This window comes from Lonchura striata, chromosome Z (genome assembly GCF_050655825.1).
Source record: "Lonchura striata isolate lonStrDom1 chromosome Z, ASM5065582v1, whole genome shotgun sequence".
NCBI classification, from domain to species: domain Eukaryota; kingdom Metazoa; phylum Chordata; class Aves; order Passeriformes; family Estrildidae; genus Lonchura; species Lonchura striata.
The window spans coordinates 11,822,007-11,894,095 of record NC_140740.1 but is presented as its reverse complement, the minus strand read 5'-3'; positions in this window follow the sequence as shown (position 1 = coordinate 11,894,095).

The window sequence follows — 72,089 nt, the reverse complement described above, 5'->3', positions numbered from 1 at the left end:
CAGGACTTTTCCTCTACTAAACCAGCAAAACAAAAATGCAACCAGCAACAAGCAGGGAGTGTCTCTGACACCAGGGTCTAAAGCACTGGGATGCAGTGAGGGCATGATTGGCAGGGGAACAGCCCTGGTGGTGAGCACTGTCACCTATGGAACCATGGAAGTTTGCCTGATTGTCCCTCTAGAGGCTCCCGTTTTCCACCCTAAAGCTTCCTCAGCACCTCCTCCTTGGCCTTGTGCTCCACAGCATTCCCCAGCTCTTGTGTCCTTCTCTGCACACGCTCCAGCCCCTCCAGGGCTTTCTGCTTCAGATGGGCTCACAAGTGTTTACGTTAATAAAAAGATAAAAATCTTTCTAAAGTGTAAGATGACTTTAGAATGTAGACATAATTTTGGGAAATGTTGGGAAATTTGAAATTAATAAGCACAATCAGGACCATAAAATCAGGATTTAAATCATTAAGGAAAATTAAAATTTATAAAGCTGAGACTGCGAGTTGCTATAGTAAGAATTTAGTAAGGAACCAAGCTGAGACTTCTTTGAGCAGAAAGCCCAGAACTGTGTCTAGAAACCAAGACAGATTTCTCTCAGAGCTCAGTTGCTACAACAATAATCTGCCTAGTTCAGAACATGATGTAGCAACATCTGATTAGAAAAAAATAGGGTTATATCTTTCGGAAAAAAAAGAGGTTTTAAGTTTTTAAACGAACAAATTTTATCCATGCCAGTCTCTTATGGGAGGGATAATAGTAGGCCTATGTATTAATCACTCTCACATTATAACTCTTGTTTTTTGACATGGAAAAAGAATTTTCTCGGAAGGCAGAGGTCAATTTGGATATTGACCAATTGAAGGTGGACACGCCTCTGAGAACACAGAGGGGTTAAAATCAGAATTCCCAGGAGAACTGGCTCTCTTTGGTTCCGGTCAGCGTGCAGTGCAGGACTCTCCCCTGCCCGGCCGTGGCTGGGTGGGGAGGGGGAGGCCCATGGCCTGACTGAGGTGGGCCCAGGGGTGGAGGGACTGGAACTGGGCTGGCCACTGCAGGTAGAAGGGTGGAGAAATCTGGGATGTCTCCATTTCCCCCCAGAGTCGAGAGAGAGAGAGAGAGAGAGTGAAGAGACAGCGGTGGTTTTATCAGCATCAGCAGTACGCCGCAGGAAAGGAGAAGAGCGAGGGGGCCGCAAGGTGCCCAGCTGCCTGTGGGAGCCAGAGCCTGAGCATCGAGCCAGCCCTGGGAGTCAGGACTTTTAACCCTTCCTTGAGAAATGAAAGCTTGGTGAAATTTCACTCCTCCTCGGTTTGAAAGAGAGCAAGAGAGACAGCTTGGACCCTGGGATGTTAGAAGGAGGAATTCTAGGTGGGAGGAGATGAGGAGTGTTTTTTTTGGCTGGACTTTTCCTTGTTGGCCATAGACTGAACCGATTTTTCTCTTTCAAGAGAGACTGTATTTTAGGAGGATGCCAGTGAGCCAAGAGACCTGCTTCAGCTGGGAAAAGACAGAAGTGGAGCAAACAGAGAAGAGTTAGGGGGTTTGTGGTGGTGTCCCCTGACCTCAAAGAAGAAGAGAGGAAGATCTCTGTTCTTGTACCCTCGGCCCCAGGGGAAAATGGGGGGAACTGTCGTCCCAAAAAATGAAAAAACTGAGCTGTTGTTTTCCCCCTCTTGGAAAGCATCCTTGAAAGAAAAAATCCTAAAAGCAGTCGGTCCATCCAGGCATTGGTGGTGAGAGCACTGTGCATGGAAAGGAGCAGGGTCACCATGGCAAACTTTTTCTCCGGGCGGTGCCATGTGTGACATGGAAACACAGGATGTGGCAGTGTGTTTCTTGGGGGGGTCTGTGGCACAGAGGAGACTCCTGTTCTCCCTTGATGGACTGAGTATCGATTGTCTGCAGGGTGGAAACCTGATTGGGGTCCAGATTGTGTCTCACTGTGGTTTGTTGGAGTTGGTGGTGGGAGGAAGAATACTTTGCAAGGTTTTCATTTTGATCTTTGTGTGGTTTTTTTCTCTCTTTTTTTTCCCTTTTATAGTAGTAGCTTGATAAAGTTTTTTCCTTGTTAAAAAGCTTTGGCTTGCTTTGCTCTGTCCTCGATTGCATTACAGCATTCAATTGAGAGATTGAATTTTCATGGGGGCACTGGCATTGTGCCAGTGTCAAACCATGACAAGAACATCAAAGAGTGAAATCAAACTTTGAAAGAAAGCAGAATTAACTCTCTTTATTTTTAATTATGTGTTAAAAAGTATTTTTTTTACTCTTATGAACTCATGCCAACTGATTATCGCATTGTGGCAAGACTGATTTTAACTAATTCACAATTTATGTTATTTATGAAAACTCCAGCAGAAAATACTTACTAAGGTTTTAAGGGAAAAATATGTTAGTAGTACATATGAAACATTTTCAGAAGCTAAATTGTCTAGCAAACTGCCATATGATAAACCAGACACAGAAACTTTTTTCCTAGGTCAGTGCTGAGAGATATTAAACAAGCTGCAAGAAAAACTTTCATTTCTGTCAAATCAACAGGTACTCCTCTTAAAGCATATTCGACCATGACACAAAGAACAAATGAATCATATCGTACATTTTTAATTAAGTTAACACAAGCTGTTGAATAACAACGCCCTGATAAAGCAGCTCATTCTTATATTCTCCAAAACCTAGCATTTGTAAATGCAAATGATGATTGCAAAAAAATTATTTCTACATTACCCAAACAGCCTCCAACTGTTACTCAAATGCTTTCAACTTACAGTAAAATTAGCACTCCAAGGTATCTTGCTACAGCACAAGCTAGTGCCTTTAGAGAGCAAATTACTAAATCTCATGATTCACTAAAAAACAAAGTTTAAAAAGCAATTGAAGAACAAATCAAACTTTTTGAAAAAACTCTTGCTGCTGTTCAATGAAATTCTACTAAAAAGTCGTGCTTCAGATGTGAGAAGACTAGTCATGTGATAAAGACTTACCTTGATCCAATAATAAAATCTGAAGAATACCTTCTCTTAGTCCTCAATATCAAAAAGGGAAACATTATGCAAAAAATTGTCATTCTAAATTTGATATAGATAGTAATCCCCTACCGTTAAACTCCAAGCAAAGCGCGACCCACCACGCAGTGAAACAAGCATTAGTAACCCAGAATCCAGGGAATTTTGCCCCCTTAGCCTTAACTAGGAGACCTCAAAGCCAAACACCTTTACCACCAGTACCACAAGATGTTCCTTCTTATTACCTCCAAGGACAAAACTGGACTTGGCCAACTCAAAATTAATACGGTTTTTAAAAAATTTCTGTTACGAATGTATACCTACAGGTGTGATTAAGAAATCACAACAAAGACAAGAATTTTAAATTCTTATAGGTTAAGACAACAATACAAGTCTTGGACTATTAATTTTTCCAGTTATCATTTCAGTAAACTACAATGAAGAGCTAATAGTTTTAGCTCTTCTCCTCAAAGCCCCAACAATAATTCAACCTAAGACGCCTCTTGCTTTTACAATTGCTTTACCTATAGACATACTCAAACAAAATGTATCTCAACAAGATGCTTTGTTAACCAATCAAACGGTGTACCAAGGTGTTCCAGATGTGATTTCTACTCCAATGCTAGGTGTCTTCTAAGTAGAACATACTTAGAAGTATGTTCTAAACCAACCAGAACTGACTTGTGCCCTAACTCATCGTGGTAGAACAATTGATGTTACAGGCATACCAGATACGGTGCAGATGTCTCTGTAATTTCTCTCCTGTTTTAGCCCAGTAGCTAACACTTAGTATCACCTATGAGAACACTCACAAGGATCAGAAGAACTACTGTTTGCTTACAAAGTGAATCCATAATTACTATTCCAAGTCCTGAAAGGAAGACAGCTGCTGCACGTCCCTCTCTATCAATAATTTCTAGAAACTGGCCTCTTGTCATTATCGCTATAAAAGACTGTTTCTTCAACATACCACCACTTCATCCTGAAGACGCCCCAAGATTTGCCTTCTCAGTTCCAGTCATCAATCAAAGAAAGCCAATGCAAAGATATCACTAGAAATCTTTACCACAAGGGATGAAGACTTCTCTAACAATTTAACAATATTTTGTCACACAAGTACTGTGCCCAACTTGACAGAAGCATCCACAATCCACGATTCTACACTACATAGATGATCTCCTCATTGCAGCACTGACACAGACAAAGATGAAACAAACTCGTGACAGTGCTGTCACTGAAATCCAAAAGACTGAACTAGAATTTCTACATCTAAGATACAAGAAATCCCACTCTAAAAATATCTAAGATAGAAGATAGCAAAACAAACAATTTCACTACAAAAGATACACCTTCAAGTCAACATCAACACTTTGCAAGATTTACAGCAACTTTTAAGAGAAATGAACTAGATGAAACCTATTCTGAAAATTGCTAACGATGAACTTGCTCCACTTTTTGATCTACTGAGAGAAAACTGTGACATTAAATCTCCCAAGATTTTAACACCTGAAGCTCAACTCACCATAAAAAGTCACAAAAACTTTCCAAAGAAGACAAGCCCATCATTATGCTCCCAAGAAACCTTTCTTCCTGACTGCTTTGAGACAGAAGCTACAACTTTATAGCCTCATTTTTCCATGAGATCCATCTGAGAAAGATCCATTATTAATAGTAGAATAATAAGTTTTTCTTCCCTACAAGTCTCCAAAAACAATTTCTACAACCCTAGAGATAGTAGCACAAATTGTAATTAAGGCCAAAGCAAGAATATTAACCTTAATAGGTAAAGATTTTACAGTTCTTTAATTACCTTTAAATAAAGATTATTTCGATTAGGCATTACAAAATTCAGATGATTTACAAAATGCATTCTTAAATTTTGCAAGTGTTTGTGCTATTCATTATCCAAGTCACAAATTATTACAAACAAAATTGAGTTTCAAAAAATAGCCCTTGCTAAGTGAAGGGCCTTTAAGTAATACAACGCTCTTCGCTAATAAGTCAAGAAAAACACATAAATCAGTAATTGTATAGTTAAATCAAACTACAAAAAATTAGAAATCAAATATCCAAATAGTTGAAAGTTCTCCTCAAGTAGTTAAAATAGCTGCTGTTGTTAAAGCTCTTCAGCTATTTTCAAAGCCTTTCAGTTTAATTACAGATTCTACCTCTGTTACTAATGTAGGTAAAAATATTGTTTTAAAAAATATTAGTAATAATAATGTATATTGCTAGCTCTCATGTCTTCATAAAAATTTACAACACAGAACTAACCTATATTTTATTTCTCATATTACAACTCATTCATCTTTACCAAGATGTTTAGCAAAAAGAAATACAAGAACAAAAAAACTGGCCATAGTTATCTCAAACACATTAGCAAACATATTTCAGCATGCAAAATTGAGTCATACCTTTTTCCTCAATATACACAAGTACTTGTACAGACGTTTTGTATCTCTAAATCCCAAGCTAAAGCTATCGTTAACAGTTACCCTGATTGTCACCTTGTGCAAACCCCTGTTTCTACAGGAACTGTTAATCCACAAAGTTTATAAAGAGTACAATTATAACAAACATCACTAAATACCCTTCTTTGGGGAGATTTAAAAATATTCATGTTTCAGTAGATTCACTATCAAGTACAGTTTTTACCTCTATCCACACAAGAGAACAAGTAATCGTACCTATCAACATTTTTTACAAACATTTACTTCATTAAGTGTACTCCAGGAAATGAAAACAAACAATAGCCCCACATATCTATCTCAAAAAGTAACAACATTCCTAATAAATTAAAATGTTCATCACACCTGTAGTATTCCCCACTCCCCCACAAATCAAACAACTGTTAAAAAGACATATCACATATTAAAACACATTTAGATCAACAGAAGAGGGGAGCAGAAGTAATACTACAGATAAAATTGAGTCAAGCTTTATATGTTTATAATTTTTTAAACAGTTCTTTTGCAGAACCAGATCCACCAATTCTTAAGCATTTTACAAATAACACACAAACAAAACTAAAAAAAAATTCTCTTGTTTTAATTAAAAGACCTGAAAGAAGACAAATTAAAAGTCCTCGCCAATTAATAACTTAAAGCAAAGAGTATACTTGTATTTCTCCAAGTACTAGAAAAGCAAAGTGAATTCCAATAAAGAGCATCAAACCATACAACACACCAAAACACACTAACAAACCCAAAAGTAAAAAAGCAATCACACAAACGTAAGCTAAACAGAGACTACAAGTCACGCCCAGCGTTCCTATGTCACCTGCAGAATCTGCAAACTTCAATCTAATGATAATGATACATGTGTAGAGCTTGTTTCGTAGAGCTCTTTTAACAAAAACATGAAAAGAAAGATTTCTTATCATTAGATTCTAAAAAATTAATATTCTAAACTCTCCAAAAAATGCAGTTTAAAAGTTAAAATATTATCGAAAATTCTTTTAACAAAGAGTAACTCAACAAAAAAGATATGAAAGAAAATCAGTTCACTTTGTATTTTCTAACTTTGCTTACTTTTTATCATGCAAATTTTCCTATACAACACCAAAACCAAATGTCTAAGTCACATTAACCAAAGCTACAAGATCAGATACCATATGTATGTCTCACTCAAATCCAAAAAAGCCTTTTTCAACCTGTTTAGTTAGTGTACCACTAAAAATTAGCCAATACCTATATAACATGATCTTTTAACAAAAAAGTGATTTAACAACAAGCTAAGTGAAATTACTAATAGAAACAATCGCACAAGGGATTAAAGCCTCTAGACCAAACAACTCCTCAAAACAAGTTCAGAACCCCAAGAATTAAAGATCCGTAGTTCCTTAGCAATAAATTTCCGTGTCACATTTTCAAGAAACAATTAGAAAAAAAATAATTCTCCAAAATACAGTGCTATTCACTCTTACTATGAATACAAAAATTTAAGGCTTTAGTGCAATTACTCATACACTGTAGATAAAAATCTAAAGTTAACAAATATCCACGGAAATTACCAAAATGTTATTAGTTCATTTGTAGAAATAAAACATAGCAAAACATTCTATCATACCCTAAAGACAAACCATGTAACATTAGCACACTCACTGTAATAACACCTAGTACTAAAACAGTTTCAAAAAAGACAAGAAAAGACAAAAGATCTATTCATATATACCCAAAAAATTACAGCAGTAATTTCAGTCTTTCAAAAAACCACAAAATATTTCAACAAGCTTCTTCTTACCTACAATTGCTTCAGAAAAAACATTAAGACAAATAGACAAGATTAAATATTAACTAAACAAACAAATACCACATCCAGTGCGCTCAGTAACACGCAGACTGACATCAGCAGTGTCCAACAAATTCCAAAATCAAACAACAGTTAATTTTCTTTTCTAACACATAAACAGAGTTGAAAAGAATTCAAAAGAATGTGCTACATAAATTTGTCTAATCATTCTAAATCCATTCACAAAAATATACACAAACTTAAAAACTTTACAATCTACAATTAAAAATAAAGAAACATAGTTAAACAATTTATTCAGGAAGTAGAGCTTAACTCCTTAATCAAAAGAACTTTACAAGTTCAGTAAAATCTTGTTATTAGAATATTAATATTAATACCACATACACTTCATTATTCACAACAAATTACAAACTCATCAAAAAAGTTTTTATTTTCCAAAAGAAAAAAATTTTAAAAAATTATAGACAATTCACAAAACCTCAGCAAAAACAATTAAAGTCACTCACAAATTTAACCTTTACATTGAGGCCTTAAAAAAGTCAAAATTTATCAGAACCTAATACAGATACTAAACCTAACTTTACCCAACATTAAGAATGGTTTAACTTAGAATTATAGAGCTTAAAACAAACAAAAACAAAAGTATCTTCATGTAAAAAGTTTATAACTTTTTTCCTACATGAATAAATTTATGCAGTAGTAAAGCTATGGAACACAAAGTAATAAATAAGTGACAAGTCAAAAATAGTTTATTTAAAAAGAGAGGGGGAATTGTAGGAATATATAAAAGGTAAAAAACTTTAGAAAGTGCAAAAAGGCCCCAGAAAGTAGACATAAAGCTGAAAAAGGCTGGGAAATTTCAAAACCTTCTCATGGGAAGCTAGGAAAATAAGAACCAAGTGAATTCATTTATATTTATCATAAGGAGCAAGAAAGAACAAGAACTTAGTGATAGTTTGAGATGTCAAAAGTCCTAGATATATGCTTTGAAAAAATAGAAAAAGTTTCAGTCTTATATAATGAATTACTCTATATCGTTTGAGGTTCATAGAAGTCCTTCTGGTAATGTTAAACCCACATGGGTCCTTTTCTTATTGGTTAGGGTATAATGACTCTGCACCTTTTCTTTTATGTTATAGGTTCAAAGAATATGTAGAAAAAGGCTTTGCATCAACTGCCATCTTGCCTTTGATCTAGATTTGCATGGATGTTCATTTCTCTGTGTCTCTGGCTTTTTGCTTGGAGGATACAGACATAATAAATGCTAAGTCTGCAACCAGTCCGGGTCCCATCCTGTTTTGTGAGATGCAGACCGACCGGGCAGAAAGTGGACACACACTCCCAGCTCTGGCCGCAGCGCTGCCCAGCCCAGGGGGACGGTCACTGCCCTGCTCCTGCTGCCCCACTGCTGCTGACACAGGCCAGGATGCCCTTGGCCTTCTTGGCTACCTGGCCAGGCGCTGGCCACCTTCAGCTGCTCTTGACCAGCACCCTGGGCTCCTTTGGCCCACGCAGCTGCCCAGCCACAAAATTGCCCGTTTGACTGCAAATACCGCATTAAATTGTCCTTCTAATTCTACAACCACATCTTCTAAGGAAGTATCATGAAGTTTTATAAGGATAGGAATCTAAGTTGCTGTGACTTCATTAAAATGGGCTTATTCAACTCTCTGCAAAACTGAGTTTGTAGGTCTTCGAGGCTCTGAGTTGGAAATTAGGAAATATCCAGCTATGCCTTTGTATTTGTTGTGGAATGCCTGAAAATGGATTTTCTTTCAGCCTGCATGCCTGGCCCTCTACAGCCTACTGGTTCTGGCTAAGCACACAGCTTGCTCTGCAATTGCCAAACAGCACAAACATGAAATGTTCCTTTCTTACTCACCTTAGGACCAGCACCGCTGAATACATGCTTCAGGTGACCTGTAGTAGGCAAGGGAAAATGAACCAGATGCTGTGAGAAAATTGTCTGGGCTGGTGAAACCCACAGAACAAGCACCACGAACAGAGAGTTTTCCCTTTCACAACATCCCTTCAGCAGACACATTTCATTCATACAACCAGCAAGAGATCCAGATAATATTCTTGGGCATGCCTACCCTTTGGCCTGTTTAGCCATTAAATGAACACAAACATGATGAAGAAAATGCAAATTGTTCTCTAACACTCAATGCTCCTGTTCTACCAAACACATAACACCTCTTTTAAAAATCCTCTCCTTCTGGTACCTAGGGTTTTTTTTAATCAGATGCATGCACAACTTCTCATTAACTTGCTGGAAACATTTGCCCAGAAAAGCTTTTCCAAAATTCCACTCTGATGGGGCAGGCTCTATTGTGACACAACACAGCAGCAGCTCCAAGTTCCAGGAGCAGACACTCACTGCTTTGGAGTTTGCTCTTCCTTGCAAAGGGAATCACTATTTAACACTCAGTCAAGGCTCAAGTTAGACAGTCAAATCCTTTCATGACAAAATGTAGAAAGAAAGAAGCTTTCCCTGAATTCTGGGAAATACTGCACAGTTGTTAGAAGGCCTTCCAAGAAGGTCTCCAGTTTACATTTTCAAAGCTGTCTTGCATGTCCCAGCAAACTGAGGAAAAGACAGACTCTGCTGCCTCAGACTCTCCCGTGGAGGGAAAAGAACCCCTGCAGGTTCCCTTGCAAATGCTGCCCCTGTGGCTGCAGAAATCCCCTTGTACCTGGATGCCTTGACAGGAGCTTTACCAAACCAGTGGCACTCTAGTGTTCTTTCTGTTTTGAAATAACTCAGGCACTAACAAAGAGCAGGAAGACATACAGAAGCCAGGTTCGGGTACACCCAGGGAAAACCTCTACTTACGTGCCAGGTTAGTGAGGTAATAGCCAGAATAAACAACGCCATAAGCTGTGAAAGCTGCAGCAGCAAGTTGCTCAATCATTGTAGCACTGCTGTGCAGATTTGTCCAACACTAGAAAAAACAAGGCTCTTGTCAGTGGGCAGCTCTCACTGACAAGCGCCTCAACCAGGAGGATGCTCCTGCACTGAGCAAGCCCTAGGGTTGCTCTGACACTGAGGCCTTCCGTGCACCAAGACAACCTTCTGCTGTCACCATGACCACATGGCAACCATGCCCTGACATCACAGTGCAAGCACTCTATATTGGCCTGTGAATTTATGCAGAGCAATAACCACCCTTCCGTACAGCAAACGCAAAATAACCGGGGAAGTTCTTCTCTGTCACAAAGCAGCACAATTCACTTTGTGGCCAAACCCTGTTGTTCAAGGAATCCAAGAGTAACTCCAGAAGTGCACCAAACACCTATAGCCTGTACCCCAACTGAGTACTCAGATGGGACCCAAGCAAAGGAAACCAGACCAAGAAAATGGCCCAAAGCATTGCACTTCTGAGAAACAACCCTTACTTTTAAAAAATTTAAATGTTTATTAAATCTTAACAAAGGACTGAATAAGGAAAATTTGCAGCACTGGGAGTCTCTGACCATTACAAGCAGCACATCTATAGAAAGGATGCTCTGCCTTTTATACCCTTAACCCCTCCAAAGTTTTGTCAAAGTTTTGCCATCCACTGGTGGAGATTCCTTTCTTACATTCTTATTGGAGGTCAGGTGTTGCTACGCCACTCACACCTCCTGGTCACAAGCCCTGACTACCAAGGCTATTGCAAGGGGCAGGGGAAATAGGACTCTGGGAGGATGTATTACAATAACATCACTATACATTTTTACATCCGCATAATATCTACCTCTTAACAGTGAGAGCCAACTGTTACATGACTCATCTATAACACACAGAACCAGGAGAGAAGGCACTGTTGGCATAACAGCTGAAACAATTCCTGACAAATCTCCCACATATTTGCACATTTATTGGATATGCCCAGGGCTCCTGAGCATGTACATCTCTGCCTTTATTCCCCTTTGAAAGCAGTCAAACTGGCAGCATCTGCCTGCCAGCAGGAGCTGCTCCAAGCTTGGAAGACGACTGGTGGTGCTGATTTCCAGAGGCTTCTGTGTCCCAGGAGAAGATAAGGAAGGAGTGGATTGAAAGGTGCTGGCGCTGCTGCTGCTCTGTGCCAGACAGCCCTGGCTGAGCAGGGCACGGCGCTGCAGACTCTTGCTCCTGTCAGAGCTGGGCACACCTGGGAACAAGGCATGGCAACTTGTGGGGAAACCAAGGACTTTGTGGGGGCTGCATTGCTCAGCACACACCCAGGCCATCTGTGACCCAGAGTTCTGGTGCCTAAAAAGATAAAGCAGACGGAAATAGCTGGGAAAGGTTTCATTTTGACCTTTCTTACCTGTTCACAGAAGTGGCCAAAATGAAAGTTACAGAGCAGGGCCTGATCCCTGCAGCCAGCTCAGGCTTGCAAAGGAGGCATTCATTGATTTCAGTATTCGGTGCCTAGGGAATCACTCCTCTGACACCTGTACACCCACCAATCTCACTTACTACTTTGTATCCATGGAATGAAGACATATTTGATACTTTGCTGAAATTCACAGGCTAAACATTACTCCAAATTATTTGACATATTTAAATAATTTCTCAGAATTTATTGGCATAGGGGTACGAGTATCCTGTAGGTCCCTGGTGGTCATTGCCACAGGTTCAGGAGGAGACTCATGCACAAAAGAATCTAAGACACAACTGGGCTTGCCAAGCAAATCTATTCCATTAGTTGCAGTAGCAAGTAATACATACCAAGCCCTGGATTCCCAAAAATCCACTGAGCAGGAGAAGGAGATGGAGTTATTATGGAGTCAAAATTATGTCTACATTCTAAAGACATCTTACAATTTAGAAAGATTTTTACCTTTCTCTATGCATTAACACTTTTGGGCCCCTCTGAAGCAGAAAGTCCTTGAGGGGCTGGAGCATGTGCAGAGAAGGACACGAGAGCTAGGGAGGGCTGTGGAGGGCAAGGCCAAGGAGGAGGTGTGGAGGCAGTTTCAGCCTGGACAACGGGAGCCTCCTGAGGCACATTCAGGCAAACTTCCATGGTTCCATACGTGACAGTGCTCACCACCAGGGCTGTTCCCCTGCCAAACATGCCCTCACTGCCTTCAAGTGCTTTAGACGCTGGTGTCAGAGACACTCCCTGCTTGTTGTTTGCTTGCTTTTTTGTTTTGCTGGTTTAGTAGAGGAAAAGTCCTGTTGATTTTCTCATTTTCCAACTAGCAAATATGCTTCTGCACAACGTTTCCTCTGCCCTTTTCCAGCACTGGATGGGATTCAGATCCAGTTGTAGGCTTCCATGTCTGCAGCAGCAATAGCAAAGGTGTAGCTGTCTCTTTCTTTCTTTTCCATTGCAGAGCTTTCAAAGGCTAAAACTCTGCATTGCAGAGACAATGTTGCTTGCTGATGGCAGCCAGGCAGGAATATCAGCTTCATATCCATATGCAGTTCTGTTGAATTGGCCTGGTTTAATTTGATCGGTGTGGCTTAGAATCCTTTTACTATCTTTTTACTCTGGAATTTTATGATTTCTCCTTGGAAGATACGGTCGTAGATGTGAGAAGGAAGGAAGTTATACGTGATAGGTAATAGCTTGTCCCACACGCTTCTCTCTTGTCCCAGAGCACAAAACCAGCATCGGTGTCTGCCCCAGCTCCCTCTGCTCCTGGGGAAGATGAAGAGGAGCAAATTGAGCAGAATGACCGCGAGTCTCCATCAGTGATCAGAGCAGAGCCTGAATCTTCGAAGCCAGTAAGTGCCAGTTGTGGGTGGTGCTGTCTTTAGTGCAAGGCAGAGCTGCAAGTTTCGCTTTTGCATTTCAGAGCTTTCAAGATTCAAAAGATCAGAAAAACAAGTAGATCATTGCTACCTCATAGTAGGCAGGGTGAAATATTTACGTCAGAGCAATTTGCATTACAGATGGATCTGCCAATTTTAATACCATGAGACCACCATAGAATCCCATTGCAATAAAAGTTTCTTAATATTCCTCGGAAGATATAGTGTTATATGGGAGAAGAAAGATTCTTATAAATGAGAGGTAATGGCTCATCCCTCATGGTTCTCTCTTGCTACAGCTGAGAGAGGCAACAGCAGTGTCTGCCCCGGCTCCCTCTGCTCCTGGAGAAGAAGCCAAAGAGGAGAAAATTGAGCAGCATGACCGCGAGGCTCCATCAGTGGTCAGAGCAGAGCCTGAATCTTCTGAGCCAGTAAGTGCCAGTTGTGGGTGGTGCTGTCTTTAGTGCAAGGCAGAGCTGCAAGTTTCTGACCAGCCAGCACTTGCATGTTGCTTGCTGAGGATGCCGAGTGCTGCAATCCTGTGGGACGTAGCCATTTCCTGCAGGCAGTGGCCTCCAGCTAGAAATTGGCCTTTGACCTGTCACTTTGAGGCCCTGAAGGTCTGGGGACTCTGGCTGAGCTTCTGGCTGCTCGGCTCAGGGAAGGTCGATCTCTGGGCTTCTGCAGCGTCGTGGCCAAGGGCACACGTGGCAGTGCTGCAGGTGGCAGGGCTTTTTTGTCTGTTTTCGTATTGTGGACAAGTGTCTTTGGCTCGTGGAAGTGTTCTGCAGTTTTCTGGAGCACTTCTTCACTTGTACAGTCTCTTTTGGCTTTTGCTAAGCTGGAAGAAGATGATTGTGTTTTCCAGGAATCTGTGAGGCCCCATTCTTTTCCAAGCTGTCTGTATTCCTTGTTAATCTGTCCTTTCCCTTTCCTCACAGTCAGTCACTCTTGTCTGAGAGGGATAAGCTGTTGTCTCTGACTGCTATATTCTGTTTGACTTGAGGTGCATGTGTTGATATCTCACCAGGCAGCCTCCAAAGACCTCCAAGAACACACTGGCCGTGAAGATCACCAAATTTGTCCCAGACAACTGGAACTTCCCCCTCCTCGAAAAGTGCTGCAGTTTCAGCACGTCTGCACGGGCTCTGGTCCCAATCCTCGCTCTGCAGCAGCATTACTTAAAGGAACCTATGATGTGGAACCTGTGAACTCAATCTCAGCCTTTGGTGATCTCCTCCTTCTCAGCTCCTTCATCTCCCTCCACGTGGCTTCTGAGAACCAGGAGACTGAGGAGCAGTACCTGCGTATGCTCTGTACGTCTGCTGTATTTCTTGTCTGAGGGTCAGTGGATTGTGTGCAGGTGTCAGCAGAGCTGTACCAAATGTTCCTCCTGAGTTTGGTGTCACAGGGCCATTTAGGTTTCCCCAGAGGAAGTGCTGTGCTCTGAGGCAGCGAGAGAGAGCTCTGGGTGCTCCTGCTGCCTCTGAAGACAGCTGGGACTGGCCTGGGTTTGCCTGAGCTTCCCTCTCGGCTAAAGGCTGAAGCAGGGATTTTTCTTGCATCAGCAGAAGGCTAGGCAAGTCCTGCATGCTAGTGGCCAAACCAAAGAGAATTTTTAGCTTCCTAATTTCCCCTTAGACTCCTGACTTCCAACCAGTCATCAGAGCAAAAAATCTTCAGAAAAATTTACTGGTTTTATAGTTTTGTCTTTTTGGTTGGGGATTTTTTTTTTTAGGGGGCTGGTGGTTTGGAGCTTTTTGCTTTTTCCCTGTTTATTTTTTTTATGGGGTTGTTTTTTTGGTTTTCTTTTTGCTGGGTTTTTTGGTCTTGTTTGTTTCTTTGTAGCGGTTATTTTTTGGTGGAGTTGGTTTATCTCCATCCTGAAGGAGCCCTTCTGCCCCACATGTCTTATTGATGTCATTTTTATGACATTTTTATGTTGCCACTACTACATATACAGTTTCTTTTCATGAGAATGCTATATTTTTGTCAATAAAAACTACTGTGAAAGAATATCAGGTTGCAGGAGAAATAGAGAGCAGGAGGTGTTTCCCGTGTGCCCCCAAAGAAAAAAACAGATACTTTTATAACAGTCTGTATTTCATATCCTAGTTTTATGCTTCTAAAGATGTGTCCAAGAGAGACACATCGAAGTGGCTTGATCAGATAAATCTGTACTGCAGGCATTTCTCAGGAGACAGCCTCCAGCCCATCCATGGTATATTCCTCAGATCCATGGCACTTTTTCGTACCTTCCCCACTCTTTCCCATGACTCTTAGAATCCTACCCATTGGCCCGATCCCTGCTCAGATCCGTCTCTAGGAAAACACATCAAGTCGTCTGGGATTCTGCAGCACACCCCAAGGAATCTGCTTCTTGCCCGTAACAGCTGCCAGTGCTGAACTCTCAGATAAGACCTGGTGGGGCTGAGAGCAGAGCCCAGTGGAGAGCCCAGTGGATTCTGTGTCTACCATCACCTGTTGGGACAAAAATGGCATTGATCTGCACCTCGGTGTGTCTGATCTCAAAGCCCATCCTGTTGTGGCATGAATGGGGGCAACACTTTGTACGGGGCCCAGGCTGCCTGTGGCTTCTTCCCATTGCTTGTCAGTACTCATGCTTGGGCTTTGCCAGCCTTGTTGTGGTCACTGCCCTGTCCCTGAGGGCTGGCGGGACAGGGCTGGAGCCTTCCTTAGCTGCAAGATGGGTGTCTGTGAGCTCAGCCTGCTCATGAAGGGTGAGGGTCCCGATGCTGAAAGCACTGTCGACATTGGTTATAGCATGAGCTGCTCTGGATTACAATTGGAAAGGCATTGTTTGGGCAATGTTTTGGCTGAAAGCTGGAGAAGATGTGCTCCTCTCCTGGGAATGCATCTCCCTGTGCTTTGTTTCCTGTCAAGAGAACTCTTCCAAGGGCTCTACACAATCAGTCTCTGTGCCAGCCATCTGCACTGCAGGGCTGCCTGTCCTGTTGATGTTGTTGCTGTTGTTGCAACTAGCTGACTGCCTCCAGACACTGGGGCTGCCTTTTGTATCTCCTGGAAGCTGGGATCTCTGCTTTAAAGTGAGCATCTTGCATTTTGTTTCCCTCAGGGAAAATGGTGAACGTGGAAAATCCCAAGATGAAATACACTGAAATGGAATATATTGGCAAGGGGTGAGTCCAGCCACACTTACTTCTACACAACCATGGGCCAGGGGTTCTTCTGCTATATCACTGGTATATCAGGTGTTCCACTGGAATATCTATCCAGTGTGAAGTCAGGTCAGCTGCAAACATGTTCAGACACTGGAGATAGATTGTCCTATCTCTTCAGTGCTGCTCAGAACTTGTGAGTGTGCTCAGAAGGCATTGTCAGAGACATCTCCATGCTGCCAAAGTCTGCCTACATCAAGGAGCAGGATCTGGAAGATTTCCTTGTCTCTCAAGTGTGGGACAGCTCTGTGTTAATTTCTTCAGTATTTTTGTATGTCTCAAAACCACACTGCCACACTAATGAATAAAGAAGAATCTTGCTTGCCTGAGAGGGCAACCTAGCCCCTCTCAAAGCTGTGAGATAACAGTTCCCAGGAGAATTTCATTCAATCCATTGTTCTTGGAAGGAAATGCTCCATGCTCAGAATAGGAACCACAGAGTTTAGAAACTCAAACCTAAGATGAAAGAATAAATTCCCTTTAGGAGCTGAGGCAGTAAACCCCAGCGCTTCTGCAACCAGCCCAGGCACTGCCCATGCACTTGAGAGGAAATTGCATCATCTGCCTTCTGGCAGAGCCCTCCTGCATCCTGCAGGTTTTAGGCATTTACAACAGAGATCTCCTGTGTGGGCCGGCTTTCACTCTAAGAAATAAACAGCTTCTCCTTTCTCTGCTTCTGTTTTGTTTCTAGGCATTTTGGATCTGTGGTTAGAGCACTGAACCAAGCCACAGGAGGAGAGGTAAATGCCAACATCCCCCACAGACTCTGCTGCACTCAAGGCCTTTCCCCTCTGGTGCGAGCAGCTGTGGCTGGAGCTTTGGGTCGAGCTGTGCTGAAGAGGCACAAGAAACACAGACTGGTACCAGCCTGCAAAATACATTGGGGACAGTCTTTGTCCTTTTCAGCTGCCAGAAGGAAGTCACGCAGGGCAGCAGTTCATTTCAGAGAAGGATGTGCTCCCTCGCTCTCAATTGCTAAAACAAAGGTGGTGCCTTAGGGCATCTCACTGCTCTTTGGGGCTACAGCTTCATAGTCCTGAATTCTCACTTTCGGTTGCCAGCAAATACATCTGAAAGTTACTGGTAGTTCTTTAGCCACCTGCAGTGCTGCACTTGGGAACTGCACAAAGGGAGAGATCTGCAAGGTATCTCTAGAAACTCGAAGCCCTGCCCATAGCCCAAGATGTAGCCACAGAGTGTTAAGGCATGGATTACTTCTTCTGAATCCCATACAAAGCAGCAGGGAGTGGGCTCAGAGGTTTGTGGGTGATAGTTGAGACACCAGTGTCACCAAGTGTTCACAGCAAAACCTCAGTGGCCACGTACCCTGTAACTGGCCCCCAAGGGAGTGGAGAAATGGGCTATTGCAATGTCACTTCCTAATTACTGCAATGCCTAATCACAAGGCAGTTTGGCACAGCTCAACTGTGTCATTGCAAAATCACTTGCTCCATGTGCTTTGTGGTCTCATGACACCAACTTCTCAAGTTACTGATTTTCAGTGTCATTTTAGGTGGCCATAAAGAAAATAAGCCTTAAGGGACGGCAGAGGAAGCAACTAACCGTTAATGAAATCACAATCATGAAGAAGCACAGGAGTCCCAGTGTTGTGAATTATTTAGACAGGTGAGTGGTCATGGTCTTATCCTGTGAATATGCATGTACATACTGCAAACATGAGAGGTTAAAAATCCACTTTGGTCACTTCTAGAAAGTAGAGCTGTTAATTATAATGTATTAATATTTCTCTACTCATCTGCAATGGATGAGAAGAGAGTGCATCTTCTCTGCATGAGTCTTCCCTGGCACACATAGTTTGAAAATTATTCCAAAATTATTCAAAACCTGGATCAGCTGTATCATACGAAGTTAATACATTCTAAGTTCACTGCCTCCACATTCTTTTGGGATTGATTTTTTAAAGTTTCTTCAATGCTGAATGATGAACCATCCTAAAGTGGATTTCCCTTGGATTGTTGCCCCTCTTTTTCTTTGCTATGCATGCCAGGAAGACTAGGTGCTTATTTCCAGAAACACCACGCGTGACAGGCTTTTGATCTGGGCTCTTACTAAACCACACTTTTCACTTGCTGGCCATCTAAGACATCTCCTTTTTCACAGCTCTGCCTTTCTCCCTGAGACTGCACAGATTGCAAACAAAGCACAGCCAGGAGGGAATGTCTATTCCTTTTATTCTGTCCTTGTCACAAAGGGCTTTGGAAACAAGAAGCCCGGAAGCAAAAAATCAACCTAGCCATACATGTTTATCTTCACGCCCTTGTTTCTTTCTTTCAGCCACCTTCTGGGTGAGGAACTCTGGCTGGTCATGGAGTACATGGATGGAGGCGCTCTGAGCGATGTCATCAGGAAGACCTTCCTGACTGAAATCGAGATAGCAGTCATCAGTCGGGAGGTCAGCAAGCCCACCTGTGCTTCCAAGGGTTTGGGTAGGATTATCTGGGAAACAGGGGCTCAGAACAGGAGAGGTTTCATGTGCCAAACTTTGCTTCTGCGTTGCTGGTATGCTATGGGCATGTAAAAGCATCTCCAGTGAAATGCCTGGAGTGCCCCTGCACTCACTCTACTCAGTTCTTGTACTCTTATCTCCTGCTGTTGTATTCTCACTCTGCCTCTTGTGTTTGCTGTTCTCCATCTTGCCTCCCTAAACTTTTGCCTGTCTTCACTGCATTCCTCTCTTGTAGAAGCAAGGTGCTGGTAGCAGGATTTGAAATGAACAGCAAAGGAAAAAAAAGAGACTCATTTCTCTCAGTCCTCAGCAAAAAAGGATACTAGTGCAGCCAAAATGCTCTTTGCTTCTGAGCACATCCACTGCAGCAGCAGTCATCCTGGCTGGTTTGCAGGGGGACAGTTTACAACAGCAGGTGCTGTTGCTCTTTCAAAAGGTGACATGCCTTTCCTTAGAAAGGTCCTGCTCTGCAAGTGTGGGAGCAGCAACTCTTCCTCTCAGTGGCACTGTGTTCTGCCATTACTCGCCATTCCCCTGGGGAATGGGAACCTTTTAGAGTCTCTGTTTCCTTTCTGGTGTGATGAAATCACTGGATTTGTCCCTCCTGGTTCTGTTTACTCTCTCAGTGCCTGCAAGGATTGGCTTTTCTTCACTCAAACCAAGTGATCCACAGAGATGTGAAGAGCGACAACATCCTTCTCAGAACTGACGGCTCTGTCAAGCTGGGTCAGTATATTCCTGGTCAGGTGCAGCTTTCAGGGATGTGGGGTGAGGGACTGCTTTGAGTGGCTGCCAGCTCCTAATAAATGGTGCTGGTGGCAGTGCAGGGACCCCCCGCTCTGAGCTGATGACATGGTTGCAAGGTGCACAGAGGTATGACAATGCACAAGCACTCAAGAGTGGTGTTCCTCTGTGTGTGTCCATTGCAGAGGGAGGGAGCTACAGGTCTAAAGCTTCCACAGAACAAAAGCCACTGCTGAAGGCAGTGTACAAAATGTGGGGATTTGGCTAAAATCCTGAGGAAACAGAGCAGGGACAGTTGTCCAGGAGATTCAACAGCACATTCTCAAAGTTCTACTGGGCAATTCTTTTGCTTGGTCTCCTAATTGCACAGAATTCAAATAAAAGCAGTATTTTGCTTTCCCCTCAGCTGATTTTGGCATCTCTGTTGAGCTCAGCCCTGGGAAGAATAGACCGTCCTCGGTGGCCGGGACTCCTTGGTGGATGGCGCCTGAAGTGGTGATGCGTCAACCATATGGCCCCAAAGTGGACATATGGTCTTTTGGAATTGTGGGAATCGAAATGATAGAACGGAAAGTTCCCTACCGGAGCCGAAGTCCTGCCACGGTAAGGAGCAAATGCTCACTGATCCCGCTTGTCTTTCTCACCTGCCCTGTGTTCTGCATGCCATTGGACAAAATCCCATTGCCATCTGCTGGAACTACTGCCACCAAGGTCCCGTCCTTAAAATGTCCCTGCAACACATCAGCATCTGCTGTAGTTGTGGTTGCATCAGTGTGGAACTCAAGCTATACCACATGCAAATAAACCCCGTGCTCAGGCAACACTTTCCTTTGGGTTGTAAGTGGTTCCAGTTCTTTGGTCTGTGTAGATGGCCACAATAACAGGAAACAAGAATCTCAGAATTGGTGCTGTACTTCCAGAAATGAAGGAAAGAAAGCCAAACCTAACAGAGTTTCTAAAAGAGTGGTTTTAGTGAGGAACTGCATCCCCTGTGCAGTTTCTGCACACTGAGAAACATGCCTGGAACCTGAACATGAGGCTGCAAGGGCCACAGAGTCTCTTCTGCTTCTTGTGCAGTGTTGCTGAAACACTTAGTGACTGTGTTTCTCTCATAGCCCAAGCCATCTTCTCCACATCACCAAGCCGGAGCCTGGTGAGAGGGAGAGCCTGCCAAAACCTCCTGTTTGTTTCCTGGCATTTTCTGGGATGGGCCTACCATTCATGCATTGACTTGTGTAGCTAAATGAGCAGAGGGTGTCCACAGGGATGGCACATCTTCATCTTTGGAGCAGGAAAAGTTTTTCTGTTGCTGCATAAGGGAAGCTGAAATTTTCAGACTGCTGAGAGACAGAGCTGCAGGTGGCTCCTGTGTGCCCAAGCAGGCATTTTCATCCCCATACATTTGTGCATGCACCTTAATATGTCTGTGTTGAATATGAGATTATAAATGTTTGTTTCCTTACCTGGGGATTAACTGATGGATTTCATTTCTTTTCGTTCAATTACCATTGTTTTCAAGAACAGGACAAAAAACTTTGAAAGTTTTGTTCTATGGCAACTGGGCTGAAGTGACCCACAAGCACTGCAGAGATGCCTTTCATGTCCTAATCCTTGGAATTATTTAGTATAGCAAAGTCCCCCTTCCAGAAAGGCTGCCAAGCTGGTGTGAATCCTCAGAGAAGCAAATGTGCTTTTGCTGATGTAGTTCCCAACTAACTAGGTCAATCAATGAAATTGGCTGCCAAGGCAAGATCTGCGGGATGTTGGCAAAGCTGTGGCTGCATCAGAGTTTGGTTTTTTGTTGGTAAAGGAAAGTCATCTCTGGGTCTCTGCCAGGGCAGAAACTGCCACTGAAGAAGAGAGGTTAAACAATGGGTTCTGGGAGGGCAGTTACAGATGGGAAAGAAGCAGGTGGAGCCTTGTGTTTCCTGTTTCTCCAGACTAAATTCCTGATAGCCACAGCAGGGACGCCACAGCTGCAGCAGCCCAAGCTCCTCTCGGCTTGGCTGCGTGACTTCCTGAGCTGCTGCCTGCAGAGAGACGAGGAGCGGCGCTGGTCTGCCAACGAGCTGCTGCAGGTAAAATGCCAAGGGGCTGAGGTGAAACAGTGTGCGAGGGATGGGCTCCTCCTCCACCAAGGTCCGAGGCCTCAGATGAGCCCCCTTCCTCCTCACCTCCACTCTTGGTGCTCTTCAAATGAAAATGCTGACGAGTGCTAGACTGGGCTGGGCTGGCAGGGCTCTGTAATGTCCTTTGGTCCAAGTGTCCTGCAATGAGCAGGGACATCTTTAGAGGGATCAGGTTGCTCAGAGCCCTTTCCCACCTGACCTGGAATGGTTCCAGGGATGGGGCACCTACAAGCTCTTGGGACAGCCTGTGCCAGGGTGGCACCCTGCTCTGAGTAAACAAGCTCTTCCTTAGACCTACTCTGATTAGATCCCCTTTGTGTTTGAAACTATTTGCCCACATTCTATTGTAACTGGCCCTGTTAAAAACGGTGTCCCCCACTTTCTTCAAAGCCACTCTGAAGTCTTGCAAAGTGGCAATAAAGTCTCCCTGAGTCCCGTTCTTCACAAAACTGAATACTTCCACCTCTCTCTGCAGAAGATAGGACAGGTGTTCTATTTTCTTATTCTTTTTGTTGCCCTGTTTTTTAATTTGGTGGTGTATTCTGTTTTATCTAACAGCAAAAGAATTGACGTAGAGCATTGTAGAGAGACATGAAACGGTGGTGGAGGAAGCCACGGCTGCCAGTCCTGGCAGAGCACTCTGGAGAGATTTGGCTGTGGGTAGGAGGGGCTGTGAGGGACTCACTGTGAGCCTCTGAGGTGCCCTGGTTTGTGCCCCCCACCCCACCCTTAGAGGTTTCTGGCACACAAACAGGGAGAGCTGAGAGGGACTTGTCCCAGCCCCATCTGCTGCCTGGCACGCTCAGGCAGAGGGGAACTGGCCCAGACTGACTGCCAGGTTGTGTGGCAGAGAGGGAACTGCAGGACCCAGCGCCACTCGGCTGGCCCTGCTGGGAAGGAAGGTGCCATGCAGCACAGGAGGGGCAGGGCATGGAAAGGCAGACACTGCTCTGTGTGCCTGTGGAAATTAGCACAAGACAGGGACCTATGGCAGTCATTGGAGCTTCTTGAAAGGAAGAAACCCCAGGGACAGAAAGCACCATTTCTAGAGCACTGGCAGGGCAAAAATCCCAGCAAGGTGAAGAAACCAGAATAAATGGATGAGTGGGATTCTGGGCCGGGTTTGCCTGTGATGGCAAGGTCCTGCACCTGACAATTGAGGAGCAGATGGTTGCATTGTTTTCCTTTCTGGGTCTTTCTAGGGACTAGAGGAATCCTGATGGAGTATGTGAGGCACTGAGCTTGGAAGGTCATGGTTCACTGTTCTTTGTTGTTTTTTTTTTCCCTTTGGACGGCATCCATTTGTAACATCAGCCAAGCCAGTGTCCATCCTGGCACCACTCATCACCGTCCTGAAGAGGATGCAGGAGAGAAGAATGTAACAACCAATTCAAGATGTAATCACCACAAGCAATTTTGAGGATTGGATGATTATAGGAGGAGGATTGTTGATAAGGTTTTATAGAATAGGATTTTAGAGGAGGATTGTAGAGCAGGATTGTTGGAGAGTTTTGTGGAATAGGACTGTAGATAGGATTGTTTAAGAGTTTTGTGGAATAGGATTGTAGAGGAGCATTGTGGAGTAGGATTGTTGAAGAGTTTTGTAGAATAGGATTGTGGAATATGATTGTGGCATAGGATTGTAGGGTAGGATTGTTGAAGAGTTTTGTAGAATAAGATTGTAAACAAGGATTTTCATTAAATAAAGTTTCTGAAAAATAAACTCACTTGGAAGACTGCCCTCTTTCTGACCCCTTCAGAAAACTCAACGTTTCCTTCTGAATTACCAGTTGTTTTTTATGGGTGTTAAATGGCACTTCTGGCTTTTTTTGTATGGTTTTTAAGTAGGGGAAGGCTCTTCTTCATTCATCCTTTCCAGACCACACTGTCTTGGGAAAATTGCCAACTAGGCAGCTTTTGGACAGCTGTAGTATTTCTAGTTGAGGCAGAAAGGGCAATGGCATTTGCAGGAAAAAGCAAAGGGCAAGTGGTGCAATCAAAACATCCTGTGCAGATGCAGGCCTTCAGCTGTGACTCCAGAGCATTTGGGTGCCTGCCACTTGGATTTGTATCGTGAAGGGCAATGTCTTTGGCTGGAGGAGAGCCTCGCTCAGCGGAGAAAGCAGAAAGATCAGAGAGGTGCTCTGAAAGGTCTCCTGCGGTGCAGAGCTGTCAGCGAGTGTGAGCTGAGAGCGGGCCCGGCCCTGCCCGGCGTGGAGCCGCAGCAGAGCCCTGGCAGAGCCCGGAGCAGCCTGAGCCTCGGCAGGGCCAGGCTGCAAGGAGGCCCTGGTAGCTGCAGGAGGCACAGCCCGGCCCTGCGTGCCTCTTGCTGGCAGCGGGCGCATCCTCCGCTCCCAGAGCCCAAGCGCAGCCGGCTGCTCCCGAGGGCAAGCGGAGCCCTGCTGGGCACAGCCCAGCCTGGAGGCATTGGCCCTCTGGAGTCTGCCCGAGGAGAGAAAGGCCAAGGGCAGCCGAGGCCCGCTGGCCTGGCTCAGCATTCCCACTCTTGTGCCGCTGCCCTGCGACTCCTGGCAAAGGTCAGCAGTGTGTGCAGCACCCTGGGCACCGGGGCAGGGAGCCGGGCTGCTCGGCAGGCTGGAGCACAGGGCAGCGTCCTTCGGGCACGGCACTTGTGCCAGGGGAGCCGAGGCCAGCGGGAGGCAGGGACAGCTTGTCAGCTCACGGCTGCAGGAGCCAGTGCCTCACACAGCTCTGGGAGGCAGCGCCTGCAATCCTGCAGCTCTGCACTGAGCCACAGCAAAGCTGGGAGCTGCAGAGTGCTCTGCAGAAATATTCAGGGCCAGCTGGCCAGCCTGCTTTGTGCTCCCTGGCACACAGCAAGCGCTGCGCCACACTGCAGCTCGGAGCTGCTGGGAGAGAGGTGTTAGAGATAAACTCTTAGGTACAATTAAATGGAGACAAAGTCATTAAAGGAAAAGAGAACCTTCTTCTTAGCAGAAGGCTCCTCTTGAAGCCAATAGCAGGTTTCTGAATATAGCAGGAATTGGATTAAACCTAAAAGTCTGCCACTGCTATGACTGAAATACCAATTTGCATGTTTTCTTATTTCGGAATCAAAATACTACCATGGCTTTTAATGTTGGGTTTTTTGCAGCTAAGAGTTCAGATGCAATAATCACAGAACTCAGGTCATTTGAGATTACAGAAAGGTTAAAAACTATACATGGGAAGGTAATAACAGGAATTTCTATCTAATAACAAATGGATTGTCCTGCAGCCTTGAGGTCATATCCTTCTACCCTTCCCAAATGAAAACCTATTCACTGAAGACCCATCATCATCCCAAAACCATGTTTAAATTATTTGGACCTGTTTATTAGTCCATGTAAATTAGCACTTTCCCTTTTATTTTCACTGACAAACTCTGATTCAATGTCAAATTATCAATCTTTCAAGGAAAAAATATACCATGCAGAGTAAAACCCAGGGCAGAGGCTTCTATACATAGTGTTGCCAATCCCTGTGTGACAGCTCCTGCTAGCTTCCTACATCAGCCAGAAGGCAACTTCGCTGCAACACAGACTTTCTTTGTATTGGTGACATTTTCAAATCCAAAGACACTGCTTGTTTTCAAAGTCCTGAAAAGTGCATTCTAAAAAGTTCATGAAAGCAAACACAGAAGCACGGATTTGGTTTAGGAGAGAAGGTGTTTGTGCAGTTGGATAACAGCTTACATGTTGAAGTGTCGGGGGGGATTTCTATGTTTGCGCTCACCTTGTTTGAGACAATGAGCGCAGTGTCACCTGTGCATCCCTGGATATGCCTTGAAGGTGCAATGCTTAATTTGTAATCAAAGGGGAAATGTATCTAAATTTATTAGGATAACCAGTTACTTTGCAAATAGACTGATAGAGAAACTTAGCAATTTTTGCTGGAGAATGGTTGCAGGAGAGGGGTCATGGATCAATGGAACAGTTATTCATTGATACCACTGTTTAAGACCCTAGAATCAGAATCAGCCTGTGTCTGGCCTGGGAACAAAGCTTGGGAAACAGGCTCTGTGTCTAGGCCTGGGAAACTGTACAAGGTCTCTCTAGGCCTGGGAAATAGAGCAAGTTCGGAATGAGATAATAAGGACAGGCATAAGGACAGCCTCGAAGATATGCTCTGTCCTTGGAAGGCATGACTTAGCAATGAGAACTTGGCTTGGAGAACTTAGCTACAGCTGTAACCACCCGTAGGAGAAGTAAAACAAAGACCTTTGTAAACTTGACCCATGAGAGCTGTTGCTGACTTTGCTTGTAGCAAACCCTCTATAAACTGACAGGATTTTTGAATAAAAGAAGCTTGCTTATCAATCATACTGACTGTGCTTGTCTTCCCTGCGCCCGCGTAATCACCACTTGTCCATTCTTTGTACAGAACAATCTTCTAAACCTTTTTAACTTAATGTGACCATGATACATTCCTAACCTTCATATTGCAATATATTTTCTAATTACATGATTCTGTAAGCCCTTGTAGACCATGTGCAATTTCTACCGGAGGTTGTCGTCAGCCTCTGGTGGTCGTTTTGGATGAAGGCTCAGAAGGCTTCCTCGGGCTTCAGCTGTTTTACCTCTGTTTCTGCACATGCTCTACAAGATTGTCTGCTCAAATAGGCACTGGTGAGTCTTTTGCAGTTAGCTTGTTCTGCTAAATTTGCTGATTTCTAGAAAGTGCTTCATTCCCATCCCCGGGTACAAAGTAACTACTTCTTTCTGCACAGCTTTTAGCATAGCTCAAGCATTATCTCATTGCCTCGGCACCTAAAAGAAGGTAGGGAGGAGGGGGCAAACCAGTGAGAGTGATGGGTCATTATCTTGTTAGCCAGGTATCAATTCTTAGATTAACTAAGGGCTATTCTTGTCCATAAAGTACGTGCGGGGATACCACAAGGACAGAGGCAACGCGTGGATTTGGAGCGCTGGGCTTGGCACCAAAGTCCTGCTCTTGAGAGGGGTGCAGGGACACAGGGAATGTCAGAGGACAATGAGAGACGGGGACATGAGGCCATAATGGGCCAGGCATGATCCTGCACAGGATGGCAGCAAAGACACTTCCTCACCATGGCTCTGGCACTCCGGGGCACCCCAGAAAGGGCCGAGGAGTCCTATGTGTAACCAGGAGAGAAGACTGACATCACTGTGGGTCCCAGCATTCCCCAGTCCCTTGCTGGCCATTCAGTGCACACTGGGGACACTGGACATGTGTGGGACATGGGGATGGGGTGCACAAAGTTAAAGGGGGACCCCAAAGTGGAAGGAGTGGAAGCCAAAATCGCTGGGTGGAGATGCCCAAAGAGGAGGTGTGGTATCCCAAAATGAACGGAGGACACCAGAAAATTGGGGCGATCCCTCAAAAGGACACACAAAGCTGTTCCCTCCCTCCATTACTTACCAACAAGAACTATCTACCAACTGTGATAATCACATCAGGACCATTTACTCCATAACCAGCTAAGAACAGGACTGAAGAGTAGTTTTGTAGAGTAGGATTGTAGAGTAGGATTATAGTTTAGGATTGAAAATAAAGCTTCTGAAACTTTAACTTGCCTGGAAGATTCCCTTTTTTTCAGCCTGTGAATACACTCAGCATTTCCTTCTGAGTTGTCAGCTGTCTCTTAAAGCTACAAAGTGACATTTCTTGGTGCCTTTGGTAAGGTTTAAAAGTGGGGATGGCTCTTCTTCATTCATGCCCTCCAGACTACACTGCCCTTGGCATATGGGCCACTGGCCCCACTTGGCACATCTGTGGCACTTCTAGATGCAGGCAGGAACCAAAGCAGAAGTGGTGCAGCCACAGACATCTCTGTGATGTCACTTCGGTCCTATGAGCTCCCACAGCTTTTTGTGATGTCACAATGACATCACTGTGATGTCACAGAGCTGCCTGCGATGTCGCATGGACATCCCTATGATGTCATACTGACTTCTCTGTGATTTCACACAGCTGTCTGTGATGTCACACTGACCTCTTGGTGACGTCACACAGCTCTCTGTGATGTGACATGGACATCACTGTGATATCACACAACCTCCTGTTATGTCACACAGACATCTCTGTGATGTCACACAGCTCTCAGCGCTGTCACATCCACATTTCTGTGATGTCAGGATGACATATCTGTGATGTCACACAGCTGTCTGTGATGTCACAGTGACATTTTTGATGTCACAATGACATCATTGTGATGTCACACAGCAGTCTGTGATGTAACCCTGACATCTCTGTGACATCACACAGCTCTCTGTGATGTCACACAGACATATCTGTGATGTTACACTGACATCAGAGTTCTGTCAAACAGCTGTCTGTGATGTCACACTGACATTTCTGGGATGTCACACAGACATCTCTGTGATGTCACTTGGACTCCATGAGGTGACACAAAGTCATCTCTGTGATGTCACACAGCTCTCTTTGATGTCAGAATGACATATCTCTGATGTCACACAGATTTTTGTGACATCACAATGACATCACTGTGATGTCACACAGCTGTATTTGATGTCACACAGACATCACTGTGATGTCATTTCCACCCCATGAGGCCACCCAGCTTTTTGTGGTGTCACATGGACATCTCTGTCATGTCACACAGCTGTCTGTGATGTCACACTGACATCTGTCTGATGTCACACAGATTTTTGTGATGTCACAATGACATCACTGTGGCATCACACATCTCTGTGATGTCACGCTTACATTTCTCTGACGTCACACAGCTCTGTGATGTCACAATAACATCTCTGTGATGTCACACCGCTGTCTTTGATGTCACCCTTACATCTCTGTGATGTCACACAGCTCTCTGTGATGTCACACAGACATGTCTGGGCTGTCACAATGACATCACTGTGATGTCGCACAGCTGTCTGTGATGTCACACAGACATCTCTGTGATGTCACACTGACATCTCTGTGATATCACACAGACATCTCTGCGATGTAACTTTGTCCCTATGAGGTCACACAACTTTTTGTGGTTTCACACTCACATCTCTGTTGTGGGAACTTAAAATGTCTCTCAGACATTTTTAGAGGTTCCAGGCCTTGGTCAGAAGCATTCTAGACCCCAGAAGGCAGCTGGAAACAGCTGTGATTTCGAGTTTGAGCCATGGAATGAATTACCAGCTCTGAAGGTGGAACGAGCAGTCACAAAGGGTTAGATAGTATAGTAAAAGAAGTTACAAAACAGAGGGGAAAATGTTTTAGTATTGTACAGGGGGGTTTTAGCACCTGTTCAGGGGGGTTTTTACTTTGTACATAGGGGTCAGAAGTTCTAAGATGGAGGAAAGTGGGCTGATCCTATTCTTCCTCATTCTTCTTCCTTGCCTCCATGTTCTTGGTGATGTTGGCATTCACAGATTGGTTTAGAGTAGAAAAGCACTTGGTAATATTGGTAGTAGGTATTGGGGAATAATTGTAAACATGTTATATGTAATATATCTTATAAAAATAGCAGCAGCCCTGGGTGGGGGGGGGGAGAAGAAGAAGACACTGGACAGTGAGGGTGTCAGGAGTGTGTGTGTCTCTGCCGGGGCCGCTGATCAAACAGCCGCAGCCCGCGAACACAATCTGTTAGATAACTCGCAATAAACTGCCTTGAGACCAAACAACAAGAGGCTGTGGAGTTTTTCTTTGGAAGCACGGGTTGGAGGAGAGACTTTACCACCACTCGAGACCCCAAACCAAACCCAGGGTTCTCACAGGGGATCAGAAAATTCTTTTGGGGTTTGGCTCATTCTCTCTTATTTTCTGCATTACTCAGAATTCTCCCCATTTGGGTCTACTTCTGGATTAGGAGTCTCATCAGCTCCTCTGGACATCTTAGCCCTCAGTTTAGAGAAGCTGTAGACTGTATAGAGGAAGCTTACTAGATTAAATATGACGAAAGTGGTCTCTTTAACATTCAGGGAAAACTGACCATTTTCAAAAAGGGAAATAACAGATTCAGAGAAGAAGGAAAGGAAAGGCTGGAAAGCTTCATCCCTTGTTTCACCTCTAATCAACTGGGTGTCATTTCTAACAAACCCCCAAAACATGCTACTGGAACTGGGACCTAGGCTAGGATGAAGAAACTATAAACCAAATATATCTTGGACAGACTTCAGTACTTTTGTTATCAATAGTGCAACTTCTTTATTGCTAAAGTTCAATACTAAATTCTGTAATCTTAGACTAACTAATCCTATGTTTTTAACAAATAATCATCTACTCAATCCTAACTTGAAGAATCCTAAAAACGTAATCTTCTTTTAAAATAAAACAGCCTGAGTTCATAGATGATTCCTTGCTGAAGCAGACGACTGGTGCCAGGACTCCACTTGCTGCTTGCCAAATTCAGATACTCATTGCTAAATGTGGGACAGCTTTTTGTGGAGGTACTGGCATCTGCTCTTCATCTCAGAGTAGCTGGGGCTACCCTAGGAAGAAGAAATTAAAAAAAAAAAAAAAAGATTCAGGCATGTCAGCATTTCTGCAGAGTTTAGGATTTCCTGACCTTTTCTTTAAAATAGCCTTGAGGCAGACTCAGAGGTTACCAAGCCAAGCCAGTCTGGTTTTATTCATGTAAAGCAGTAAAAATACTCTCAGACTGACTTTGGAGTCTTCTGGGAAGTTTGCAAACTGAGGCTGTTCTTTTACAACAAACTCTAGACAAGTCTGAAACCACAATAACAACCCAAAGCCCAGCAGTGGCTAAAGAGGGCAAAACTCATTCATGCTTAAAGCCACTGAAGGGACTCAAACCTTCTCCATCAAATCAACAGGTGTGAGGTTTATCAAGCTCATGATACAAATCCAAGATGAAGTGGCAATGAGAATAATACTGTCACACCAAAGCTTCTGCTCTTCTGGGCCTGAAGATCTGGTTCTCTTTGGAATGACAAAAACTCATTCCACATGGGAATGAACACTTCAAACCATCTTGAGATAAATATTTACAAGCAATAAATCTTTACCAAGTTAAAATTCAGTACAAGAAGAGACAACAACAAATGCCAGGGATGCATCCCAGGCCAGATGCACCTGACTGGTGTGCAGGACAAGTTAGAAGAGAAAACTACAGTTGCCTTTCAACATTTTGAGAGGTTCCTGAGAAGCAGTAGCTTGGACTACTGGCCTCTGCCCAGTGACATTAGCTAGAAGGAGCCCTAGCACGGGCCTCACTGCACTGCTCCCCTGCAGGGCCAGGCTTGCCCTCAGCCTTCCACAGAGCATCCCTGGCTGCATCCAGTGCGAGCCAGAGCCCTGCCTGCTCCAAAGGCCACAGCTGCCCCACAGCCCCAGAGCTGCAGGGGCCTGACTGCCCTTGCCAACATCACTGCTCTGAGACAAGCTGGGCGCAATTTCCAGTGTTTTATACCACACACACACACACACACACACAGACAGTTCTCCCTCCCCTCCTGCACTGCAAATGCAATGAGGGGATGCAGCACCACTGCTGCAGCTGAGCCTGTGCAACTGCACTGCAGGAAGGGAGGGCCTATGCGGGCCTAACCCACCTCGGTGTTCATCTCAGCTTTTCTCCCTGCCTGGCCCATCTCCTCCTTTAGCTTTCTATCCCTCTAGTTCACATTTACTATTAAATAATGTCTGTACTAGTGACTCTGGAATAGAGTCTTTCTTGCACCTTAATTCATGCAGAGGCTTCCCTTAATCATCAAATCTTTACTCCATCATTATCCACACTGGAGTTAGGAAAAGCTGTACACTGATACCTTCATTGAGATCCAAGGGACACTACTACTTCAGCCTCCCAAATTCTTTTCACATCTTTTTTCACATGGTAGTCTTCAGCACATGATTGCTGTCATTGTAGAACTCAGAAATTTGTGTCTTTCTTAAACCCAAAAGGTGCAGGGGAAATGGAGCCGACATTTGGAGACAGGTAGGAAGTAGAATGGGATGTCAAAGCCAGCAGCCAGGAAGAAGAGCGGCCACCAGGTGCTGGCTGGAGGTAACTGAGCTACTGCTCAATCCTCTGCTTCTTGCTCATCACAGGTCTGGTCAAGACAGAACCCCGTTTCTACAACAATAACAAAACAATTCATTACTCTCTGACCCAGATCAGGTTTTGCTCCATTCTAAAAAAGCAGGATTTGTGAACTAGCAATGGTTGAAAACACATGGTTTTTTTTTAAAAAATAGCAGTCCAATAATGGAAGACCTCCAGGTAAATATCTGCTCTATTGCATTCCTAGTTTCTCATCTTAGGACTTAGCAAGTCCTTCTCCAGGTCTACTGTTAAAAGGCTTTGGGAGGTAGCTCCCACTCCCTTCAGCATCTCCAGCAAAGCCTCCCCCAAAGGGGATGTCCTGTAAGTTTTATCTAGGTCCCAATTTCTGCTTGTACACACCAGGAAAATACTCAGCTTTTGCTGTCAAACTCCCACATGACTTATTGAAGAGGCACCTGGCTGTTTTAGAGCTTTATGTGTTAAAAATGAGATTAGTGCTTCGCTATAAGAATACAGGAGTGCAGGGTGTGATGGCTGGTTGTGAATTCTCATCGGGATGAACAAAGACAGCAGCCACATGTCAGGAAACTCTTGTGCTTTTAGGTACAGTAGTCTAAGGTCCAGCAGGCTACCTGCTGTGCAGACTCAAAAGCTGTTGGCGGACAAAACCCTTAAATTTGCACAAGAGAGTTTCACAAGTGCTTCCCAATAAGCCCTCAGTGCTGCTCAGTGCCCTTCAATCATCTCTCAGCTCCTCCCAAGGACCTTCTCAAAGCTGCTGACTCACAAGCCACAGCACATGGCCACAAGCTCCCCACACCCACTGCAAACTTCTGAACTGAGCATGGAGTAGAACAGGACAGCCGTGTGTGCCCAGGCAGAGTGAGGGAGGAGTGAAACAGAGACAGAGGAGGGACTGAGGGAATATCACCATTCTGTAGATCCTGTGTTGGTGCAGCCACGTGGATAGTGCAGAGCTGGAGTCAGCAATGAGGGTGACAGAGAGACAGAGGGACAAGAGAGCGAGAGAGCCCCATCTGCCCGGCCCTGGGGCAGCCTCTTATGTACAGGAGATTTTTCCTGCAGAGCCAGCCTTTTGAGGCCTCCTCCAGGGAATGAGTTGAGGTGGGGACTGAGCTCAAGTCTTCAGGCAGAGGAGAAATTTGGCTCAGGACAGTGCTGCTCCACCCCTGCAGGATCCTCTCTTCTCACCACAGCCTTTCTGTCACAGCACTTGGAATGTCTGAGGCAAAACATGCTTAGGCCTGCTCCTGCACATTCACATCACAGCTTTTATACCACCAGCAAGTCTGCTGAAACTTTACACAGCGTACAGAATATTAAAAATGCACAAAATACCTGAGCAGGTCTTGCTGGAGCGTTTCTCTCTGAAGGCCCTGGAGATGTTGCTTGGCTGCTGCTGGTGGGGCTCTGAGATGGAGCTGTTTTTCTGTAAGGATGGTCCAATATTTCAAGTTACAAGGCCTAAATATCAACTGTCATAGTCCTTTCCTTGCAGAGCTTCAGTGCCAGGACTCAAGGAAACAGCATGAAGCTGAGTTGAAGGAGCTTTAGGCAGGATATCAGGAAAACATGCGTGCCCCAGAGGGTGCTTGAGCACTGCAGCAGGCTCCCCAGGCCAGTGGTCACTGCAGCAAGGCTTCAGGAAGTGTTTGGACAGCACTCTTGGGCACCTGGTGTGATTCTGTGCAGGGCTAGGATCCTGGCAGGTCCCTGCTACCTCAGCATATTCTAAGAACCTAGGCTTCATTTCCCAGGGCTAATTGAATTCTAATTTAAAGTAGAGCAACATGTAAAGCTTGGACCTATATCAAGGAGGTTTCCTAACATATTTTACCCAAGTTCAATTTGATGGTATAATTCATTCTCTCTCTTTTGCCACTAGCTTGGGGCCTATAAGGAGTATGAAGATCCCAAGCTATTCCCAAGGCTTTCCTAACTTCTTGTACCCCTTCTGCACTAAAGTGGGAACCTCTATCTGATGACATTCCTAAAGGCACCTCAAATCTAAGTATTATTTTATTCAACAATATTTTAACCACTTCCCTAGACTGATTGGTGTGACAAGGGAAGTCTTCTGGCCACACAGAAAAGGTACCCACCATAACTAGGAGAGATTTAGACCCCTATTTTCTGGGAAATTCTGTAAAATCCATCTGCCACTATTCACTTGGAACATCCCCAGATTTTATGGCTCTCAGCACTACATTGTAAGCTGTGTTAGGGTTGTCTCTTTTACAAACTATACATTTTTGGAGTCTTGATTGTACAATCTGAGCCATTTCAGACCCAAATATAGATCTTTCCAATGTTTCAAAAGTTTTTCAGTACTCCAATTAATGGCTTTGTGTTTGCAATCCACTTTTTCATGTAAGAGTGATTCTGGGACTACTCTTTGCCCAGCTGGGATAACTGCCCAGCCTTATGGTAATAATAACACTAAAAGGAGAGTGTACAAGAGGTGAACAAGTCACACATGATTGTTCACCATACAGAACTTGGCACACCCCATGACTAATGGCACACCGGCGGAGGAAGAACAAACCCCTTCCACTTCCCCCTGCCACGTGGCAGGTGATATCCAATTACCCCAAGGTTCTGGCCATACTCCTCCTGGCTGGTGAAAAATTTACCCCCGTTCTGGCTGGATCCAGGACATGGGATCTGCCCTGCGGGTCCTGGCTCTTCTTCTGGGTGAGAGACCTCCATGGCATCTGCCCGGCAAAAGGGACTTCAGGACAACCTACTACTTATTGACATTCCCCCAGTGCCCCTGTCCCAGCAACCTTTTTGCCTCTAGAAAACTTTGAACAGAAGTAGTACTTAGGTACAGTTCTGCACATTCTGAACTGGCAGGAAGGTGACCCACATGTCACTCTAGGCACATGTGCAGCACGGACAAAGAAAGTTTTTGAGGGGCCTGGGTCTCAAGGTCTTTTGTTCCAGGACTACCACCTGTTACTTTCAGATTCTGCTCAGGGATAACCAGTGATGTCCTTTTTGTTCTACATGAGACATAACCATGTGTGGCACATAAACTGTCACATTTTTTCCCATTTATTTTCAAGTATATTCTATCAATCAGGACCATGGTGGCTCCTGCTCTGAGGTGCAGTGGCCATCCCTCTATACATAGGTTAGCTGTCTTTTGAGAAATAGGCTCAAAATACCACAGGGTTACTTCCTTCATTCCCATTCTTTGAGCTAAAGATGGAATTACTGTGCAAGGCAAAGGTACTCATGTATGAACAGTGCAAAGGGGTCAGTCACATCTGGTAACTCCAGAGCAGGAGTTGTCATCAATAACCTTTAAAATATATAGAAAGGTTGTTGGACATTCTGGAGTCCAGTGTAACACCTCCATGGAATCCTTTCATGACTCATACACAGGCCTTTCCAATAGTTCATAACTGAGGATCCATAATCAACACCATCCAGTCATTCCCAAAAAGGGACACAGATGTGGCCTCTGGTGTTGGACAAATTGCTTCCTCCCTTTCTTTCCCCAGACTGCACTGTCCTTGTGAGTGAGGCAGCCAGGAGATGAGACATGGGGAGAGCTAGACATGGTCTTGAAAAAAAATACAAGATGTCATTGAAAATGTGCTTTGGATGGTAATATTCAACACATTCTTAACTACATGCTCTTATTATCTCTCCTGGTAATGACTGGGTATCGTTTTTTTGGTGCCAGCTGACTTAAATCAAGAATAATCTTGGGTAGGGGGAAAATGACAATAAAACCATCATAAACTGAGTATAAAATGTTATCTACATGTGTCAGTAACTTCAATGGCCAGCTGCAGTCAGCATAATTATCAACCTGTAACTGTGCTCAGGGCCAGCATGAGCCTTTCCATGTCAGCTCCTCCTGCACAGCACATGGGAGCCTGGGCATGCTGCTGACTTGTTTCCTTTTAGGAGAGTGGGATGAGGAAAGGTCAGGGGGTTTGTCAAAGAGATAATATTTGAGTGACTGTGTATGTGCTGGAAGCCTCACAGACTGATTGGTCCATGACAGGATTGCCCAGTCCTGGGGGGGCTGCACCTTGCTGCCCTGGATAGGGGTGTTAAGCTGCTCTTTTGCCTCAGAGAGAGCCAAGTGCAGCACTTTTGTGTAGAAACACTTCATTAGCCCTGGTTTGCAAAGCTACTGCAGCAACTGGTTTGGCCAGAGCACCCCTTTCTGCACTTGGAAGTGAGCTGAGTCAGTCATGGGATAAGACAGGGCATTCCCCATGTGTGCCCATTGTGAACTCCCTGTGCCCCAGCTGTGTGGCGTCCCGCTCCTCAGTGACATCCCACCCAGCCTGGAACATGGAACTCCCCGTTTCCAAGGACACGTGGCCATTGTCACCAGCACACAGCAGGACCGGTCAGACCCCTCAGCAGCAGCGTTGAGAGCAGAGGTGTCAGAGCAAGAGCGAATGTTGTTCCAGCTTGGTTGGTTCTAGCGCACGTTGTTCAAGAGGCCGATCCACACACTGAGTGGCGGTAATTATTTACAGTTCTGTGCAGAAATGGGGGGGCTCAGGGACAAATTCACACACATTTTCCTAACAAATATTTTGCATTTTGCAGATTTCTCAGCAGGCTCAGTGGCTGTGTGGGAGCCAGAGCACCCGAGGCAGAGCGGGATGGCGGAGCCGTGGGCCTGGGCACAATCCAGAGCGTTCTGCACTGCGTCCCACAGGGCCCCCGACAGCACTGCCGTGCCCGTCAGGGTGACCCAGAGGCCCCAGGACCAAGAGGTGAGGGGCAGGTGTCGGGCGCTGCGGGCTGCCAGCGGGTGGGGGCTTGGCCATGGTGTTGGTGTCGGGTGCTGCTGACCCCGCGGGACCTGTTGGGCAGGGCTGGGGCCACACTGGTGCTCCAAGGGCTCCTTTGAGGCAGCGGCCCGGGTGGAAGCAACTCACAGGGATCACACGGAAGAGGTGCCAGTGGAATGGGAAGTTCTCTGAGGGATGTGTTTCTCAGGGACGACACTGAGGAGGTGCCAGGCAAAGTCAGATGTTCTCCACGCTGGGACACTCAGGAAATTCATGCTCTGGGCATGGCTCTTGGTCAAAATGCATGGATTTCTCATTGTTCCTTGTTTGCACTGTACTCACAGAACATGGCAGGAGAAAGGAAACTCTCTAACAATATTTTTTAGATTTAGGAGTAGCCATTTCTTTATTCTCAGCTGTGATGCATAGTGGAGAACTCCAGCCACATGCACACCATTTTCAAAGCTTTTCCAAACAAAGAAATTTTAGCATTTTTAGCTAACAAAAAAATTAATCTTCATTGGTTCTAAATTACATATTTTCTTCAATTAAGTAATATTCTACTGTCTATTCGGTATTGATGTCTCCCTTCTCATGAAAATTGATGGGCATCTTTCAGTCCATTTATCATAGCTTTTTAGATTTTATCTCAGACAATTCTGCCTACAGAATGAAGCAGTTGGATGGCAGTACTTGTTTTTGTTAAAAATGTACTTAGACTGATGAACATTTTAGTGAGTTTTAACCTCCAGCAGAATGCGATACATTATGCCCTAAATTATGAGATCAGCCAAGCAACCCAAATTCTGTTCTATATGATCAACCAAGGATAAACTGCTTCCATTTCACAGCTGCAAAGAATTGTATCTAGAGCTGAGGACGAGAGAAAGGGTTTTCATGCCTGTTGAGAGTAGACAATCACCTTATGCAGATGAAATTCTTCTTGGAGGTGACGCCAAGATGTGCTTCCTTAGTACCAAATAAATCCCAGCACCAGGTTGCATCCAAAATTCTTATATTTTTGTGAACCATTCTCACCTGCATTCTTAGCTGAACACTGGTTAGTTCACTTGTACTCAGGCACTTGATTTCAAGGGAAGCCTGTGTCTATAAATTCCGGCAACTGGGAAAGGATGACTTGCTACTTGAATGCTTGGCTGCATTAGAGGCTAAGTGAGGGTTGCTCTCTCAGGGCAGTTTTGTAGCCGGTTGCTTGCAGAGGGAGAACTGTGTCAAAGCAGCCCTTTCTAGTGATGTGACAGCAAACCTTCACAAATAGAGCTCTTGTTTAAAACAAGAGGCCTAGTTAATCAGCAGTGATGGAGAGTAGGCTGAAGTTTTTACAGAAAATATCTTTTTCCTTTTAGCCAAATGCCAGCGAGGCATCGCACAATGGAAGTGGACAGAATGTCAAATTGTATAACCCACTTGGAGGTATGGTTGCCTTTCACATTTTGCTCAATGTTTGTAAGATTTTCAACTTGGTAATTCATTTTTGCAGCATATTCCTGGGACAGGGGGATCTCTTGTGTTCCAAGATCTCAACTGGAGGTGGTATGGCCTCAGATCAACCTTGCAGTCTCTTGTCACTGCATTTAGCCACTAGTTTGTTTTCCCCTGAGAAAGCCTGCCAGTCCTTCCCTGTTCACATACTGGTTGATGTGATGCAATTTGGAGCATTGAGGTCAAGGTTTGGACTACCTCATGCACCTAAGTTCACTGCCTTGGTAGCTAAGGTTTTGATTCTGGAGTATCTAGGCACTGTCATTATTCTTTAAATTTAATTGGGAAATGGGAAGAAAACCTATGCATTTTTGAGGAAGTTGCATAGAGCATTTAATAAAGTCAGCATGGGAAACTTTGCTTGATTTAATTTTTTGTCTTGGTTGTTAATAAGTGAGTGTTGCCACAACGCTGCGTTGGATTCTTTTCAAGGGAATTGAAGGGAAGATATTGATGTCATCTTCCCCACAAATCCCATCATTTCCCACAAAGCACCACGTGCTTAGGTGATGTCATTTCTTATTAATCTGTTCTCAATGCTGTTTCCCCAAGGAGCCTGGTTCCAGGCAGACTCAAGGTGCATATTCCCCTTCCAGGCATTCAGTGGTGCTGCCTGCAGCAGTGAACTGAGCCAAGTACAGCCAGCTGCCCTGAGAAAATCAGGCTCTCACCTGGCTGTGGCTGCAGCCACCTGCCTGCAGGGACGTCCCTGCCACTGCAAGTGCCGCTCTTGCTCTGCCTTAGCCTAGTGCAGAGCATTTTAAACTAGTGTCAGGGTGGCTTTTTGGAGAGACAAAACAAAACTTCACATTTCTCACTGGGAACGTTCTGTTTCGCATGTGATTCTTGGTGGTGGTCTACATAGATCTTAAGGGAATATTTAACATTCAGTAACTGGGGTGTGAGGACTGGCAGCAGTGAGACAATTGTGGAACTTGGTGCTGCTTTGGCTTTAGGCTGGCACAGAGAAACTCAGGCGAGACAGGTCTGGTTGCTGGTAGGGTACAGGGTGCCTTTGCAACATACTCCATGCAGTACCAGTTAGGGACTGGGCCTTGTCACAGAATCAGAGAATCAGAATCAGAGTTGGATGAAAGTGCAGCTCTGTCCCCAAGAATCCCACCAGGTGCCTGTGGAACTTGTCCAAATGTTTTCTGAGCTCTGGTGGACTTGGTACCGTACGCAGTCTTGTGGGGAGCCTGTCCCAATTCCTGACCACCCTCTGGGTGAAGAACTCTTACCTAATTTTCATCTTAATGCTTGCTTATGGTTTCAGGTAATTTTCTTTAGAAGTCATTCAGGGGTATGGTTTTAGGAGGTGTTTTGTTTGAATGCTGTGGGAAGTTTCTTTATCCACATTGGATTGAACTCAAAACATTAGTAGTGTCTTCCCTTGACAACTGGCATGTTTACAGTGTTCTAAATAATTAAAGTGTGTGATGTTTGTGCAATTAGGTTTGCGGACAAATATCAGAGAGGCATGGTCCAAGGAACAGGAAGTGGAGAAAGGCATTAAGAATTTGACGTACATTGCAAGACTGAAGGAGCGTGTAAAGAAAGGTCAGTCTGTGTGTGTGTGATGGAAGACACAAATCTCCCGGATTTCTCACCAATACGCATGAAGTCTCCCTCAGCCACTAAGCACAAATTCCTGGTTTCAAAACAGTGCTTGCTGTGTCATATCCCCTTCCTTGACCTGCTGGCCACACTTCACCTGATGCAGCCCAGGACACGGTTGCCTTTCTGGGCTGCCAGCACACGTTGCTGCCTCCTGTCCAGCCTCTCATCCACCAGCACCCCCAAGTCCTCTCCACCTTCATCCCAGGCTCCCCATCCCATCCCAGCACCCATGCCCAGCTGGGATAGGCCATGTCCCAACTCCAAAGATGCAGCACTTTGCACTTGGCCTTGTTAAGTTCCCAGGGCCCTACTTGCCAAGGTTCTCCATGTCCCTCTGGATGGCACCCCATGCCTCTGGTGTTGTCAAACTTGCCAAAGGTGCATTTAATCCCACTGGCCATATAACTCTTGACATAGCTCAGTGCTTGAGCTTACAAACTGCAGAAATCATATGAAAACCACTGTGCATATAAAGAGTTTTTCATAAATACCTCCCTTCCAGTATCACTCCTTTACGTGGGCTTTTTAATGACTGTTTCTTCCCAATGCTTTACTATCTTGATTTGTAATGATCTATAAATTCTGAACAAAGAGCGTTTCAACAGTGTCGGTACATCCTTTTCAATCAACTGCCTTGCTTCCTCCCGCTCCCCATTTGACAATTCGTTTTCTGTTTTTTCTTTACTGAAGTGAAAATACCAGAGCTCAGGAGAGCACCACACAGCTCTCCAGATCTTGTGCCTGAGAGGAAGAGAACGATGCCCATGAACCCTGCAAAATACATCCGGAGACTTTTCAGTACTCTTTCTCAGCGACCCATCAGAGACAGGGTGGTTCATTTACTGGCTCTGAAGAATTACAAGAAGTCAGAGCTACTTGCCTGCTTAGAGAGAGAGGGAGTTGTGGAAAAGGACAAGGAATCCCTTGGAAAGATCCTTCAGGAGGTGAGATCCTGGAGCTGCTGCCAGCAATGCTAACTCTTAGCAGCCTTACTTTAGGGTTTCAATTAGAAACCAATGACAGGCTTAGGAAATGCTCCTTGTTTACATTTTCCCATCAACTTTACCCAGTTTCCACCCAACTGCAAGTCCATGTGACAAAAAGAAAGAAATCTTCAAAACTTTGGAGGCCTTGTTGTTGTTTTTCTAGAATAGCTGGCAATGATAAATTCTTTGTAATGTTGTTGCTTCTCATGCCTTATTTTAATCCTCCCTCTTTCCCTTGCACTGTTAAATTGCTTCATAAAGTAACTTCACAGGGTGAAACTCTCAGCTAGGCAAAACACTTAGCTGAGGTCCTTAAAATACCTGGGGCAAGTTTCAGAGGAGAGAATCTTGGTAGCTGTATAGGGCAGTATATCATTTGAACGGATTTGGTGGTCTCTCAATGGTATTTCCTTCTACTTGGATCTGTGGGGATTGCCTTCCAGGGAAGGGTGTTCCAGGCAAATCCTACATGATAAAGGTGGTGGCCTAACTTTGAGCACAGAGTTTCTTTGCTGTTGTGTGGATTGAGTCTTCAGCTTCCTTGGCACCTGTTATTTCTCATAATATTCCATTTGTCATTTTAGTGCCTCTGGTATTTCTTTATTACAGCCATTCATATGATTCACTTGGACTGAAGGATGCACTGGCTGTTTCCTTCCTTTTTCAATATTCCCCTTATTCAATATTCTCAATGTAGGCTGTTGCTGAATTATGCAAGCATTAACATATCAAGTAGCAATATTTCCTTTTTAGCTATGAAAAAAGTGATGATAAGATTTCAAAGCTCAGCTCCTTAGAGGGTAAGAAATGAAAAAAATTCTCCTTTCTGTTTATTTTTGTTCATGTTGAAGGAGATTTTGAAGGAGTAGTTTCTTGTTTGCAGTGTGAACTGCCTGAAGATACTGGTTTGCATTCCAAAAGGGCTGAGTGAACAGCACTACATCCTGAAAAGCTGTTATTGACGTTTTTCTTAGCTTCACAGGGAGGTGGTGTTGTTTTTTTCTATACATGAAAAACCAGTAGGGAGAACTTGCTGAGCTCTTATACTCACAGTCTTCCTTCTCTTCCAACACAGCCTGAGTTCTGCTTTTAAAAAGTGAATTCCTGATTCTGGATATCTTTGTTACTGTTAAGCTGTTGAAGTGTAGCTCTAGGGTAGGTTATCTCCTATAAGCGTTCCATAGGAAGCTGTAGTTTCCTCTGAGCAGACACTTGAGGAAGAAAAGCAGTTCTGTTTGCAGAGACAAATGCCAACATCCTGTGGTGCTTCACGGGATGATGAAATCCTGCCCCTTACAGGTCCAGGCTGTGTTCTGCCATGGCAATGTAGCTGGGGGAAACAAGAGGGCAGCAGGTGTCCTCCTGAGGGTGGAAAAATATGGACTTGCTCATGGAGATGGTGTTCTTCAGGACCTACTCAAAAAAAGAAAATGAAAACAGAAAGGAAAAACCTGGTCTCTCCATGTATTTCAAATGGTGAAGACTGAGACTTCTGGCATAGTGTACCTTGGTTCCCAAAGCTGTGTAAAAACCAAAAAACCTGGATCCCTGGTGCAGGGAGAGGTTTTCATAGCATCCATTTCCTCCATGCTTGCAGCAGTTTGGCATTTATTACATCCAAATTTCTACAGCCCAAATGGACCACACGTGTTTAATATTGTTGCTTCTTACATGACAGCTGCTTTGTTCTTTGCATCAAACAAAAATCCTGGAAAACTGGTGCATGATTTTCTTTTCAGCTTTGCTTTAGCTTTGTACTACCAGTTTTACATCTGTAGTCTGCCTTCAGGTGTAATGAATATTGATGTTTTAAATGTCTGCCTGTAGGTAGCCAACCTGGATGCAAATGAGAATTCTTTCAGTCTGAAGGAACGTTTCTTCAAAGACATTCAGGTTGATTGGCCTGGCTACAGTAAAGGAGATAGAAAGACATTGGAGGTGACTCTTTTTCAGTAAGTTCAGTCAGGACAACAACCATTTCAAAAAAACCCTCTGGGAAATGAAGGTCTGTTTTCGCTGTGAGGTAAAAATGATGACTCTTATTTTTGCCTTGTAACCTGAAATGTTGGACCATCCTTACAGAAAAACAGCTCCAGCTCCAAATGTCACCAGCACCAGCCAGTCACTGTCTCTGGGACCTTCTGAAAGAAATACTCCACCTAGAACTGTTCAGGTATTTTGTGAAGTTTTAAGCATTCTCTAACATATATGATGTTTTCTCCCGCTTGCTCTTGGTGTCCAAGCAGTAGTGCTGTCTCTATAGTATATAAACTTTCAAGTGTATACTTCTACTGGGATTCCTGTATACTTTTCCTGATGGTTACAATGTCAAAGCCTGCAACAAGCTGCACACACATGACTTGTTTGTCACAAGTGGGTGGGAAACTCTGCTAAGGACAAGATGTGGACATATTTTTTGGTACCTAGCTGTGTCTGTGAAGGGTTCTTGATGATACGGCAGCTCTAGTACCTAAATCATGCACGGTAATGCCAGTGCTACTGTTTGAAGAGAAATCTTATTGAAGTCTATGATAAGGACATATTCCAGTACTGAGGCATTTGTAGGAAACTTGTTTTTCTGTCCTAAGCAGCATTTAGGCTCCCATTTTGGTTCAGGCTATCCCATGTGTGAGGAGGGGACTCTGAATCATCAGGGAATACCTTGGACTTGTCAGGCTTAAAATCAATACAAGAGGGCAAGGAAAAAATTCAGAATCTTGGAAAACACTGCATGAAAGGTATATTTTCTATACCTTAAAGAATTGTCTTTAAACAGCTCTGGTTTTCCCTAGCTCTTTTCCCAGCCAGAGCAGGAAATGCTGCAGGGCCCAGCATCCTCTTATGTCCTACCTCCATGCCTACAGAATTTCTGTCAGCAGGCGGGCACAGAGCTGTGTCTGGCAATGCTGCTCTGAGCTGCTGCTGTGCACAGGTGGGAGCAGCGTGTGCTCGGTAGGGAAGAGGCTGTGATCCAGGGTTTCCTCTGGAGAACAGCAGGAATGAGACCTGCAGTCAGACTGGGGCTTCTCTCTGTTGTTATCATCTCTGCACTGAACACGCTGTGATCAGCACGGTACTGGCGGTTTCTTGGGGTTGCTTTGTGAATTATGTGGGTGTGTGACAGCAGGAGTTGAGTGTGTTCCTGGGGTGTCTAAGCAGAAATAGGGAACGAGATTGATAGAGGTGCTGAAGGGAATGTCTCTCTCCCAAAGCCATTTAGCTACAGAGTTGGAGGATGACTTGCTGAATACTCAGGTGAGAAAGTAGGAATGAAATAGAGAACATATTTAGCTGCAGCACCTCCTTGTATGACAGGCCATTTTAGGTAAGAAAGGTGTGTGTTCAACCATGGCCAGGTCAGAAATGCTGCTTTTTCAGAGCAAAACTAATTGGGATCATCTTTGCAGAAACGGCCTCTGGCTTCTGCCTTTATCAATCCTGTGAGGACCAAGAGGCAGAGGATTGACCAAGAGCCCTGTGATATTGAGCCAACAGCTGGTGGCCGCTGTCCTTCTTCCTTGGACCTGCCTTCCACATCCTGCTCAACTTTGAACCTCTCTCCAAGTGTCAGCTCCATTTCCACCTCCACGCATGAGCTACAAGAGAAAGATAAATTTCGGACTCCATCTGGAATCCCAGTGCCTGTCAGGGTGCAGGGGAAGATTTCTAGCTCCAAAGGTGAGAAAACAGAGTTAGACAGGGTGGAAAAATCCCATCCTTTGATTTTGATAAAATGCTTGCCATGAGCAAAGCCAAAGAGATGAGCAGAGAGTGCAGGAGCCAAGAACAAAAGGAGCCACACGATCCCAGCATGAAGGGTATTAAACTGATGGACCACTTTTAGATATGCTTCCATTACATTTTTTACTGGATATCTGTATGTTTTTTTAGTCATATTTAGCCTCCCATCTACCAGCACTTCCAAGTCCTCCCCACCTTCATCTCCAAGCCTCTCTTGGTGTCAGGGAAAGTCCCAAACCCAAAGATGCAGCACTTTGCACTTGGCTTTGTTGAATCTGATGAGGTTCCAAAGGCCCCACTTCCTGGTCCTTCCAGATGGCATCCCATGCCTCTGGTTTTGGCAAACTTGCTGAGGTTGCACTTAATCCCACTGTCCATGTCATTCTAGACATAGCTCAATGCTTGAGCTTACGAACAGGGGAAATCACATAAAAGCTTCATGCATAAAAAATTTTTCATAAAAACTTCCCATTCAGTATCACTCCTTTACCAGCTTTTAATGACTGTTTCTGTTTAATGCTTCACTGTTTAGATTCTTGGAGGTCTGTAAATACTGAACAGAGGCTCAAAAGTCTTGGTACATCCTTTTGAATCAACTTCCTTTCCTCCTCCAAACCTCCAATTTGAACTATTTGTTTCTGGTTTTCCCTCACTTTAGGAGAAAAAGCAGAGGTCAGAGGAGCTCAACAAAGCAATTCAGGTCCTGTGCCTGAGAAGAGGAGGATGATGACTGTGAGACTTGCAGACATTGACTGGAGCGGTTGTGCTGCTGTTTACGGCCGACCCTACAGGGACAGGGTGATTCATTTACTTGCTCTGAGGGATTACAAGGAGCCAGAGTTACTTGCTCGGCTGCAGAGAGATGGAGTCAGGCAAAAGGACAAGGATTCCCTTGGAAAAATCCTTCAGGAGGTGAGATCGTGAAACTTGTGCCAGTGCTTCTTCCATCATGCTATTCTACTATTCATAATTTACTACTTCCTCACCGGTTGAAATTAGAGACTTTGCCAATAGTCCTTCGAGTTAAGTTCCACTGGGATTTCTTTCTCATAGGCTTTCATAAAATGCACACCCATTGAAAGATGCAGGAGATCCTTCCTTCCTTCCTTTTTAAATATTCCCCATCTGCATAATATATCAAATAGGAATATTTCCTCTTTAGCTAGGAAAAAGCATTTTGGAACTTAGTCAAAGGACTCAAATTCAACATGGACACACTTTTAGTTGATCCTACAGTGACTTTAAGGAACTGATTCCCTGAAGCTGTGACGTTTGTTGCTGTGTTTGCCCAGGGCAGTGGCAGGGATTTTTCACCCTGAGGACATTCACAATACCATGAGAGCCATGTTTTGCCATCCCAACTGAAGTAGCCCTTTTAGATTTCTGTAGTATGCACATAGATGTAATGAACATTTGTTTTCTGAAATGTGTGCCTGTAGGTTGCTGACCTGAATGCAAAGGATAATTCCTTCAGTCTGAAGGAGCATCTGTTTCAAACCCTTCAGACTGATTGGCCTGGCTACAGTAAAAACGATAGAGCGAAGTTGAAGTTAATACTTTCTAGGTAAGTTCAGTCTATTGGGGAAGGAAAAGAGCCTTTTTAGAAGAAAGCCCTGGGAAATGAAGCCTAGGTTCTTAGAATATGCTGAGGTAGAGGGACCTGCCAGGATCCTAGCCCTGCACAGAATCACACCAGGTGCCCAAGAGTGCTGTCCAAACACTTCCTGAAGCCTTGCTGCAGTGACCACTGGCCTGGGGAGCCTGCTGCAGTGCTCAAGCACCCTCTGGGGCACGCATGTTTTCCTGATATCCTGCCTAAAGCTCCTTCAACTCAGCTTCATGCTGTTTCCTTGAGTCCTGGCACTGAAGCTCTGCAAGGAAAGGACTATGACAGTTGATATTTAGGCCTTGTAACTTGAAATATTGGACCATCCTTACAGAAAAACAGCTCCATCTCAGAGCCCCACCAGCAGCAGCCAAGCAACATCTCCAGGGCCTTCAGAGAGAAACGCTCCAGCAAGACCTGCTCAGGTATTTTGTGCATTTTTAATATTCTGTACGCTGTGTAAAGTTTCAGCAGACTTGCTGGTGGTATAAAAGCTGTGATGTGAATGTGCAGGAGCAGGCCTAAGCATGTTTTGCCTCAGACATTCCAAGTGCTGTGACAGAAAGGCTGTGGTGAGAAGAGAGGATCCTGCAGGGGTGGAGCAGCACTGTCCTGAGCCAAATTTCTCCTCTGCCTGAAGACTTGAGCTCAGTCCCCACCTCAACTCATTCCCTGGAGGAGGCCTCAAAAGGCTGGCTCTGCAGGAAAAATCTCCTGTACATAAGAGGCTGTCCCAGGGCCGGGCAGATGGGGCCCTCTTGCCCTCTTGTCCCTCTGTCTCTCTGTCACCCTCATTGCTGACTCCAGCTCTGCACTATCCACGTGGCTGCACCAACACAGGATCTACAGAATGGTGATATTCCCTCAGTCCCTCCTCTGTCTCTGTTTCACTCCTCCCTCACTCTGCCTGGGCACACACGGCTGTCCTGTTCTACTCCATGCTCAGTTCAGAAGTTTGCAGTGGGTGTGGGGAGCTTGTGGCCATGTGCTGTGGCTTGTGAGTCAGCAGCTTTGAGAAGGTCCTTGGGAGGAGCTGAGAGATGATTGAAGGGCACTGAGCAGCACTGAGGGCTTATTGGTAAGCACTTGTGAAACTCTCTTATGCAAATTTAAGGGTTTTGTCCGCCAACAGCTTTTGAGTCTGCACAGCAGGTAGCCTGCTGGACCTTAGACTACTGTACCTAAAAGCACAAGAGTTTCCTGACATGTGGCTGCTGTCTTTGTTCATCCTGATGAGAATTCACAATCAACCATCACACCCCGTACTCCTGTATTCTAATAGTGAAGCACTAATCTCATTTTTAACACATAAAACTCTAAAACAGCCAGGTGCCTCTTCAGTAAGTCATGTGGGAGTTTGACAGCAAAAGCTGAGTATTTTCCTGGTGTGTACAAGCAGAAATTGGGACCTAGATAAAACTTACAGGACATCCCCTTTGGGGGAGGCTTTGCTGGAGATGCTGAAGGGAGTGGGAGCTACCTCCCAAAGCCTTTTAACAGTAGACATAGAGAAGGACTTGCTAAGTCCTAAGATGAGAAACTAGGAATGCAATAGAGCAGATATTTTCCTGGAGGTCTTCCATTATTTAACAGGTATTTTTAAAAAAAAAAAAAACATGTTTTTTCAACCATTGCTAGTTCACAAATCCTGCTTTTTTAGAATGGAGCAAAACCTGATCTGGGTCAGAGAGTAATGAATTGTTTTGTTATTGTTGTAGAAACGGGGTTCTGTCTTGACCAGACCTGTGATGAGCAAGAAGCAGAGGATTGAGCAGTAGCTCAGTTACCTCCAGCCAGCACCTGGTGGCCGCTCTTCTTCCTGGCTGCTGGCTTTGACATCCCATTCTACTTCCTACCTGTCTCCAAATGTCGGCTCCATTTCCCCTGCACCTTTTGGGTTTAAGAAAGACACAAATTTCTGAGTTCTACAATGACAGCAATCATGTGCTGAAGACTACCATGTGAAAAAAGATGTGAAAAGAATTCGGGAGGCTGAAGTAGTAGTGTCCCTTGGATCTCAATGAAGGTATCAGTGTACAGCTTTTCCTAACTCCAGTGTGGATAATGATGGAGTAAAGATTTGATGATTAAGGGAAGCCTCTGCATGAATTAAGGTGCAAGAAAGACTCTATTCCAGAGTCACTAGTACAGACATTATTTAATAGTAAATGTGAACTAGAGGGATAGAAAGCTAAAGGAGGAGATGGGCCAGGCAGGGAGAAAAGCTGAGATGAACACCGAGGTGGGTTAGGCCCGCATAGGCCCTCCCTTCCTGCAGTGCAGTTGCACAGGCTCAGCTGCAGCAGTGGTGCTGCATCCCCTCATTGCATTTGCAGTGCAGGAGGGGAGGGAGAACTGTCTGTGTGTGTGTGTGTGTGTGTGGTATAAAACACTGGAAATTGCGCCCAGCTTGTCTCAGAGCAGTGATGTTGGCAAGGGCAGTCAGGCCCCTGCAGCTCTGGGGCTGTGGGGCAGCTGTGGCCTTTGGAGCAGGCAGGGCCCTGGCTCGCACTGGATGCAGCCAGTGATGCTCTGTGGAAGGCTGAGGGCAAGCCTGGCCCTGCAGGGGAGCAGTGCAGTGAGGCCCGTGCTAGGGCTCTTGCTAGCTAATGTCACTGGGCAGAGGCCAGTAGTCCAAGCTACTGCTTCTCAGGAACCTCTCAAAATGTTGAAAGGCAACTGTAGTTTTTCTCTTCTAACTTGTCCTGCACACCAGTCAGGTGCATCTGGCCTGGGATGCATCCCTGGCATTTGTTGTTGTCTCTTCTTGTACTGAATTTTAACTTGGTAAAGATTTATTGCTTGTAAATATTTATCTCAAGATGGTTTGAAGTGTTCATTCCCATGTGGAATGAGTTTTTGTCTTTCAAAGAGAAACAGATCTTCAGGCCCAGAAGAGCAGAAGCTTTGGTGTGACAGTATTATTCTCATTGCCACTTCATCTTGGATTTGTATCATGAGCTTGATAAACCTCACACCTGTTGATTTGATGGAGAAGGTTTGAGTCCCTTCAGTGGCTTTAAGCATGAATGAGTTTTGCCCTCTTTAGCAGCTGCTGGGCTTTGGGTTGTTGTTGTGGTTTCAGACTTGTCTAGAGTTTGTTGTAAAAGAACAGCCTCAGTTTGCAAACTTCCCAGAAAGCTCCAAAGTCAATCTGAGAGTATTTTTACTGCTTTACATGAATAAAACCAGACTGGCCTGGCTTGGTAACCTCTGAGTCTGCCTCAAGGCTATTTTAAAGAAAAGGTCAGGAAATCCTAAACTCTGCAGAAATGCGGACATGCCTGATTTTTTTTATTTTTTATTTATTTCTTCTTCCTAGGGTAGCCCCAGCTACTCTGAGATGAACAGCAGATGCCAGTACCTCCACAAAAAGCTGTCCCACATTTAGCAATGAGTATCTGAATTTGGCAAGCAGCAAGTGGAGTCCTGGCACCAGTCGTCTGCTTCAGCAAGGAATCATCTATGAACTCAGGCTGTTTTATTATAAAAGAAGATTACGTTTTTAGGATTCTTCAAGTTAGGATTGAGTAGATGATTATTTGTTAAAAACATAGGATTAGTTAGTCTAAGATTACAGAATTTAGTATTGAACTTTAGCAATAAAGAAGTTGGACTATTGTTAACAAGAGTACTGAAGTCTCTCCAAGATATATTTGGTTTATAGTTTCTTCATCCTAGCCTAGGTCCCAGTTCCAGTAGCATGTTTTGGGGGTTTATTAGAAATGACACCCAGTTGATTAGAGGAAAAACAAGGGATGAAGCTTTCCAGCCTTTCCTTTCCTTCTTCTCTGAATCTGTTATTTCCCTTTTTGAAAATGGTCAGTTTCCTCTGAATGTTAAAGAGACCACTTTCGTCATATTTAATCTAGTAAGCTTCCTCTATACAGTCTACAGCTTCTCTAAACTGAGGGCTAAGATGTCCAGAGGAGCTGATGAGACTCCTAATCCAGAAGTAGACCCAAATGGGGAGAATTCTGAGTAATGCAGAAAATAAGAGAGAATGAGCCAAACCCCAAAAGAATTTTCTGATCCCCTGTGAGAACCCTGGGTTTGGTTTGGTGTCTTGAGTGGTGGTAAAGTCTCTCCTCCAACCCGTGCTTCCAAAGAAAAACTCCATAGCCTCTTGTTGTTTGGTCTCAAGGCAGTTTATTGCGAGTTATCTAGCAGATTGTGTTCGCGGGCTGCGGCTGTTTGATCAGCGGCCCCGGCAGAGACACACACACTCCTGACACCCTCACTGTCCAGTGTCTTCTTCTTCTCCCCCCCCCACCCAGGGCTGCTGCTATCTTTTATAAGATATATTACATATAACATGTTTACAATTATTCCCCAATACCTACTACCAATATTACCAAGTGCTTTTCTACTCTAAACCAATCTGTGAGTGCCAACATCACCAAGAACATGGAGGCAAGGAAGAAGAATGAGGAAGAATAGGATCAGCCCACTTTCCTCCATCTTAGAACTTCTGACCCCCATGTACAAAGTAAAAACCCCCCTGAACAGGTGCTAAAACCCCCCTGTACAATACTAAAACATTTTCCTCTCTGTTTTGTAACTACTTTTACTATACTATCTAACCCTTTGTGACTGCTTGTTCCACCTTCAAAGCTGATAATTCATTCCATGGCTCAAACTCGAAATCACAGCTGTTTCCAGCTGCCTTCTGGGGTCTAGAATGCTTCTGACCAAGGCCCTGAACCTCTAAAAATGTCTGAGAGACATTTTAAGTTCTCACAACAGAGACGTGAGTGTGAAACCACAAGAAGTAGAGTGACCTCATAGGGTCAAAGTTACATCGCAGAGATGTCTGTGTGATATCACAGAGATGTCAGTGTGACCTCAAAGAGATGTCTGTGTGACATCACAGACAGCTGTGTGACATCACAGTGATGTCATTGTGACATCCCAGAGATGTCTGTGTGACATCACAGAGAGCTGTGTGACATCACAGAGATGCAAGGGTGACATCACAGACAGCTGTGTGACATCACAGAGATGTCATTGTGACATCACAAAAATCTGTGTGACATCAGACAGATGTCACACTGACATCACAGACAGCTGTGTGACATCACAGAGATGTTATTGTGACATCACAGAGAGCTGTATGACGTGACAGAAATGTAAGTGTGACATCACAGAGATGTCTGTGTGACACCACAAAAAGCTGTGTGACCTCATGGGGTCGAAGTGACATCAAAGAGATGTCTCTGAGACATCACAGAGATGTCCGTGTGACATCACAGAGATGTAAGGGTGACATCAGGGAGATGTCAGTGTGACCTCACAGACAGCAGTGTGATGCCACAGTGATGTCATTGTGACATCACAAAAATCTGGGTGACATCAGACAGATGTCAGTGTGACATCACAGATAGCTATGTGACATCACAGAGATGTCCATGTGACACCACAAAAAGCTGGGTGGACTCATGGGGTGGAAATGACATCACAGCGATACCTGTGTGACATCACATGCAGCTGTGTGACATCACAGCGATGTCATTGTGATGTCACAAAAATCTGTGTGACATCAGACATATGTCATTGTGACATCAAAGAGAGCTGTGTGATGTCACAGAGATGTCAGTGTCACATCACAGAGAGCTGTGTGATGTCACAGAGATGTCATTGTGACATCAGAGAGAGCTGTGTGATGTCCCAGAAATGTCAGTACGTCATCACAGACAGCTGTGTGACATCAAAGCGTTGTCATTGTGACATGCCAGAGAGCTGTGTGACATCACAGACAGCTCTGTGACATCACAGAGATGACTTTGTGACACCAAAAAAAGATTTTTTACCTCATGGAGACCAAGTGACATCACAGAGATGTCTGTGTGACATCCCAGAAATGTCAGTGTGACATCACAGACAGCTGTTTGACAGAACTCTGATGTCAGTGTAACATCACAGATATGTCTGTGTGACATCACAGAGAGCTGTGTGATGTCACAGAGATGTCAGGGTTACATCACAGACTGCTGTGTGACATCACAATGATGTCATTGTGACATCAAAAATGTCACTGTGACATCACAGACAGCTGTGTGACATCACAGATATGTCATCCTGACATCACAGAAATGTGGATGTGACAGCGCTGAGATCTGTGTGACATCACAGAGATGTCTGTGTGACATAACAGGAGGTTGTGTGATATCACAGTGATGTCCATGTCACATCACAGAGAGCTGTGTGACGTCACCAAGAGGTCAGTGTGACATCACAGACAGCTGTGTGAAATCACAGAGAAGTCAGTATGACATCATAGGGATGTCCATGCGACATCGCAGGCAGCTCTGTGACATCACAGTGATGTCATTGTGACATCACAAAAAGCTGTGGGAGCTCATAGGACCGAAGTGACATCACAGAGATGTCTGTGGCTGCACCACTTCTGCTTTGGTTCCTGCCTGCATCTAGAAGTGCCACAGATGTGCCAAGTGGGGCCAGTGGCCCATATGCCAAGGGCAGTGTAGTCTGGAGGGCATGAATGAAGAAGAGCCATCCCCACTTTTAAACCTTACCAAAGGCACCAAGAAATGTCACTTTGTAGCTTTAAGAGACAGCTGACAACTCAGAAGGAAATGCTGAGTGTATTCACAGGCTGAAAAAAAGGGAATCTTCCAGGCAAGTTAAAGTTTCAGAAGCTTTATTTTCAATCCTAAACTATAATCCTACTCTACAATCCTACTCTACAAAACTACTCTTCAGTCCTGTTCTTAGCTGGTTATGGAGTAAATGGTCCTGATGTGATTATCACAGTTGGTAGATAGTTCTTGTTGGTAAGTAATGGAGGGAGGGAACAGCTTTGTGTGTCCTTTTGAGGGATCGCCCCAATTTTCTGGTGTCCTCCGTTCATTTTGGGATACCACACCTCCTCTTTGGGCATCTCCACCCAGCGATTTTGGCTTCCACTCCTTCCACTTTGGGCTCCCCCTTTAACTTCGTGCACCCCATCCCCATGTCCCACACATGCCCAGCGTCCCCAGTGTGCACTGAATGGCCAGCAAGGGACTGGGGAATGCTGGGACCCACAGTGATGTCAGTCTTCTCTCCTGGTTACACATAGGACTCCTCGGCCCTTTCTGGGGTGCCCTGGAGTGCCAGAGCCATGGTGAGGAAGTGTCTTTGCTGCCATCCTGTGCAGGATCATGCCTGGCCCATTAGGGCCTCATGTCCCCGTCTCTCATTGTCCTCTGACATTCCCTGTGTCCCTGCACCCCTCTCAAGAGCAGGACTTTGGTGCCAAGCCCAGCGCTCCAAATCCACGCGTTGCCTCTGTCCTTGTGGTATCCCCGCACGTACTTTATGGACAAGAATAGCCCTTAGTTAATCTAAGAATTGATACCTGGGTAACAAGATAATGACCCATCACTCTCACTGGTTTGCCCCCTCCTCCCTACCTTCTTTTAGGTGCCGAGGCAATGAGATAATGCTTGAGCTATGCTAAAAGCTGTGCAGAAAGAAGTAGTTACTTTGTACCCAGGGATGGGAATGAAGCACTTTCTAGAAATCAGCAAATTTAGCAGAACAAGCTAACTGCAAAAGACTCACCAGTGCCTATTTGAGCAGACAATCTTGTAGAGCATGTGCAGAAACAGAGGTAAAACAGCTGAAGCCCGAGGAAGCCTTCTGAGCCTTCATCCAAAACGACCACCAGAGGCTGACGACAACCTCCGGTAGAAATTGCACATGGTCTACAAGGGCTTACAGAATCATGTAATTAGAAAATATATTGCAATATGAAGGTTAGGAATGTATCATGGTCACATTAAGTTAAAAAGGTTTAGAAGATTGTTCTGTACAAAGAATGGACAAGTGGTGATTACGCGGGCGCAGGGAAGACAAGCACAGTCAGTATGATTGATAAGCAAGCTTCTTTTATTCAAAAATCCTGTCCGTTTATATAGGGTTTGCTACAAGCAAAGTCAGCAACAGCTCTCATGGGTCAAGTTTACAAAGGTCTTTGTTTTACTTCTCCTACGGGTGGTTACAGCTGTAGCTAAGTTCTCCAAGCCGAGTTCTCATTGCTAAGTCATGCCTTCCAAGGACAGAGCATATCTTCGAGGCTGTCCTTATGCCTGTCCTTATTATCTCATTCCGAACTTGCTCTATTTCCCAGGCCTAGAGAGACCTTGTACAGTTTCCCAGGCCTAGACACAGAGCCTGTTTCCCAAGCTTTGTTCCCAGGCCAGACACAGGCTGATTCTGATTCTGGGGTCTTAAACAGTGGTATCAATGAATAACTGTTCCATTGATCCATGACCCCTCTCCTGCAACCATTCTCCAGCAAAAATTGCTAAGATTCTCTATCAGTCTATTTACAAAGTAACTGGTTATCCTAATAAATTTAGATACATTTCCCCTTTGATTACAAATTAAGCATTGCACCTTCAAGGCATATCCAGGGATGCACAGGTGACACTGCGCTCATTGTCTCAAACAAGGTGAGCGCAAACATAGAAATCCCCCCCGACACTTCAACATGTAAGCTGTTATCCAACTGCACAAACACCTTCTCTCCTAAACCAAATCAGTGCTTCTGTGTTTGCTTTCATGAACTTAGAATGCACTTTTCAGGACTTTGAAAACAAGCAGTGTCTATGGATTTGAAAATGTCACCAATATTAAGAAAGTCTGTGTTGCAGCGAAGTTGCCTTCTGGCTGATGTAGGAAGCTAGCAGGAGCTGTCACAGAGGGTTTGGCAACCCTATGTATAGAAGCCTCTGCCCTGGGTTTTACTCTGCATGGTACAGTTTTTCCTTGAAAGATTGATAATTTGACATTGAATCAGAGTTTGTCAGTGAAAATAAAAGGGAAAGATCTAATTTACATGGGCTAATCAACAGGTCCAATTAATTTAAACATGGTTTTGGGATGATGATGGGTCTTCAGTGAATAGGTTTTCATTTGGGAAGGGTAGAAGGATATGACCTCAAGGCTGCAGGACAATCCATTTGTTATTAGATAGAAATTCCTGTTATTACCTTCCCATGCATAGTTTTTAACCTTTCTGTAATCTCAAATGACCTGAGTTCTGTGATTATTGCATCTGAACTCTTAGCTGCAAAAAACCCAACATTAAAAGCCCATGGTCATATTTTGATTCCGAAATAAGAAAACATGCAAATTGGTATTTCAGTCATAGCAGTGGCAGACTTTTAGGTTTAATCCAATTCCTGCTCTATTCAGAAACCTGCTATTGGCTTCAAGAGGAGCCTTCTGCTAAGAAGAAGGTTCTCTTTTCCTTTAATGACTTTGTCTCCATTTAATTGTACCTAAGAGTTTATCTCTAACACCTCTCTCCCAGCAGCTCCGAGCTGCGGTGTGGCACAGCGCTTGCTGTGTGCCAGGGAGCACAAAGCAGGCTGGCCTGCCGGCCCTGAATATTTCTGCAGAGCACTCTGCAGCTCCCAGCTTTGCTGTGGCTCAGTGCAGAGCTGCAGGATTGCAGGCGCTGCCTCCCAGAGCTGTGTGAGGCACTGGCTCCTGCAGCCGTGAGCTGACAAGCTGTCCCTGCCTCCCGCTGGCCTCGGCTCCCCTGGCACAAGTGCCGTGCCCGAAGGACGCTGCCCTGTGCTCCAGCCTGCCGAGCAGCCCGGCTCCCTGCCCCGGTGCCCAGGGTGCTGCACACACTGCTGACCTTTGCCAGGAGTCGCAGGGCAGCGGCACAAGAGTGGGAATGCTGAGCCAGGCCAGCGGGCCTCGGCTGCCCTTGGCCTTTCTCTCCTCGGGCAGACTCCAGAGGGCCAATGCCTCCAGGCTGGGCTGTGCCCAGCAGGGCTCCGCTTGCCCTCGGGAGCAGCCGGCTGCGCTTGGGCTCTGAGAGCGGAGGATGCGCCCGCTGCCAGCAAGAGGCACGCAGGGCCGGGCTGTGCCTCCTGCAGCTACCAGGGCCTCCTTGCAGCCTGGCCCTGCCGAGGCTCAGGCTGCTCCGGGCTCTGCCAGGGCTCTGCTGCGGCTCCACGCCGGGCAGGGCCGGGCCCGCTCTCAGCTCACACTCGCTGACAGCTCTGCACCGCAGGAGACCTTTCAGAGCACCTCTCTGATCTTTCTGCTTTCTCCGCTGAGCAAGGCTCTCCTCCAGCCAAAGACATTGCCCTTCACGATACAAATCCAAGTGGCAGGCACCCAAATGCTCTGGAGTCACAGCTGAAGGCCTGCATCTGCACAGGATATTTTGGCTGCACCACTTGCCCTTTGCTTTTTCCTGCAAATGCCATTGCCCTTTCTGCCTCAACTAGAAATACTACAGCTGGCCAAAAGCTGCCTAGTTGGCCACATTCCCAAGACAGTGTGGTCTGGAAAGGATGAATGAAGAAGAGCCTTCCCCTACTTAAAAAACATACAAAAGAAGCCATAAGTGTGACTTAACACCCATAAAAACCAGCTGGTAATTCAGAAGGAAATGTTGAGTTTTCTGAAGGGGTCAGAAAGAGGGCAGTCTTCCAAGTGAGTTTATTTTTCAGAAATTTTATTTAATGAAAATCCTTGTTTACAATCTTCTTCCAGAAAACTCTTCAACAATCCTACCCTACCAATCCTACGCCACAATCCTACTCCACAATCCTATTCTACAAAACTCTTCAACAATCCTACTCTCCAATGCTCCTCTACAATCCTATTCCACAAAACTCTTCAACAATCTTACTCTACAATCCTATTCCACAAAACTCTCCAAAAATCCTACTCTACAATCCTCCTCTAAAATCCTATTCTATAAAACCTTATCAACAATCCTCCTCCTATAATCCTCCAGTCCTCAAAATTCCTTGTGGTGATGACATCTCTACGTGGTTGTTACATTCTTCTCTGCTGCATCCTCTTCAAGACGGTGATAAGTGGTGCCAGGATGGATACTGGCTTGGCTGATGTTACAAATGGATGCTGTCCAAAGGGAAAAAAAAACAACAAAGAACAGTGAACCATGACCTTCCAAGCTCAGTGCTCACATACTCCATCAGGATTCCTCTAGGTCCTAGAAAGACCCAGAAAGGAAAACAATGGGACCATCTGCTCCTCAGTTGTCATGTGCAGGATCTTGCCATCACAGGCAAACCCGGCCCAGAATCCCACTCATCCATTTATTCTGGTTTCTTCACCTTGCTGGGGTTTTTGCCCTGCCAGTGCTCTAGAAAGGGTGCTTTCTGTCCCTGGGGTTTCTTCCTTTCAAGAAGCTCCAATGACTCCCATAGGTCCCTGTCTTGTGCTAATTTCCACAGGCACACAGAGCAGTGTCTGCCTTTCCATGCCCTGCCCCTCCTGTGCTGCATGGCACCTTCCTTCCCAGCAGGGCCAGCCGAGTGGCGCTGGGTCCTGCAGTTCCCTCTCTGCCACACAACCTGGCAGTCAGTCTGGGCCAGTTCCCCTCTGCCTGAGCGTGCCAGGCAGCAGATGGGGCTGGGACAAGTTCCTCTCAGCTCTCCCTGTTTGTGTGCCAGAAACCTCTAAGGGTGGGGTGGGGGGCACAAACCAGGGCCCCTCAGAGGCTCAGAGTGAGTCCCTCACAGCCCCTCCTGCCCACAGCCAAATCTCTCCAGAGTGCTCTGCCAGGACTGGCAGCCGTGGCTTCCTCCACCACCATTTCATGTCTCTCTACAATGCTCTACGTCAATTCTTTTGCTGTTAGATAAAACAGAATACACCACCAAATTAAAAAACAGGGCAACAGAAAGAACAAGAAAATAGAACACCTGTCCTATCTTCTGCAGAGAGAGGTGGAAGTATTCAGTTTTGTGAAGAACGGGACTCAGGGAGACTTTATTGCCACTTTGCAAGACTTCAGAGTGGCTTTGAAGAAAGTGGGGGACACCGTTTTTAACAGGGCCAGTTACAATAGAATGTGGGCAAATAGTTTCAAACACAAAGGGGATCTAATCAGAGTAGGTCTAAGGAAGACCTTGTTTACTCAGAGCAGGGTGCCACCCTGGCACAGGCTGTCCCAAGAGCTGGTAGGTGCCCCATCCCCGGAACCATTCCAGGTCAGGTGGGAAAGGGCTCTGAGCAACCTGATCCCTCTAAAGATGTCCCTGCTCATTGCAGGACACTTGGACCAAAGGACATTACAGAGCCCTGCAGCCCAGCCCAGTCTAGCACTCGTCAGCATTTTCATTTGAAGAGCACCAAGAGTGGAGGTGAGGAGGAAGGGGGCTCATCTGAGGCCTCGGACCTTGGTGGAGGAGGAGCCCATCCCTCGCACACTGTTTCACCTCAGCCCCTTGGCATTTTACCTGCAGCAGCTCGTTGGCAGACCAGCGCCGCTCCTCGTCTCTCTGCAGGCAGCAGCTCAGGAAGTCACGCAGCCAAGCCGAGAGGAGCTTGGGCTGCCGCAGCTGTGGCGTCCCTGCTGTGGCTATCAGGAATTTAGTCTGGAGAAACAGGAAACACAAGGCTCCACCTGCTTCTTTCCCATCTGTAACTGCCCTCCCAGAAGCCATTGTTTAACCTCTCTTCTTCAGTGGCAGTTTCTGCCCTGGCAGAGACCCAGAGATGACTTTCCTTTACCAACAAAAAACCAAACTCTGATGCAGCCACAGCTTTGCCATCATCCCACAGATCTTGCCTTGGCAGCCAATTTCATTGATTGACCTAGTTAGTTGGGAACTACATCAGCAAAAGCACATTTGCTTCTCTGAAGATTCACACCAACTTGGCAGCATTTTGGAAGGGGGACTTTGCTATGTTAACTCTTTCCAAGGATTAGGACATGAAAGGCATCTCTGCAGTGCTTGTGGGTCCCTTCAGCCCAGTTGCCATACAACAAGACTCATCAAGTTTTTTGCCCTGTTCTTGAAAACAATGGTAATTGGAAGAAGAGAAAGGAAATCCATCAGTTAACCCCCAGCTAAGGAAACAAACATTTATAATCTCATATTCAACACAGACACATTAAGGTGCATGCACTAATGTATGGGGATGAAAATGCCCGCTTGGGCACACAGGAGCCACTGCAGCTCTGTCTCTCAGCAGCCTGAAAATTTCAGCTTCCTTACGCAGCAACAGAAAAGCTTTTCCTGCTCCGAAGATGGAGAGGTGCCATCCCTGTGGACACCCTCTGCTCATTTAGCTACACAAGTCAATGCATGAATGGAAGGCCCATCCCAGAAAATGCCAGGAAACAAACAGGAGGTTTTGGCAGGCTCTCCCTCTCACCAGGCTCCAGCTTGGTGATGTGGAGAAGGTGGCTTGGGCTATGAGAGAAACACAGTCACTAAGTGTTTCAGCAACACTGCACAAGAAGCAGAAGAGACTCTGTGGCCCTTGCAGCCTCATGTTCAGGTTCCAGGCATGTTTCTCAGTGTGCAGAAACTGCACAGGGGATGCAGTTCCTCACTAAAACCACTCTTTTAGAAACTCTGTTAGGTTTGGCTTTCTTTCCTTCATTTCTGGAGTATAGCACCAATTCTAAGATGCTTGTTTCCTTTTATTGTGGCCATCTACACAGACCAAAGAACTGGAACCACTTACAGCCCAAAGGAAAATGTTGCCTGAGCATGGGGTTTGTTTGCATGTGGTATAGCTTGAGTTCCACACTGATGCAACCAAAACTACAGCAGATGCTGATGTGTTGCAGGGACATTTTAAGGAGGGGACCTTGGTGGCAGTAGTTCCAGCAGATGGCAATGGGATTTTGTCCAATGGCATGCAGAACACAGGGCAGGTGAGAAAGACAAGCGGGATCAGTGAGTATTTGCTCCTTACCGTGGCAGGACTTCGGCTCCAGTAGGGAACTTTCCGTTCTATCATTTCGATTCCCACAATTCCAAAAGACCATATGTCCACTTTGGGGCCATATGGTTGACGCATCACCACTTCAGGCGCCATCCACCAAGGAGTCCCGGCCACCGAGGACGGTCTATTCTTCCCAGGGCTGAGCTCAACAGAGATGCCAAAATCAGCTGAGGGGAAAGCAAAATACTGCTTTTATTTGAATTCTGTGCAATTAGGAAACCAAACAAAAGAATTGCCCAGTAGAACTTTGAGAATGTGCTGTTGAATCTCCTGGACAACTGTCCCTGCTCTGTCTCCTCAGGATTTTAGCCAAATCCCCACATTTTGTATACTGCCTTCAGCAGTGGCTTTTGTTCTATGGAAGCTTTAGACTTGTTGCTCCCTCCCTCTGCAATGGACACACACAGAGCAACACCCCTTTTGACTGCTTGTTCCTTGTCATACCTCTGTGCACCTTGCAACCATGTCATCAGCTCAGAGCGGGGGGTCCCCGCACTGCCACCAGCACCATTCCTGGGGAGCTGGCAGCCACTCAAAGCAGCCCCTCACCCCACATCCCTGAACGCTGCACCTGACCAGGAATATACTGACCCAGCTTGACAGAGCCGTCGGTTCTGAGAAGGATGTTGTCGCTCTTCACGTCTCTGTGGATCACTTGGTTTGAGTGAAGAAAATCCAATCCTTGCAGGCACTGAGAGAGTAAACAGAACCAGGAGGGACAAACCCAGTGATTTCATCACACCAGAAAAGAAACAGAGACTCTAAAAGGTTCCCATTCCCCAGGAGAATGGCGAGTAATGGCAGAACACAGTGCCATTGAGAGGAAGATTTGCTGCTCCAACACTTGCAGAGCAGGACCTTTCTAAGGAAAGGCATGTCACCTTTTGAAAGAGCAACAGCACCTGCTGTTGTAGACTGTCCCCTGCAAACCAGCCAGGATGACTGCTGCTGCAGTGAATGTGCTCAGAAGCAAAGAGCATTTTGGCTGCACTAGTATCCTTTTTAGCTGAGGACTGAAAGTAAATAGTCTCTCTTTTTACCTTTGCTGTTCATTTCAAATCCTGCTACCAGCACCTTGCTTCTACAAGTGAGGAATGCAGTGAAGACAGGCAAAAATTTAGGGAGGCAAGATGGAGAACAGCAGATACAAGAGGCAGAGTGAGAATACAACAGCAGGAGATAAGAGTACAAGAACTGAGTAGAGTGAGTGCAGGGGCACTCCAGGCATTTCACTGGAGATGCTTTTACGTGCCAATAGCATACCAGCAACGCAGAAGCAAAGTTTGGCACGTAAAACCTCTCATGTTCTGAGCCCCTATTTCTCAGATAATCCTGCCCAAACCCTTGGAAGCACAGGTGGGCTTGCTGACCTCCCGACTGATGACTGCTATCTCGATTTCAGTCAGGAAGGTCTTCCTGATGACATCGCTCAGAGCGCCTCCATCCATGTACTCCATGACCAGCCAGAGTTCCTCACCCAGAAGGTGGCTGAAGGAAAGAAACAAGGGCGTGAAGATAAACATGCATGGCTAGGTTGATTTTTTGCTTCCGGGCTTCTTGTTTCCAAGGCCCTTTGTGACAAGGACAGAATAAAAGGAATAGACATTCCCTCCTGGCTGTGCTTTGTTTGCAATCTGTGCAGTCTCAGGGAGAAAGGCACAGCTGTGAAAAAGGAGATGTCTTAGATGGCCAGCAAGTGAAAAGTGTGGTTTAGTAAGAGCCCAGATCAAAAGCCTGTCACGCGTGGTGTTTCTGGAAATAAGCACCTAGTCTTCCTGGCATGCATAGCAAAGAAAAAGAGGGGCAACAATCCAAGGGAAATCCACTTTAGGATGGTTCATCATTCAGCATTGAAGAAACTTTAAAAAATCAATCCCAAAAGAATGTGGAGGCAGTGAACTTAGAATGTATTAACTTCGTACGATACAGCTGATCCAGGTTTTGAATAATTTTGGAATAATTTTCAAACTACGTGTGCCAGGGAAGACTCATGCAGACAGGATGCACTCTCTTCTCATCCATTGCAGATGAGTAGAGAAATATTAATACATTATAATTAACAGCTCTACTTTCTAGAAGTGACCAAAGTGGATTTTTAACCTCTCATGTTTGCAGTATGTACATGCATATTCACAGGATAAGACCATGACCACTCACCTGTCTAAATAATTCACAACACTGGGACTCCTATGCTTCTTCATGATTGTGATTTCATTAACAGTTAGTTGCTTCCTCTGCTGTCCCTTAAGGCTTATTTTCTTTATGGCCACCTAAAATGACACTGAAAATCAGTAACTTGAGAAGCTGGTGGCACAAGGCCACAAGGCACATGGAGCAAGTGATTTTGCAATGACACAGTTGAGCTGTGCCAAACTGCCTTGTGATTAGGCATTGCAGTAATTAGGAAATGACATTGCAATAGCCCATTTCTCCACTCCCTTGGGGGCTAGTTACAGGACATGTGGCCACTGAGGTTTTGCTCTGAACACTTGGTGACACTGGTGTCTCAACTATCACCCACAAACCTCTGAGCCCACTCCCTGCTGCTTTGTATGGGATTCAGAAGAAGTAATCCATGCCTTAATACTCTGTGGCTACATCTTGGGCTATGGGCAGGGCTTCGAGTTTCTAGGGACGCCTCTTAGATCTCTCCCTATGTGCAGTTCCCAAGTGCAGCACTGCAGGTGGCTAAAGAACTACCAGTAACTTTCAGATGTATTTGCTGGCAACCAGAAGTGAGAATTCAGGACTCTGAAGCTGTAGCCCCAAAGAGCAGTGAGATGCTCTAAGGCACCACCTTTGTTTTAGCAATTGAGAGCGAGTGAGCACATCCTTCTCTGAAATGAACTGCTGCCCTGCGTGACTTCCTTCTGGCAGCTGAAAAGGACAAAGACTGTCCCCAATGTATTTTGCAGGCTGGTACCAGTCTGTGTTTCTTGTGCCTCTTCAGCACAGCTCGACCCAAAGCTCCAGCCACAGCTGCTCGCACCAGAGGGGAAAGGCCTTGAGTGCAGCAGAGTCTGTGGGGGATGTTGACATTTACCTCTCCTCCTGTGGCTTGGTTGAGTGCTCTAACCACAGATCCAAAATGCCTAGAAACAAAACAGAAGCAGAGAAAGGAGAAGCTGTTTATTTCTTAGAGTGAAAGCTGGCCCACACAGGAGATCTCTGCTGTAAATGCCTAAAACCTGCAGGATGCAGGAGGGCTCTGCCAGAAGGCAGATGATGCATTTTCCTCTCAAGTGCATGGGCAGTGCCTGGGCTGGTTGCAGAAGCGCTGGGGTTTACTGCCTCAGCTCCTAAAGGGAATTTATTCTTTCATCTTAGGTTTGAGTTTCTAAACTCTGTGGTTCCTATTCTGAGCATGGAGCATTTCCTTCCAAGAACCGTGGATTGAATGAAATTCTCCTGGGAACTGTTATCTCATAGCTTTGAGAGGGGCTAGGTTGCCCTTTCAGGCAAGCAAGATTCTTCTTTATTCATTAGTGTGGCAGTGTGGTTTTGAGACATACAAAAATACTGAAGAAATTAACACAGAGCTGTCCCACACTTGAGAGACAAGGAGATCTTCCAGGTCCTGCTCCTTGATGTAGGCAGGCTTTGGCAGCATGGAGAAGTCTCTGACAATGCCTTCTGAGCACCCTCACAAGTTCTGAGCAGCACTGAAGAGATAGGACAATCTATCTCCTGTGTCTGAACATGTTTGCAGCTGACCTGACTTCACACTGGATAGATATTCCAGTGGAACACCTGATATACCAGTGATATAGCAGAAGAACCCCTGGCCCATGGTTGTGTAGAAGTAAGTGTGGCTGGACTCACCCCTTGCCAATATATTCCATTTCAGTGTATTTCATCTTGGGATTTTCCACGTTCACCATTTTCCCTGAGGGAAACAAAATGCAAGATGCTCACTTTAAAGCATAGATCCCAGCTTCCAGGAGATACAAAAGGCAGCCCCAGTGTCTGGAGGCAGTCAGCTACTTGCAACAACAGCAACAACATCAACAGGACAGGCAGCCCTGCAGTGCAGATGGCTGGCACAGAGACTGATTGTGTAGAGCCCTTGGAAGAGTTCTCTTGACAGGAAACAAAGCACAGGGAGATGCATTCCCAGGAGAGGAGCACATCTTCTCCAGCTTTCAGCCAAAACATTGCCCAAACAATGCCTTTCCAACTGTAATCCAGAGCAGCTCATGCTATAACCAATGTTGACAGTGCTTTCAGCATCGGGACCCTCACCCTTCATGAGCAGGCTGAGCTCACAGACACCCATCTTGGGGCTAAGGAAGGCTCCAGCCCTGTCCCACCAGCCCTCAGGGACAGGGCAGTGACCACAACAAGGCTGGCAAAGCCCAAGCATGTGTACTGACAAGCAATGGGAAGAAGCCACAGGCAGCCTGGGCCCCGTACAAAGTGTTGCCCCCATTCATGCCACAACAGGATGGGCTTTGAGATCAGACACACCGAGGTGCAGATCAATGCCATTTTTGTCCCAACAGGTGATGGTAGACACAGAATCCACTGGGCTCTCCACTGGGCTCTGCTCTCAGCCCCACCAGGTCTTATCTGAGAGTTCAGCACTGGCAGCTGTTATGGGCAAGAAGCAGATTCATTGGGCTGTGCTGCAGAATCCCAGAGGACTTGATGTGTTTTCCTAGAGACGGATCTGAGCAGGGCTCGGGCCAATGGGTAGGATTCTAAGAGTCATGGGAAAGAGTGGGGAAGGTACGAAAAAGTGCCATGGATCTGAGGAATATACCATGGATGGGCTGGAGGCTGTCTCCTGAGAAATGCCTGCAGTACAGATTTATCTGATCAAGCCACTTCGATGTGTCTCTCTTGGACACATCTTTAGAGGCATAAAACTAGGATATGAAATAGAGATTGTTATAAAAGTATCTGTTTTTTTCTTTGGGGGCACACGGGAAACACCTCCTGCTCTCTATTTCTCCTGTAACCTGATATTCTTTCACAGTATTTTTTATTGACAAAAATATAGCATTCTCACGAAAAGAAACTGTATATGTAGTAGTGGCAACATAAAAATGTCATAAAAATGACATCAATAAGACATGTGGGGCAGAAGGGCTCCTTCAGGATGGAGATAAACCAACTCCACCAAAAAAAAACCCCTACAAAGAAACAAACAAAACCAAAAAACCCAGCAAAAAGAAAACCAAAAATCAACCCCATAAAAAATAAACAGGGAAAAAGCAAAAAACCCCAAACCACCAGCCCCCTAAAAAAAAATCCCCAACCAAAAAGACAAAAGTCCAAAACCATAAAATTTCTGTGAAGATTTTTTGCTCTGATGACTGGTTGGAAGTCAGGAGTCTAAGGGGAAATTAGGAAGCTAAAAATTCTCTTTGGTTTGGCCACTAGCATGCAGGACTTGCCTAGCCTTCTGCTGATGCAAGAAAAATCCCTGCTTCAGCCTTTAGCCGAGAGGGAAGCTCAGGCAAACCCAGGCCAGTCCCAGCTAACTTCAGAGGCAGCAGGAACACCCAGAGCGCTCTCTCGCTGCCTCGGAGCACAGCACTTCCTCTCGGGAGTCCTAAATGGCCCTGTGACACCAAACTCAGGAGGAACATTTGGTACAGCTCTGCTGACACCTGCACACAATCCACTGACCCTGAGACAAGAAATACACCAGACGTACGGAGCATACGCAGGTACTGCTCCTCAGTCTCCTGGTTCTCAGAAGCCACGTGGAGGTCGATGAAGGAGCTGAGAAGAAGGAGATCACCAAAGGCTGAGATTGAGTTCACAGGTTCCACATCATAGGTTCCTTTAAGTAATGCTGCTGCAGAGCGAGGATTGGGACCAGAGCCCGTGCAGACGTGCTGAAACTGCATCACTTTTCGAGGAGGGGGAAGTTCCAGTGGTCCGGGACAAATTTGGTGATCTTCAGGGCCAGTGTGTTCTTGGAGGTTTTTGGAGGCTGCCTGGTGAGATATCAACACATGCACCTCAAGTCAAACAGAATATAGCAGTCAGAGACAACAGCTTATCCCTCTCAGACAAGAGTGACTGACTGTGAGGAAAAGGAAAGAACAGGTTAACAAGGAATACAGACAGCTTGGAAAAGAATGGGGCCTCACAGATTCCTAGACAACTCAATCATCTCCTTGCAGCTTAGCAAAAGCCAAAAGAGACTGTACAAGTGAAGAAGTGCTCCAGAAAACTGCGGAACACTTCCACAAACCAAACACACCTTTCCACAAAGGGAAAACAGACAAAAAAAGCCCTGCCACCTGCAGCACTGCCACGTGTGCCCTTGGCCACGACGCTGCAGAAGCCCAGAGATCGACCTTCCCTGAGCCGAGCAGCCAGAAGCTCAGCCAGAGTCCCCAGACCTTCAGGGCCTCAAAGTGACAGGTCAAAGGCCAATGTCTAGCTGGAGGCCACTGCCTGCAGGAAATGGCTACGTCCCACAGGATTGCAGCACTCTGCATCCTCAGCAAGCAACATGCAAGTGCTGGCTGGTCAGAAACTTGCAGCTCTGCCTTGCACTAAAGACAGCACCACCCACAACTGGCACTTACTGTCTTGGATCGATCGGCCACAGCTGCAGGCTTGTGGTCATCTTGCTCCTTTTGCTCCTTTTTGGCTCCTTCTCCAGGAGCAGAGGGAGCCGGGGCAGAGACCGCTGTTCCTTCTGCCATCTGCGGCAAGAGAGAAGCATGAGGGACAGGCCGTTACCTCTCATTTATGACCTCGTTTCTCCTCAGATCCACAACCACCTTTTCAAAGGAGAAATCCTCAACTTTGTTAGCAATGGGATTCTAAGTCACTCCAACCAGATGAAAATGGGCCAACTCAACAGAACTCTATTTGATGCACTCTATGAATTTGATAGTCCTCCCCGGCTGCCATCAGCAAGCAATGGTGCCCCTGCACAACAATGGAGCTCTGAGCTCTTTTATTTATTGCCCTGAAATGGAAAAAGAGGAAATAGCCAGCAAGGCCATTGCTATTGCTGCGGCAGATATGGAAAAGTCAAACTGGATCAGAATGCCATCCAGTGCGTGAAAAGGGCAGGAACGTTTGTGCAGAAGCATCTGTGCTTGTTGTAAAAGAGAGAAAATGGGCAGGGCTTCACCTCCTAGCAAGCCAACAAGCCAAAAGACAAAAGCGTCCCCTCCTCAGGTGGCTAAAGCACTTGGAGGCAGTGAGGGCATGTTTGGCAGGGAAACAGCCCTGGTGGTGAGCACTGTCACATATGGATCTATGGAAGTGTGCCTGAAGGTCCCTCAGGAGGCTCCCGTTGTCCAGGCTGAAACCCCTCCCTAGCTCTCGTGTCCTTCTCTGCACACGCTCCAGCCCCTCAAGGACTTTCAGCTTCAGAGGGGCCAACAAGTGGACACACACTCCCAGCTCTGGCCGCAGCGCTGCCCAGCCCAGGGGGACGGCCACTGCCCTGCTCCTGCTGCCCCACTGCTGCTGACACAGGCCAGGATGGCCTTGGCCTTCTTGGCTATGTGGCCAAGCGCTGGCCCACATTCAGCTGCTCTTGACTGGCACCACTGGGTCCTTTTAACCTACTCAGGTCCCTCACCACAAAATTGCCCCTTTGACTTCAAATACAGCATCCCCTGTTCCAAGATGTCCTGCCTCTTCTCAGCCAAACAAGACAGCAGTCAAGGACTTGCAGCTTCACCCCCACCCTAGGCCCTAATGCCATTTCCAAAGCTGCAGGCTTCATCGCAAAAGGCGTCCACAGAAACTTGCTGCTTCTTCTTTCTGCCACACAAGAAGTCTTCCCAACGAGGCGATTGGTTTCTTTGGCCACACTCAACAAGAATGGCACCCACAGATACCTAGACAACTCAATCATCTCCTTGCAGCTTAGCAAAAGCCAAAAGAGACTGTACAAGTGAAGAAGTGCTCCAGAAAACTGCAGAACACTTCCACAAACCAAACACACCTTTCCACAAAGGGAAAAGAGACAAAAAAAGCCCTGCCACCTGCAGCACTGCCACGTGTGCCCTTGGCCACGACGCTGCAGAAGCCCAGAGATCGACCTTCCCTGAGCCGAGCAGCCAGAAGCTCAGCCAGAGTCCCCAGACCTTCAGGGCCTCAAAGTGACAGGTCAAAGGCCAATGTCTAGCTGGAGGCCACTGCCTGCAGGAAATGGCTACGTCCCACAGGATTGCAGCACTCTGCATCCTCAGCAAGCAACATGCAAGTGCTGGCTGGTCAGAAACTTGCAGCTCTGCCTTGCACTAAAGACAGCACCACCCACAACTGGCACTTACTGTCTTGGATCGATCGGCCACAGCTGCAGGCTTGTGGTCATCTTGCTCCTTTTGCTCCTTTTTGGCTCCTTCTCCAGGAGCAGAGGGAGCCGGGGCAGAGACCGCTGTTCCTTCTGCCATCTGCGGCAAGAGAGAAGCATGAGGGACAGGCCGTTACCTCTCATTTATGACCTCGTTTCTCCTCAGATCCACAACCACCTTTTCAAAGGAGAAATCCTCAACTTTGTTAGCAATGGGATTCTAAGTCACTCCAACCAGATGAAAATGGGCCAACTCAACAGAACTCTATTTGATGCACTCTATGAATTTGATAGTCCTCCCCGGCTGCCATCAGCAAGCAATGGTGCCCCTGCACAACAATGGAGCTCTGAGCTCTTTTATTTATTGCCCTGAAATGGAAAAAGAGGAAATAGCCAGCAAGGCCATTGCTATTGCTGCGGCAGATATGGAAAAGTCAAACTGGATCAGAATGCCATCCAGTGCGTGAAAAGGGCAGGAACGTTTGTGCAGAAGCATCTGTGCTTGTTGTAAAAGAGAGAAAATGGGCAGGGCTTCACCTCCTAGCAAGCCAACAAGCCACAAGACAAAAGTGTTCCCTCCTCAGGTGGCTAAAGCACTTGGAGGCAGTGAGGGCATGTTTGGCAGGGAAACAGCCCTGGTGGTGAGCACTGTCACATATGGATCTATGGAAGTGTGCCTGAAGGTCCTTAAGGAGGCTCCCGTTGTCCAGGCTGAAACCCCTCCCTAGCTCTCGTGTCCTTCTCTGCACACGCTCCAGCCCCTCAAGGACTTTCAGCTTCAGAGGGGCCAACAAGTGGACACACACTCCCAGCTCTGGCCGCAGCGCTGCCCAGCCCAGGGGGACGGCCACTGCCCTGCTCCTGCTGCACCACTGCTGCTGACACAGGCCAGGATGGCCTTGGCCTTCTTGGCTATGTGGCCAAGCGCTGGCCCACATTCAGCTGCTCTTGACTGGCACCACTGGGTCCTTTTAGCCTACTCAGGTCCCTCACCACAAAATTGCCCCTTTGACTTCAAATACAGCATCCCCGGTTCCAAGATGTCCTGCCTCTTCTCAGCCAAACAAGACAGCAGTCAAGGACTTGCAGCCTCACCCCCACCCTAGGCCCTAATGCCATTTCCAAAGCTGCAGGCTTCATCGCAAAAGGCGTCCACAGAAACTTGCTGCTTCTTCTTTCTGCCACACAAGAAGTCTTCCCAACGAGGAACTTGGTTTCTTTGGCCACACTCAACAAGAATGGCACCCACAGATTCCTAGACAACTCAATCATCTCCTTGCAGCTTAGCAAAAGCCAAAAGAGACTGTACAAGTGAAGAAGTGCTCCAGAAAACTGCAGAACACTTCCACAAACCAAACACACCTTTCCACAAAGGGAAAACAGACAAAAAAAGCCCTGCCACCTGCAGCACTGCCACGTGTGCCCTTGGCCACGACGCTGCAGAAGCCCAGAGATCGACCTTCCCTGAGCCGAGCAGCCAGAAGCTCAGCCAGAGTCCCCAGACCTTCAGGGCCTCAAAGTGACAGGTCAAAGGCCAATGTCTAGCTGGAGGCCACTGCCTGCAGGAAATGGCTACGTCCCACAGGATTGCAGCACTCTGCATCCTCAGCAAGCAACATGCAAGTGCTGGCTGGTCAGAAACTTGCAGCTCTGCCTTGCACTAAAGACAGCACCACCCACAACTGGCACTTACTGTCTTGGATCGATCGGCCACAGCTGCAGGCTTGTGGTCATCTTGCTCCTTTTGCTCCTTTTTGGCTCCTTCTCCAGGAGCAGAGGGAGCCGGGGCAGAGACCGCTGTTCCTTCTGCCATCTGCGGCAAGAGAGAAGCATGAGGGACAGGCCGTTACCTCTCATTTATGACCTCGTTTCTCCTCAGATCCACAACCACCTTTTCAAAGGAGAAATCCTCAACTTTGTTAGCAATGGGATTCTAAGTCACTCCAACCAGATGAAAATGGGCCAACTCAACAGAACTCTATTTGATGCACTCTATGAATTTGATAGTCCTCCCCGGCTGCCATCAGCAAGCAATGGTGCCCCTGCACAACAATGGAGCTCTGAGCTCTTTTATTTATTGCCCTGAAATGGAAAAAGAGGAAATAGCCAGCAAGGCCATTGCTATTGCTGCGGCAGATATGGAAAAGTCAAACTGGATCAGAATGCCATCCAGTGCGTGAAAAGGGCAGGAACGTTTGTGCAGAAGCATCTGTGCTTGTTGTAAAAGAGAGAAAATGGGCAGGGCTTCACCTCCTAGCAAGCCAACAAGCCAAAAGACAAAAGCGTCCCCTCCTCAGGTGGCTAAAGCACTTGGAGGCAGTGAGGGCATGTTTGGCAGGGAAACAGCCCTGGTGGTGAGCACTGTCACATATGGATCTATGGAAGTGTGCCTGAAGGTCCCTCAGGAGGCTCCCGTTGTCCAGGCTGAAACCCCTCCCTAGCTCTCGTGTCCTTCTCTGCACACGCTCCAGCCCCTCAAGGACTTTCAGCTTCAGAGGGGCCAACAAGTGGACACACACTCCCAGCTCTGGCCGCAGCGCTGCCCAGCCCAGGGGGACGGCCACTGCCCTGCTCCTGCTGCCCCACTGCTGCTGACACAGGCCAGGATGGCCTTGGCCTTCTTGGCTATGTGGCCAAGCGCTGGCCCACATTCAGCTGCTCTTGACTGGCACCACTGGGTCCTTTTAACCTACTCAGGTCCCTCACCACAAAATTGCCCCTTTGACTTCAAATACAGCATCCCCTGTTCCAAGATGTCCTGCCTCTTCTCAGCCAAACAAGACAGCAGTCAAGGACTTGCAGCTTCACCCCCACCCTAGGCCCTAATGCCATTTCCAAAGCTGCAGGCTTCATCGCAAAAGGCGTCCACAGAAACTTGCTGCTTCTTCTTTCTGCCACACAAGAAGTCTTCCCAACGAGGCGATTGGTTTCTTTGGCCACACTCAACAAGAATGGCACCCACAGATACCTAGACAACTCAATCATCTCCTTGCAGCTTAGCAAAAGCCAAAAGAGACTGTACAAGTGAAGAAGTGCTCCAGAAAACTGCAGAACACTTCCACAAACCAAACACACCTTTCCACAAAGGGAAAAGAGACAAAAAAAGCCCTGCCACCTGCAGCACTGCCACGTGTGCCCTTGGCCACGACGCTGCAGAAGCCCAGAGATCGACCTTCCCTGAGCCGAGCAGCCAGAAGCTCAGCCAGAGTCCCCAGACCTTCAGGGCCTCAAAGTGACAGGTCAAAGGCCAATGTCTAGCTGGAGGCCACTGCCTGCAGGAAATGGCTACGTCCCACAGGATTGCAGCACTCTGCATCCTCAGCAAGCAACATGCAAGTGCTGGCTGGTCAGAAACTTGCAGCTCTGCCTTGCACTAAAGACAGCAGCACCCACAACTGGCACTTACTGTCTTGGATCGATCGGCCACAGCTGCAGGCTTGTCGTCATCTTGCTCCTTTTGCTCCTTTTTGGCTCCTTCTCCAGGAGCAGAGGGAGCCGGGGCAGAGACCGCTGTTCCTTCTGCCATCTGCGGCAAGAGAGAAGCATGAGGGACGGGCCGTTACCTCTCATTTATGACCTCGTTTCTCCTCAGATCCACAACCACCTTTTCAAAGGAGAAATCCTCAACTTTGTTAGCAATGGGATTCTAAGTCACTCCAACCAGATGAAAATGGGCCAACTCAACAGAACTCTATTTGATGCACTCTATGAATTTGATAGTCCTCCCTGGCTGCCATCAGCAAGCAATGGTGCCCCTGCACAACAATGGAGCTCTGAGCTCTTTTATTTATTGCCCTGAAATGGAAAAAGAGGAAATAGCCAGCAAGGCCATTGCTATTGCTGCGGCAGATATGGAAAAGTCAAACTGGATCAGAATGCCATCCAGTGCGTGAAAAGGGCAGGAACGTTTGTGCAGAAGCATCTGTGCTTGTTGTAAAAGAGAGAAAATGGGCAGGGCTTCACCTCCTAGCAAGCCAACAAGCCACAAGACAAAAGTGTTCCCTCCTCAGGTGGCTAAAGCACTTGGAGGCAGTGAGGGCATGTTTGGCAGGGAAACAGCCCTGGTGGTGAGCACTGTCACATATGGATCTATGGAAGTGTGCCTGAAGGTCCTTAAGGAGGCTCCCGTTGTCCAGGCTGAAACCCCTCCCTAGCTCTCGTGTCCTTCTCTGCACACGCTCCAGCCCCTCAAGGACTTTCAGCTTCAGAGGGGCCAACAAGTGGACACACACTCCCAGCTCTGGCCGCAGCGCTGCCCAGCCCAGGGGGACGGCCACTGCCCTGCTCCTGCTGCACCACTGCTGCTGACACAGGCCAGGATGGCCTTGGCCTTC